Source organism: Capricornis sumatraensis, chromosome 6 (genome assembly GCF_032405125.1).
Source record: "Capricornis sumatraensis isolate serow.1 chromosome 6, serow.2, whole genome shotgun sequence".
NCBI classification, from domain to species: Eukaryota; Metazoa; Chordata; class Mammalia; order Artiodactyla; family Bovidae; genus Capricornis; species Capricornis sumatraensis.
In genome coordinates this window covers 104,280,874-104,332,059 of record NC_091074.1, presented here as the reverse complement: position 1 = coordinate 104,332,059, position 51,186 = coordinate 104,280,874, and the positions used below count along the sequence as shown (strand labels likewise).

At 36.8% G+C, this 51,186-nt stretch overlaps 1 protein-coding gene across 4 annotated transcripts; it reads right to left on the bottom strand.

The window, feature by feature from the left end:
• Nucleotides 1-464: 464 nt before the first annotated feature.
• On the bottom strand, nucleotides 465-49,087 carry FSD1L (fibronectin type III and SPRY domain containing 1 like). 4 transcript variants are annotated; one of them, XM_068974306.1, is made up of 14 exons: nucleotides 49,073-49,087; nucleotides 48,180-48,275; nucleotides 45,577-45,708; nucleotides 40,858-40,959; nucleotides 34,107-34,129; nucleotides 27,069-27,190; nucleotides 21,738-21,947; nucleotides 17,149-17,247; nucleotides 12,687-12,816; nucleotides 12,035-12,067; nucleotides 8,589-8,689; nucleotides 7,889-8,140; nucleotides 2,880-2,968; nucleotides 465-587 (listed from the first exon to the last, which is right to left on the bottom strand). In XM_068974306.1, the coding sequence occupies exons 1-14, from the start codon at nucleotides 49,085-49,087 to the stop codon at nucleotides 465-467; spliced, it is 1,527 nt and encodes a 508-aa protein (XP_068830407.1). The 4 variants fall into 4 exon arrangements, with proteins under 4 accessions (XP_068830407.1, XP_068830408.1, XP_068830409.1 ...); XM_068974307.1 differs by having other exon boundaries at nucleotides 8,589-8,686; XM_068974308.1 differs by lacking the exon at nucleotides 12,035-12,067.
• Nucleotides 49,088-51,186: the final 2,099 nt, after the last annotated feature.

Below are 51,186 nucleotides of genomic sequence, written 5' to 3'. Positions count from 1 at the left end.
TTTTTAGAAAACCATGGAAGACTGTACAGTTTTAAAGCGTCAGTGTAAGAAATAATAGGTAATGATGACATTAAAAAAAGGGAACGTATAGAGGAAAGATATAAATGCTTTTCCCTCAGGTCCCAGGGCTACCATATATAACTAAACATTTTAGAACAGTCAAAGTAATCCAACAAACACAAAAATGAGTTTCTATGTAACTACTTAAACACTGCCTTTTTTTCCCATTTACTCTTCAAAACATCAGTTTCTTGCTAGATGTCTGCTTGCTTCTCTGATACCCCACAGCAGGCGCCTGTGAATGCTTCCTACGAGATGCCGGATGCGAACAGATTCCAGACCTTAGAGCAGAAGGTAGCAAACCTGACTTCCACCACTTGTAGACTGCTGCGATTAGTAACTGCACGGAAAAGGCCACCCAATCAAACAGGAGTGGGGGAAGATAAACATATTCTGAGTAGGCATTACTGAGTAATATTGTTTAAGCTGCTAGTGGAGCCAGTCATTCCATTTTCACTTTTCTGAAGAGTCCTCACAGCACTTGGAACCTGCATCCCAGTACTCAAAGAAAGTCCACCACACCAAACCTAAGAGAGGACAGAAACAAAGCTGCAGTCAGACTTCAAACCAAGTGAAGACTTAAGGGATCCTGACATTTTTCCATCTAAAAGGCAAAAATAAGTGAACACAAGTGAACACCATCAAATTCCAAATGGAAAACCTTCATATGTGAAGTGACGGGAAGTAGAAAGGCTAACTCAGGGGTCTTTTAGAACCGTATTGGCCAAAGGAAGTCTTATGACAGCAGAACTCACTGGAGCTACACACAAGAGGGAAATAGGGCCGTAGAAATTTAGAGACTAAACTGGATTAATTTAGTCAAAAGATACTATCATTACTGATACTAAAGTTCACAACCAAGAGAAACACACAAGGACTCATCTTTTTCATCCCAATTACTGCCTTGGATTTTGACAATGGGTTGTGGCCTGAAACTATAGGAATCTAACACCCCTCTGTTAACAGAGTAATCCCATTAGCTTCTTCCCTAACTTGTTAACAATAAGAACCCTTTTATAATTCTCTAAGATAATCTGAGAAAAACACAAATGGCAATATCCAAATATACTTGCCATATTCTATTATAAATGTGAATGAGTTTGTGAAAGATAAAACTGCTTCACTTGTGTTGAAGAAAGCAGCTATCATTCAGTAAAGTAAATGATAACTGATATGGAATAGAGTCAAGAGAATTAAAATGTGAAAATATGAATCATTTAAACTATCATCAACTGCCATGTATGTAGCAGACAAGCTTAAATTAAAGCAAGGGAGATTCTAGAAATTTTTTATGTATTCCCACCTTCAACTATATCCTAAGTATTCAATATTTACTCAGTAACCATAGTATAGTTACAAAGAACTTGCAGACTGTGAAACACATGGCTATATAATTAACATTCCAGAATTTTTAAACTTTAAGGTTCAGTAATGATAACTCTTAAAATACAAGAAAATGTGGTACAAATGAACCTATCTATGGAACAGAAACAGAGTCACAGATAGAGAGAACAGACTCATGGCTGCCAAGGGGGATGTGGTTAGGGAAGGGGTAGACTGGGAGTCTGGGGTTAACAAACTATTACACAGAGAACAGATACAAAACAAGATCCTAGAGCATAAACAGGGAACTATATCCAATATCCTGGGATAACCATAATGGAAAAGAATATAAAAAAGAGTGTATAGAGGAATTCCCTGGCGATCCAGTGGTTAGGACTCAGCGCTTTCACTGCCAGAGCTCAGATGCAACCCCTAGTCAGGGAACTAAGATCCTGCAAACAGCTTAGTCAAGGAAAAAAGAAGTATATGTGTGTACACCTGAGTCACTGTGTTGTACAGAAGAAATTAATACAACATTGTAAATCAACTGTATTTCAATAAAAAATAAATTTTAGAAATACAAATGCTACTCTGATTATGAAACTATCGTATTATTTTATTGAAAAGTGATTTACAGAAATATTTACTCAAAATATCTATCTAGCACAACAGTGGAAGAGCAGATCAATGGAGAAAAGTTAGCCTTTTTCGGAAAGTGGCACTGGAACACGTGGATATCCATATGCAAAAAACAGATCCAGATCTTAAACTATACTCTGTATCACATATAAAAATTAACTCAAAATTGATCAAGACCTAAATGTAAAACTTTTTAATTATAAAGTTACAAGAAAAAAACAAAAGAAAATATCTCTGTGACCTTGAGCTGGGCAAAGCATGACATTAACAAGAATATTTATAGAAGTTCTATTTGTAAATGTCTCCAATGGGAAAGCACTCAAGTAGTCAACTAAATTAGAATGTGTAAATAAATCCTGATATAGTCATACAATGAAAAACTATACATATACATATAAAACTATGTGAACTACCACACCGTGGAAAAACATGCATAAATCTCACCAATGTATGTTGAGCCCAAAAGATATTGTAAGATTCCATTTATACAAAGTTGAAAGGAAGGCAAATAAATTTATGGTATTATAAAACTCAAGATAGTAATCTCTTTAGAGGAAGGCCATTAGAGGCTGGAAATGGGTACAATGTTCCACTTCCTGACCAAGACCCTGGTTACAAAAATGAGTGCAGTCCTATGAAAACACTGATCAAACTACATGCTTATGATTTGCAGACTTTTATGTCTCAACACTTACTTCAGTAAAATATACCAAAAACATACAATCACAGGCGTAGGAGAGGTAGACTGGGGAAAGAAAGAGGAATGTAAGAAAAAAATAAGATATTGTGTTTCCCCAAATAGATAGCATAGATATTCTCCTTAAAGTTGCCAAACCAAATATAAATTAGATACTAACCATGAAACCAGGTAGTACTGGCTGAGTAAATTTTGCCTTGAAGGAATACAACAACTGTTTTGAGTTTGCATCATAGAAAGAAAGCTGACCTAGAGGGAAGAAGAAAAAAAAGTCACATTTATTATTGGAAAAAAAAAATTAACATCTAATTAAGTCTAACATATAATCATGCATAAAAGTAATAACCAAATGAATATTTGTCACTTTGAAGACTGGACTTAGGAATTCTCACTTGAAAATCGGTAGTAAACATGTTTAAGAAAAAGCCCAAATCCACTTTTCTTTCCCTGGTTTTTAAGATCTCCATAGTGCTTTCATAATCTGGTACTATCTAATTATTCAACTATAGACTTCTCTTTTTAACCATTATTTAACAAATGGTTCCTTAGTCCAGTAAAAACCACGGTTATTTCTTCCTCCCCCCCTTTTTTTTTTTTTACTATAACCAGCCTTTTCACTCAATCCTATCACCATTTAAGGTTTACTCTATTAGACTTTGTCCTCTAATTACTTAAAGCCATACTCATACCCTAATCTCTAAAATCATGGTATAATTATCACTGCTTCAGTTTTAGTTCTTTTTTAAGGTCTCCTGACAGTCTTTCAACAATGGTCATGTAATAAATCATTGTCCTTCTGACCACCTAACTGTCCAACCTGATGACACCCTTGCAACTGTTATCATTTCTTCAGACTTTTCTCTCATGACTATTCTCTTGGTTTGTTTCTTTATTCTGAGGGTATCTTTTGTTTCTTTTCCTCCTATTCTAAATGTAGATGCTTGTCTAGGATCTTTTCTCTCTATAAAGTTCCCATAATAAATCAGCTAAGAACTAACATTATGTCTACTAGAAAAGAATCTAACATTATGTCTCCTATTTATATAAACTACTTCAAAATGCCAAGCAACCTATATGTGGTCACAAAGTTAGTGTACAGAAGAGCAACAACACTTAAGGGTTCTGCCCAATATTCAGTGGCCGTTCTGTGATGCCATAACTAGTATTTAGCTTCAGCTAAGTAATGCCCCATGGCTGTCCCGTTGGTATCTCATCTTTCCCCAGGATCCTCTATACTCTCTACTCTGTTGAGGGCATGATCATCCTTTTGATCACACTGGACAGAACCTCAGTCATCTTTAGTTCTTCTGTGTCCCTTCCTCCAATCCATATTTTTAGTAGCCAAGTCCTATGAATTCTACTTTCACACCATCAAATCCATTCTTCTTGATTCCCCACTGCTCAGGCATCTCTTACCACTAATCACTCAACCAATACTTATTAAGGGTTTACTATGTAAAGAAAGCAAGGCGAAAGAATGTTAAAACTACTGCACAATTGCACTCATCTTACATGCTAGTTAAGTAATGCTCAAAATTCTCCAACCAGGCTTCAACAGTATGTGAACTGTGAACTTCCAGATGTTCAAGCTGGATTCAGAAAAGGCAGAGAATACCCTCCTTGTGGCTCAGCTGGTAAAGAAAAGGCAGAGGAACCAGAGATCAAATTGCCAACATCTGCTGGATCATAGAAAAGGCAAGAGAGTTCCAGAAAAACATCTATTTCTGCTTTATTGACTATGCCAAAGCCTTTGACTGTGTGGATCGCAACAAACTGTGGAAAATTCTGAAAGAGATGGGAATACCAGACCACCTGACCTGCCTCTTGAGAAATCTGTATGCAGATCAGGAAGCAACAGTTAGAACTGGACATGGAACAGCAGACTGGTTCCAAATAGGAAAAGGAGTACATCAAGGCTGTATATTGTCACCCTGCTTATTTAACTTATATGCAGAGTACATCATGAGAAACGCTGGGCTGGAGAAAGCACAAGCTGGAATCAAGATTGCTGGGAGAAATATCAATAACCTCAGATATGCAGATGACACCATCTTTATGGAAGAAAGCGAAGAAGAACTAAAGAGCCTCTTGATGAAAGTGAAAGAGGAGAGTGAAAAAGTTGGCTTAAAACTCAACATCCAGAAAACTAAGATCAGGGCATCTTGTCCCATCACTTCATGGGAAATAGATGGGGAAACAGTGGAAACAGTGGCAGACTTTATTTTGGGGGGCTCCAAAATCACGGCAATGGTGACTGCAGCCATAAAATTAAAAGACACTTACTCCTTGGAAAAAAGTTATGACCAAACTAGAAAGCATATTAAAAAGCAGAGACATTACTTTGCCAACAAAGTTCCATCTAGTCAAAGCAATGGTTTCTCCAGTGGTCATGTATGGATGTAAGAGTTGGACTATAAAGAAAGCTGAGCACCAAAGAATTGATGCTTTGGAACTGTGGTGTTGGAAAAGACTCCTGAGAGTCCCTTGGACAGCAAGGAGATCCAACCAGTCCATCCTAAAGGAAATCAGTCCTGAATATTCATTGGAAGGACTGATGCTGAAGCTGAAACTCCAATACTTTGGCCACCTGATGCAAAGAACTGACTCATTTGAAAAGACCCTGATGCTAGGGAAGATTGAAGGCAGGAGGAGAAGGGAATGACAGAGGATGGGATGGTTGGATGGCATCACCGACTCGACGGACATGGGTTTGAGCAAGCTTCAGGAGTTGGTGATGGATAGGGATGACTGGTGTGCTGCAGTTCATGGGGTTGCAAAGAGTCAAGACACGACTGACTGACTGAACTGAACTGAACTGGTGTAAAGCACTTGCCAAGCAATAAGGACATAATACTTAACGAAACAGACATGGTCCTGTCTGTATTACTTAAAGACCACCTTGAAAAGTCTTCCTCTCTCAGTATTTTGCAACCTCTTCCACATTTAACCATTTATTCTCTAATATGTCTAAAACTATATTACCATCATATAACTACAGTTTTCTAAAATAAACAGAAATCCTTCTTCAACTACCAAAAAAAGACTAGCTTATTATTATTTTTCAAGGCCCTCAGAATCTGATCCCATCCTACATTACAATTTTTTTCTATACCCTATGCTTTAGGTTAACAATTACACTTCTCACTATCCTTCCTATCCTATCCTATGGGGCTTCCCTGGTGGTGCAGAGGTTAAAGCATCTGCCTACAATGTGGGAGACCTGGGTTTGATCCCTGGGTCAGGAAGATCCCCTGGAGAAGGAAATGGCAACCCACTCCAGTATTCTTGCCTGGAGAATCCCATGGATGGAGGAGCTTGGTGGGCTACAGTCCACGGGTCGCAAAGAGTTGGACACGACTGAGTGACTTCACTTTCACTTTTAACTTTCACTATCCTTAAGGAATCTTTAATTATACTTAATCTTTAAGTATCTTTAATTATACTTATATTTAAGGAATCACAAAGTATGGGAAAAGAGACAGAAGAAGATAAGCAAATGCTATCTTGTAGTTTAAAAAGAAAAAATGTATTGATATACCAATAAATTTACTATTTATCCTGAGGAAAATTGTTTATGAGTCTAAGTGAGTAAATTTTTAAAAATACAGCAAAACTGACATGTCATCACTAAAAAGAAATCAGTCCAAAGTCAATTCTTTTCCTTTTTGAATAACTAGGTTGATACTTCATGGAACTCTTTGGACATAACATTACTTAAAATCATAAAACTTGGTTTTATTAGCTTTAAGTGTCAACTTGGAGTGAGGCATTTAGGGAATTACTTTTCTTCCCTACTTCATCTACAAAAGTTTTATATTTAGATGACAGCAGACAAGATACTTATCAAATACCTAACTGAAAAAGCTTAAAGATAAACACCAAGTTAATTTTTAGACGCTCTTAAGAGGAGGGAAGATTGGCAAAATCTATTAAGATGAAACTTAAGGACAAATCAGTGTTCTTCATTTGAGTTACAAACAGCAAAGAAACACCTCTACACTGCCTAACATCAGAGGAAAAAGATAATCTGCCAGAACTCAATGGAAAGAAGATCTAGTGGATTAGGTGGCTACCAGCTCAATACTGACCTACAATGCTGTGAAGTCATATTACTAGAAATCATGCTGCCAAATCACTAATCTACGGTGGTCAGAAGTTGTGTGTTCTACTTTGAGAATCAATCTTTAAAATACATATAGACATAGTATACAACCACAGGTGATAATAAAGGTTTGGAAAAATTAAATTAAAAGGAACAGCTAATGTTACAGAGAATGTACAGTCTGGAAAAACAGGGAAAGAGAAGCAATGTTAGTTTTTAAACAAATAAGGATTATAATGTAAATATAAATTAGGGAACATAATTCTGTGTTTCTTCAAATGACAAGACTTAACAGCAAGAGTCTCAGAAGTTACTGAGAGACAAAATGAATTGACTTAAGAAAAACCTTCTAATCAAATGTTATCCTACAGTGAAACAGGCTGCCTTCTAAGACCATTAGCTTCACACAGAAATGTTCAAGCATAGGAGTAGCAACTACTCACAGAGATAATGTAATAAGGAAATCATACTATGTGGCAAAAGGATTGGGTAATTTCTAAGGTCTATTATGACTCAAAAAAATCTGACCCTACCACTCTTAACAGTTAACAAAGCAAGGTAAGGGAGGAATTAAAATGGGCATAAGACATTTTAATGCTCATGACTAAAATTAGCAACATCTTTCTTTTCAGAATGATTTAGTATATTATAGATGAGAGCTTTTATAGGCCTGCAAGCAGACATCACATGCCCTTTCAGTCAACTACAGACCTGAAGTTATGTTTGTGATCAAATCCTAGTAGGTCAAAACATCCTTACCACAATACTAGTGGAAATTCCGTACAGATTATTACTATAGGAAAGCATGGGCTTCTCTGGTGGCTCAGACAGTAAAGAATCCACCTACAATGTGGGAGACCTGGGCTCAATCGCTGGGTTGCAAAGATCCCCTGGAGGAGGGCATGGCAACCCACTACCTGGAGAATCCCATGGACAGAGGTGTCTGTCAAGCTACAGTCCATGGGGCCGTAAAGAGTCAGACATGACTGAGCAACTAAGCACAATGCAGAGTAATGAAATACAAACAATGATGATGAAATGACTTAGGAGAAAATCAGCGAACTTACCCCCATCAAAATCACAAAACACACCTATTCTTTCAGGAACAGCAACATCCAAGGCTTTGACTTTATTATTATGCTTTGCTGCAAATGTGTTCTGTAGCCAGTTGTTCACATGGATACACCAACTAGTGTTTGTCTTTCCCAATTGGTCAAATTTCCCCAAAGTCTTGTACGCTACTCCCACACTGTAGGATTTACAATCCTTCTGGGCCTTGACCTCCCAATAATGTTGTCCACTTTCAATAGCTGTGTCTCCTACAAAAGATTAGAAGGTAAATTTAACTCTTACCTGTTTCTATGACTTACAGAGTTTTACCTATATTTGGCCCCACAAAATGGCACCAAAAAGTCTGATTCAGGAGAATAATCATGTTACACAGACACTAAATGCAGAGTATCTGCTATAATGACTTGTATGTTTACTAACTTCTCTGAATATAAAAGGCTTCAGAACTTTTCTTCCTTATTATCCCCTTAAGAGTTATAAATGTGGAGTACTACATAAACTGAAGTAGAATTCAAAACATATCAATAAAAAGATAATTTGAAAACCTACCAAAGCAACTAGGCTTCCAGGGGTAGAAATTTTGGCAAATATTCATTCAATACACAGGCAGCCACACCACCCCTGAGTAGAAAGTCCACCCATGTGATTGTGATGCTTTTAATCTGAGATAATGAAGAATTATTATGTTTATCCTACCCAACACTGTGTACGATTCCCCCGTAAAACGATCTCTGCTGCCTCTTACTGCTGGTGGCCTGGAGCCTACAGATGTCCGTTTAGGGGATGGGGTACCACTTCTATATAAACAGGAACAAAAAGAAAAACAAATATTCTATGTTGTACATGTTTCACAAACTAAAATTACAGATAAAAGGAAAGTTTGAAGAGCTTTCTGATCATGCTGCACAAAAAGCAACATTTAATTTTATTTGAATTATTTACTATTAAACAGAATTGTCAATTATAACACATGTAAGAAGTCATCAACATAAAGCAAGCTAAAAACACTAATACCATGCAGAGAGAGCAAGGCTTGTACAAATTAATACACAGTTGGAACATGAGACAACGCCAAAATGGGACAAGACAAAAGGGGAAAAAGAACTCAAGGGGAAAAAAAAGAACTGCAGAAAGATAATGGATTATATAACTTACATTTCTTGCAGTTAAATTTAAATTAAAAGCAAGTCTTTTTTTAGGAAGAGAAATGATTTATAATACTTGATATTATTCTGTGCATGGATTTGGGTAATTGCTATTTTTCTTTTTAAGATTTATCATAATCAAATAACTTTTTTATTTTCATAAGCAGGAGGTATTTTTGTTTTGTATCTTCTCTTCTTAAAAAAATAGCAATTACCCAAATCCATGCACAGAGTAATATCAAGTATTATAAAGCATTTCTCCTACTAAAATGGACAAGATACAACTTGACTTCCCTTTTTCAAATTATATGATATAGTAAACTGGACAGCATTAAGGCCTTTCACTAACTCCCCCAAACTCAAAACAGACCAAACCTCAAAAGATGTTTAAAAATTAACATTTCAATTATATCAAACTGCTGCATTCATAAAACAAAAAATTCGTAACTTACCAGCAGTAAAGAAATAAAGGGAAAGCATGGCAAAAAGAAAAACATGTAAATATTGAGAATGTCAATTTAAATTTCAAAGAAAAGTTAAATAAGGAAAAGTCTTCCATTGAAGCACCCTAGAATTCAACCTTGAATACATTTTTTGCAAGAAGTACAACAGTTATTATTGTCTCAAAGCAAACACGATTCCACCCTTTAAAGATACCTCAGTCACTCAACTGTCTCAACTAAGGTTCTTTGTTATCTTTAATCTGGACTGTTTTATCAGCTTCCCAATTGATCTGTTACCCAAGTCATTTGTTCACTGTTAGAAGATAAACCTAACTCTGATTCTCCCACTCTAAAATCTTCAAGTACTTCCTTACTACCTACAAAGAACGTAGCATGGCATTTCAGGTTCTTCTTGATTTGGTCCACTTTTCCAGGTAGCTCAGCTGGTAAAGAATCCGCCTGCAATGCAGGAGACCCCTGGGTCGGGAAGATCCCCTGGAGAAGGGACAGGCTACCCACTCCAGTATTCATGGACTTCCCTTGTGGCTCAGACAGTAAAGAATCTGCCTGCAATGTGGAAGACCTGGGTTTGATCCCTGGGTTGGGAAAATCCCCTGGAAGAGGGCATGGCAACCCACTGCAGTATTCTTGCCTGCAGAATCCCCATGGACAGAGGAGCCCGGCACTAAGCACACAGCACTGCCTTTCCAGGCTGCCTACCTCTGGACGGCACTATCCAGCTAAAAGTAGCAGCTCAAGCATTCCTTAAACTCAGGCAATCTGCCTCAGTGCATTTCCCTTCCATCTCTCGTTCTCTCACTGCCAAGTCCAAAGGCTACACATTCTTCCACTTACTTGAGAACCAACTTAAATACTAATCCACCAATGAAGGTCTCCCAGATCCTACCAGGCTAAATAACCTTTCTGAGGAGTCCACCTCTAGGCCAAAATTCTGTGTATGACCCTTCAGGCCTAACAGGAAGTAATTATAAATGCTTGCCTTCTCCTCACCAGACTTGGTGCACTGCGAGTTCACTGCAGGTTTTGGAGGGAGTTGCAATCCCCCTTGCTCCTATGTAACTCCATGCTCCCATGCATGTCTGCATTCCTAGACTAGATACCTGTATTCAGAGGGTCCATTATGGGAGGGGGCCCTCAGCTGAGACCCTTTCCAGCTGCCTCCTCAGAGACCTCCTTAAAGGGGGAAGGGTAGGGGAGCAGTCTGAAGACACTTTTCTCCACTCGTCTCAATACTTTCCCACTCCTAACCTTTCCCATTTCCTTGGCCTCAGGTCCACAAAACAGAAGAAGGCTTTTGTTTTTTCTCCCTGGGCAGCGAGATGGTCCTCAGATACTTACCATCTGCCATCTGCTCTGGTTTACCTAACCCTCACCCCGTGCCATTCTGCTGTGAAAACGGAACACTGGGTGACCTAGCACCCCTTCCTCTGCGCCTCTTACTTATGCTATCACAGTAAGTGAACAAAGTCTGCACTGTTATTTTCAGTTTGGCTCACTGTCCTAATTGACCACTTCAACATCTGGCAGCTCAGGAAATCTTTCTTCCTCCAAACTCCCTGATTCACACATACTACTGAACACAATCTCCATCTCAGATTATTATTATTTATATATAGAGAGATAGCTCATTTACATAAGTTAGGGCAAATTCCTTGAAGGCAGGGACCATGTTTATCCCTATAAACCCCACAATATCCAGCTGACATCCTACAGTAAATAAATATTTATGGAAAGAATAAATGTATGTAACATTCCAGAAGTAGCCCACATACAAAATACGCTTAAAGAGATGAGAGAAAGAGAAATAACATGATGAAATTATAAACATAAGTAGTCTAAAAATCTCCAAATGACCAAATTTCACTGATCTTATCAAATCCAGCAGCATTTTACAATTCTAATACACCAACTATGAATCACTTTCACCAATAATAAGCAAATAAACTGGAAAAAAGAGAAGACAGTAATTTTGAAAAGAGAACACATTCTGGTTTCTGGGAAAGATATGGGGTATCTTCAAATCAGCACATTATTACTTGTGCAATTTGAAATGATTCATCTTTCTGGCACTGTTCTAATAATTTCAGTAATGACCTTTTTTTTAATCTTTGATACTTTTGAAATTGTATGATTATTATAAATCATAGAACACTTTAAACTTGCTTCATGTCAAATATTTGTAAAAGCAAAGCTGTAATGTTAGATATATTGAATACAGCACAACAAGAAAGATGCCAGGTATAAGTAAATGCAGAAAAAAATCATATAAACGAAATTAATTCAAGAAAGACTTAAAGCAGAGCTTATTGTTTTGTTATCATATACAGTATAATCTAAATAATATGAAGCATAATGCTATATAATGCTGTAAATCCAAAACATAAGCTACCAATACAGACAGTCTACACAAAGCAATATTTTAGCTTATGAAGGCTGCTGCAATGGGTTCTGCTTATTGGTTAAAGAAAAATTTAAGTTATTCAGCCAAGCTAGATAGACTAGATCCTAGAACTAGACAGACATAGATCATCACCTTGAATGTTTCTTCAGTGAAGTAACATGGACACTGTCAGATAAAAATAGGCAACTGTTAAGAGATTGCTTTACAACTTAAATTTAACAGTTTATATAATAAAATCAGAAGAAACGTCGGCTGAGGAATTTCTTTTGATTCACTGTTTCACAGTGATTACACCTTATTTCAGTTTGAGTACAATTCATCTCTGTTAAAAGAGGCCTCCATACTTTAAGACTACCTAAGTCAGTCTGACAGTAACACAAGGTGCCAAGCCTGTCTCTGGTTCACAAGGTTGCTGACCAGGGGCCCAACACTGGGGTTGTACAGGGTAAAAGTTGTCATTCAACGCAGACCTTCAGCTAAAAGAGGTGATCTGTAAGTCTAACATTCAGGAGCTATGCTAGGAACTTCTCTCTAAGCAGTTCAAATTGCTGTAGATATAACCTGAAAAGAAATGGAATACTGAAATAAAAGATGTAAGTAAGAAGAGGATTAGGAAAAAAACTAAGAAAAAATGAAAAATGTTAATGACAAATTCAAGTACTGGCAAACAATATTGTATTTTCATTTTGGTGTTAATAATAAGAATTTCATTTCTAGTTACTGTCAAATAAGAATCAATATACAAGCATTTAATCCAGATAACAGACTTAATAAATGAGCTTACCTGCCCTTGTTCTCTTTTCCTTTAATTTTACTGTCTTGACCTTTTCCTCCAGTAGGATCCCACTCTACACAGGTATCTTCAACTCTCAGGTTCAAATGGGACGATGAGTTATCCAAATTGAAATTAAGTGCTAACCAAAACAATATTTCATTTTTAATGTAGCATATCTCTAGTTTCTGAAGCACAGCCATCATCATATTATTTTTGAGCCCAATAGATTTCAACACTGTATATAAAGTTTCAATTCTTAACCTTAAGATTTAAAGTCTACAATGATAAAGCCATAATCTACCAATTCCTCCTCTATTTCCCTTTATTCTCCTCTATATATCTATCCTATACTCCAACCAAACACAGTGTACTTGCATGGTCACAGTTCTTTCTGCTTTTCCTTCTGATGGAATCTCCAGTAGCAAGATAGCTTCAATTTCCTATTATCAGAGCATCAGCTGACTGTTACGACTAAACAGAAAGAGGAGCTAGTAGCATCAAGGATGAGAAGAAAGTGATGTGGTGTAAAATTATAGACCCTGGCGCGCACACACTCTATTGCTCTAACATTAAACAATTTCATATTTAAACTCCCAGTATTTTCAAAAATAAGGCAAGCAGGGAGAAACAGGCCATGATGGCAGAAGCAAGGGAAATAACTCAGCTGACAGAGCTAAGATGATTTACAAGGCAAAGAATAGATGAGGGGAAAGGGCTACTGAAATGAAAACAAATCAAGAAAATGTAACACAAAGCTACGCTTTTCAAATTATTTGGTATCGGGGAACTATGTGCTATTCATAAGACTTACTTAGAACTGCTAATTTAGGAAATCAGTTTAACATAGGATCACTTGTTCCTTTTGGATACTGAGGGTTAATCATTGAAATGTATCAATTTAATATGCAATTTCTGGAATTTGCTTTTTAAGCAAGGTATCATCTACTACACAGTTACCAATAAATCTGCTTATTAGCTATATCTCTCTCCAAAAGTTTAAATTTCTTATAAGTATTCACTAAAGAAATATTGCTTTACAATACCCCATTTCACTTAAGGATAATATGTGATTTAGCTAAAGGTTCAGTGTGTCTGTGAAATATTCATCATCAAACAACAAAATATTCATATAGAAAACCTAATGCTTATCTAGTACATGCAGAATTCTTTTATACTCTACTGTTTTGTAAACAGCACTTTAATTTCACCTATTCATCTGACCTATTGTTCACTGTACTTCAAAACATTCTAAATACAAATTGACTAAAATAACCACTTCCAGAAAATGTCATACTATATGCAAAAAAGTTAATAGCTTTTAAAACATGCATGTAAACAGAAATGAACTTACTGAAAGAAGAAATAATACAGTTCCAGTAAAAATGGAAATAGAATTCCTCAAAAGGGAGGTACTGAAAAGTTAGGATTATACAAAACTGAGATCCTATATTACCAAGAATGAACTGTCTTAAGAAAACAGAGTTAACCTCTATATTAGTTATTAGTTAATACATGTGAGGGCATCTGAATTTTTAAAAGAAACAGTGGATATAACTCAAGGTGCCATCAACACTCAGCTGCTTATTAAAATCCTAAGGAAAGAAAAAAAATCATAAAGCTATTCCCTATGTTTGATGATGAAGAGGAGAGTAGAGTCAAGGGTGGCAAAAAACAGGTATTGTCCCTCAAGCCACTTGAGATCAGACTTATCAAATACCATAGCCCCTGAACAGAATGGTATAGGTTTCAAACTCAGGGGAGCAATCTTTTCTCTCTTCCTTTTTGGACACTGTCCCTTCATGAAGCCTCAACTAAATCACTGAGGCTCTCTAAGTAACAAGGATAATATTTTACTATGAAGTTTAAAAAAAAGATTGCCCTCAAAAGTGAGGCCTCAACTGTTAGTCTTATCTCTCATACAAGCCCTGTAATGAAACCAGATATTAGTTTCCATATCTTTAAAAGTCTGTGTAGACAAAGTACCAAAAAAAATAAGGGACAGATATGTTTTAATGTTTACTTTGGGTTGGTGGCTACTTTCTGTACTGTAAAATTATATCATAGATACTAACATTTGAGGCTAGAAAGCAACTGGTGATTAGTATCACATCATTTACCTTTACAAGGAAGAGATAATATACTTTAAAAGTTCTGGTCATAAGAAATCATCACTTTTGGTAATTTCAATAAAAGAAGAAATTACATACATTGGAGAGACAGATATTAACAAGGTTCACTATGTTCTACACCAAGCACCACAAGTGGCAGGATATGAAGTTTTGGTAGGACGCAACTATTTAATCTCCATCTCTCTTTCCCTTTCCCTCCACTTCTGTGCTCATATATTTATTTCTAGTGGTTGGTCAAGAAGGGCTACAACAAGTCAAAAAATCAGTAAACAACTGTTTACCATGGTACTTTAAAAAACCTGACTTTTCTCTGGAGCTCCTGCTGTCATTAGTAGCCACTCCAGTGGTATGGAATAACCTTAGAAAACCTGTGACCCATAGCTTCTTAAGAGATAATTTTACTAAGTCTCCCAGAAGGTTCTAGAAGGTTCAGTGGGCCTCAGGGTTGAGTATCAGTCTACCTCAAGCCCAGGGGGTTTACCCCATAGTGAGAACTGCTCAAAAGGACTAGAATCAATTTAGTCTTTCCCTGCAAATCCTAACACCAAGAATTTGACTAGTTAAGATCTAGACACTGCTAATGGGAGCAGAGAGTCCAGCTCCAAAGAAACTGCAAGCCAGATATTCATTTTCCTGAATCTACAGAATTTGCATGAAAATGTAAAATTCACCACATTTAGGCCCAAGTTTGGGCACTAAATATTAAAGGAAAAGGAACAAAAGAAATAAAAAAAGATAAAATATTCTTGGAGGAGGATATTAATAATAATGCAATTTTACCTCACAAGAGTTGAAAACAATTCAAGTTATATAGAAAAGATTATCTACCTATAAATATGACTTTATTTTGAAATGGTAAAAATCTCTAAAGAAACCACAGTTTCAATTCAATTTGTTAACAAGTAATTCTAAGTAACTGCATTTCTTGGCTAAGTTATCTGTAGTTCTCAAATAAAAACATTTGCTAATCCAAATTACTTTGACTTAGTTTTGTTTTGCTTTTTTAATCTTTCTAATGAGCTGTCAATAACTTATGAACTTCTTGTTTTATTCTAAAATATTTTTATACCAGCCTCCAAGTCATATCAAACTTCTAGCATTCAAACCTATTCAAATGCTACGTGAACTGTAGGTCAGTGGAACACTCAAAGGCCCAACTATCTAACAACAATGGATAGACACTGATTCCGGAAGTAAACTGAGTCAATTATCATCTCACGACTGGAAAGATCTATAACATTATTGCCTTCAAATTGGTAAACACCTGAAAAATCTTCTGTGTTTAAATATGTTACTCTTTGTTGTTGTTGTTGAGTCACTAAGTCATGACTGACTCTTTGCAACCCACAGACTGCAGCACACGAGGCTCCCCTATCGTTCACGATCTCCTGGAGTTTGTTCAAATTCATGTACATTGAGTTCTAATAAATTCAAACTGTCGAGACTAGAAGCACTTACTTACATTCCTGGCCCACAATAAAGGCAGGCAGAGAACTTGTAAATAAGATTCTTGTTCACACTTTTCCAAGCTAGTTTTAGGGATCATGGGTAAGTTAATTTACATATTTGAGCATCCTTTTCTTCACCTACAAAATGGATATCAATACCATCTGCTCTACTGATCCCTCAAGATGGTTTCAATGATCAAATAAAAGACTTGTGAGAGGGCTTTATAAATACTAACAAACTATATAAATAATAATTTCTACAATAAGATTTATAAAAACAAAAAATATCTGAACTAAACTGAATACATACTTTCCTATTATTGAGACATAATCCATTCTCTGGGCAAACCTCAACAATGGGAATATAATTATACTAGACTGAAATTTGTAAACTAAGTACCTATGGGAGAACATAATACCATAGCTGGTCTATATCACATATCTGAAAGTGAAAGTCACTCAGTTGTGTCCAACTATTTGCAACCCCATGGACTGCAGCCTACTGGGCTCCCCTGTCCATGGGATTTCCCAGGCAAGAATACTGGAGTGAGTTGCCATTTCCTTCTCCAGGGGAATCTTCCTGACCCAGGAATCAAACCTGGATCTCCTGCATTACAGGCAGAAGCTTTACTGTCTGAGATACCAGGGAAGCCCCTGATTTATCTGAATACTAGGGTAAAAGAGAAACCAATGAAATCCACTACTGTAGTCCTAATTTTCCCATCTTAAAATACCTCCTGATGAGAATTCTGTGTGTGGAGGGGGGTTGGGGGGGGCGGGTATGAAGGTGAAGAAGGGAAGGCAACTATAGATGAAATGTTTCCTATTACAAAGTGTTGAACAACTTTACATGTTAAGTTCTATTTTGTGGTGAACAACAGCTAATGATCTTACCTTTGGTCTCTAGAGTCACTGGATCAGAATACTCTCCAGCCACAGCCTTGTTACAAGCTCGCACTCTGAAATTCATGTACTTTGAATCAAACTTTAAACCTGAAAAAAATAAAAGACAGCCTTGAGATATGAAAAGTAAAGGACTCTACTCCAAAAGTATGAGTACGAACCTTCAAACAGACTTTTTTCCCTCCTTGGAACTATCTTTTTACTCAGAAAGAGTACAAATTTATGTTAACAGAGTGATCATGCCTGAAATAAAAGGAATCATGATTTATCTATTATTTTCTTCAAAACAAATGAATTACACAGTTTATCACTGGGCTTTTTAAATTTAGCAATAAAAAAATATTCTCAAGCCTCATTATAAGTAACGTTTCATTCATGGAGAGATGTTATGGTTTAGAACAACATACTCAATTTCTGGAAAGTAGCTAAAGAATTTTTATATTTGTTTCACAAGTAAAAAATGAATTTAAAGAGAATGTGAAGCATAAGGATTAATAGCAAAATTCTAAAGTTAGTCAGGACCAGATTAACATCTCAATCCAAAAATTACTAGCTATGGCGCATTCAACAACTTGATAGAGCCACAGTTGTAAACTGGAAAAGGAAAAATCAAACCTCACAACTGTAAGGACTAACTGAAATGCACTGTACTTATAAAATCAGATGTCCTGTGAACTTCAGCCCAGATCCTGACAAATGTTAGGTTCTCAGTAATGATAACAATACTAATGTTACTGCTCACGTAAAACAAACATTAAAAATCTCAGGCAACATTCAGCTCACTCATATACCCTAGCTCCCCTATATATAGTGAAAGGAGAGTGAAGTCACTCAGTTGTGTCCAACTCTTGCAACCCCATGGACTGTAGCCTACCAGGCTCCTCTGTCCATGGGATTTTCCAGGCAATAGTACTGGAGTGGATTGCCATTTCCCCTATATATAGAGGTATGTTTTTAAAGACTATCAAAAGGCCAACACACAAATTTCTAATATCAAGTCATAGCTCAACCTGAAGTATTACCATAAAGGTAATAATAAAAAGGTAAAGGCAAAGACACACTGAAACCATACTCACAGAAAACTAGTCAATCTAATCACACTAGGACCACAGCCTTGTCTAACTCAATGAAACCAAGCCATGCCTGCGGGGCAACCCAAGACGGGCGGGTCACGATGGAGAGGTCTGACAGAACATGGTCCACTGGAGAAGGGAATGGCAAGCCACTTCAGTATTCTTGCTTTGAGAACCCCATGAACAGTATGAAAAGGCAATATGATAGGATACTGAAAGAGGAACTCCCCAGGTCATCAGGTGCCCAATATGCTACTGGAGATCAGAGGAAAATAACTCCAGAAAGAATGAAGGGATGGAGCCAAAGCAAAAACAATACCCAGTTGTGGATGTGACTGGTGATAGAATCAAGATCCGATGCTGTAAAGAGCAATATTGCATAGGAACCTGGAATGTCAGGTCCATGAATCAAGGCAAATTGGAAGTGGTCAAACAAGAGATGGCAAGGGTGAACGTCGACATTCTCGGAATCAGCGAACCTGAATGGGTGAATTTAACTCAGATGACCATTATATCTACTACTGCGGGGAGGAATCCCTCAGAAGAAATGGAGTAGCCATCATGGTCACCGAAAGAGTCGGAATGCAGTACGTGGATGCAATCTCAAAAATGACAGAATGATCTCTGTTCGTCTCCAAGGCAAACCATTCAATATTACAGTTATCCAAGTCTATGCCCCAACCAGTAATGCTGAAGAAGCTGAAGTTGAACAGCTTTATGAAGACCTACCAGACCTTTTAGAACTAACACCCGGAAAAGATGTCCTTTTCATTATAGGGGACTGGAATGCAAAAGTAGGAAGTCAAGAAACACCTGGAGTAAAAGGCAAATTTGGCCTTGGAATGAGGAATGAAGCAGGGCAAGACTAATAGAGTTTTGCCAAGAAAATGCATTGGTCATAGCAAACACCCTCTTCCAACAACACAAGAGAAGACTCTACACATGGACATAACCAGATGGTCATCACCAAAATCAGACTGATTATATTCTTTGCAGCCAAAGATGGAGAAGCTCTATCCAGTCAACAAAAACAAGACAGGGAGCTGACTGTGGCTCAGATCATGAACTCCTTATTACCAAATTCAGACTTAAATGGAAGAAAGTAGGGAAAACCGCTAGACCATTCAGGTATGACCTAAATCAAATCCCTTATGATTATACAGTGGAAGTGAGAAATAGATTTAAGGGACTAGATCTGATAGAGTGCCTGATGAACTATGGAATGAAGTTCGTGACATTGTGCAGGAGACAGGGATCAAGACCATCCCCATGGAAAAGAAATGCAAAAAAGCAAAATGGCTGTCTGGGGAGGCCTTACAAAGAGCTGTGAAGGGAAGAGAGGTGAAAAGCAAAGGAGAAAAGGAAAGATATAGGCATCTAAATGCAGAGTTTCAAAGAATAGCAAGAAGAGATAAGGAAGCCTTCTTCAGCGATCAATGCAAAGAAATAGAGGAAAACAACAGAATAGGAAAGACTAGAGATCTCCTCAAGAAAATTAGAGATATCAAGGGAACATTTCATGCAAAGATGGGCTCGATAAAGGACAGAAATGGTATGGACCTAAAAGAAGCAGAAGATATTAAGAACAGGTGGCAAGAATATGCGGAAGAACTATACAAAAAAGATCTTCACGACCCAGATAGTCATGATGATGTGATCACTAATCTAGAGCCAGACAACTTGGAATGTGAAGTCAAGTGGGCCTTAGAAAGCATCACTACGAACAAACCTAGTGGAGGTGATGGAATTCCAATTGAGCTGTTTCAAATCCTGAAAGATGATGCTGTGAAAGTGCTGCACTCAATATGCCAGAAAATCTGGAAAACTCAGCAGTGGCCACAGGACTGGAAAAGGTCAGTTTTCATTCCAATTCCAAAGAAAGACAATGCCAAAGAATGCTCAAACTACCGCACAATCGCACTCATCTCACATGCTAGTAAAGTAATGCTCAAAATTCTCCAAGCCAGGCTTCAGCAATATGTGAACTGTGAACTCCCTGACGTTCAAGCTGGTTTTAGAAAAGGCAGAGGAACCAGAGATCAAATTGCCAACATCCGCTGGATCATGGAAAAAGCAAGAGAGTTCCAGAAAAACATCTATTTCTGCTTTGTTGACTATGCCAAAGCCTTTGACTGTGTGGATCACAAGAAACTGTGGAAAATTCTGAAAGAGATGGGAATACCAGACCACCTGACCTGCCTCTTGAGAAATCTGTATGCAGGTCAGGAAGCAACAGTTAGAATTGGACATGGAACAACAGACTGGTTCCAAATAGGAAAAGGAGTACGTCAAGGCTGTATATTGTTATCCTGCTTATGTAACTTATATACAGAGTACATCATGAGAAATGCTGGCCTGGAAGAAACACAAGCTGGAATCAAGATTGCTGGGAGAAATATCAATAACCTCAGATATGCAGATGACACCACCCTTATGGCAGAAAGTGAAGAGGAGCTAAAAAGCCTCTTGATGAAAGTGAAAGAGGACAGCGAAAAAGTTGGCTTAAAGCTCAACATTCAGAAAACTAAGATCATGGCATCCGGTCCCATCACTTCATGGGAAATAGATGGGGAAACAGTGGAAACAGTGTCAGACTTTATTTTGGGGGGCTCCAGAATCACTGCAGATGGTGATTGCAGCCATGAAATTAAAAGACGCTTACTCCTGGAAGAAAAGTTATGACCAGCCTAGATAGCATATTCAAAAGCAGAGACATTACTTTGCCGACTAAGGTCCGTCTAGTCAAGGCTATGGTTTTTCCTGTGGTCATGTATGGATGTGAGAGTTGGACTGTGAAGAAGGCTGAGTGCTGAAGAATTGATGCTTTTGAACTGTGATGTTGGAGAAGACTCTTGAGAGGCCCTTGGACTGCAAGGAGATCCAACCAGTCCATTCTGAAGGAGATCAGCCCTGGGATTTCTTTGGAAGGAATGATGCTAAAGCTGAAGCTCCAGTACTTTGGCCACCTCATGCGAAGAGTTGACTCATTGGAAAAGACTTTGATGGTGGGAGGGATTGGGGGCAGGAGGAGAAGGGGACGACCGAGGATGAGATGGCTGGATGGCATCACAGACTCGATGGACGTGAGTCTGAGTGAACTCCGGGAGATGGTGATGGACAGGAAGGCCTGGTGTGCTGCGATTCATGGGGTTGCAAAGAGACACGACTGAGCGACTGAACTGAACTGAACTGAAATGTGGAGTAGTGCATACATGTAGAAAATTGACAGCTTTTTTACTGTTAGAAAACTAAGGTGAAAATTAAATTTTATTGAGACAGTGTTTACAATATCCCTTCACATATTGTTTTACCAGAGTGCAAATATCCAGAACTAATTAAAATGAAGGTTTTCTTGATATTTTAAGAGAAATTCATTTCCATAACAAATATACAAAAACGTTAGCTTGGCTAAAGAAACTGAATAACTTGATCTTTTAATGTAAGTCAAAAATTCATCAATTATATCTGTTTTCTGAGAATGAGATTCACGAAATGCAGTCATCTTACCTGACAGTGTATATTCAGTACCCTTAATATTATCAACTATCTCCCAACATCGCTCATCCTTTACACGTGGAAGTCCATCAAAATTCGTTTTACGATATTCTAGTATAAAATGATCAATCTTATTATCTTCTTCTGGCATTCTCCAAGCTACTGTCACAGAGTTGTCAGCCACCAAACATTCTACTGGATCTATCTCTGGAGCTTTGGGGACTGAAGCAAAAAAAAAAGCTCATTTTTCACTAATAGTACTAATCCAATATTTATGTCTGTCATTCAAATTATGCTTTTTCATGTTGCTTTTGAACTGTTAAATTGAATCAGGCTAAGAGAAGGGATATCTTATAAATGCAAAATAACCATTTTTCAAAGCTGTTTTAAAATTCATATTTCAAAGTTTTTCATAGATGCATTCAAAGTACATTAAAAACACAGTTAGCAAAAAGCAATTCAAACAGGCTAAGAGTAAAGACTCGAGAATTATTTGCTACTTTTCAACACTTATGTCTAATCTGCTATTTCAAACAGCTGGAGACCATAAATTAAATTACTGCTGACAAAATTAAATAACTTGCTTTGAATCCAATGATTAAAATAGTTCAAAATATTTTCAATGTATTTTAAAAATCTTGTTTATAGAATAACTGTGATTTCTCAACACTGAACAAAAATGAAATCTGCAACCCCATAGAATATTTAAGAATTTTAAATGTTTCTCCAGAGTTCCATGATTCATTACAACAAAATGCAGTAAATGAGTCACATTTAACATGTATGAAAATTAATAAATTTCTTTTCCATAAAAGAGGTTTTACATAGCTCCTCAACATTAACAGATGTTCCATTTAATAGTAGGCTAACTGGGGAACATGGTCCTCCAGTGATACAGATGTGTCTTAAATGTGTAAAACTGTGCCAGTATTGTATTTAAACACTTGTTGCTAAAAAAAGCTTTGAAAGATTTACTCCAAGCATGTAAGTCTGGTTCAACATTCTAAATTAACTAATTCATTATATCGGTAGAAGAAAATTCAAATGATCAGAAGAAAAATTATATGATGTGAATCAATAGAGGAAAAAATACATTACAAAATCCAACATTTATTCATGACTAAAGCTCTCATTAAACTAGGAAACTTTACCTGATAAAGAATATCTACAAAAAAAAAAAAACCTACAGTTAACATCAAGGTTGAGAAACTAAACACCTTTCCCCTAAGGCAATGACGTCCCCTCTCTCCACTCCTATTCAACACTGTACTGGAAGTTCCAGCTAATGCTATAAGACAAGGAAAAGAAGTAAAAGATATGCAAGTTAGGAAAGAAGAAGTAAAACTGTCTTTGTTTGCTGATGACAGTCTATGTAGAAAATCCCAAAGAATCAACAGAAAAATTCCTGGAAATAACAAGCTTATAGCAAGGCTGCAGGATAGAAGGGATGAACAGGCAGAGTGCAGGGGAATTTTAGGGCAGTGAAACTACTCTGTAAGATAATGTAGTGGTGGAGACATGACTTTCAGTTCAGTTCAGTTCAGTCACTCAGTCGTGTCTGACTCTTTGTGACCCCATGAATCGCAGCACGCCAGGCATCCCTGTCCATCACCAACTCCCGGAGTTCACTGAGACTCATGTTCATCGAGTCGGTGATGCCATCCAGCCATCTCATCCTCTGTTGTCCCCTTCTCCTCCTGCCCCCGATCCCTCCCAGCATCAGGGTCTTTTCCAATGAGTCAACTCTCCGCATGAGGTGGCCAAAGTACTGGTTCAGCTTTAGCATCATTCCTTCCAAAGAAATCCCCGGGTTGATCTCCTTCAGAATGGACTGGCTGGATCTCCTTGCAGTCCAAGCGACTCTCAAGAGTCTTCTCCAACACCACAGTTCAAAAGCATCAATTCTTCGGTGCTCAGCCTTCTTCACAGTCCAACTCTCACATCCATACATGACCACAGGAAAAACCATAGCCTTGACTAGATAGACCTTAGTCGGCAAAGTAATGTCTCTGCTTTTTACACATTTACCAAACCCACAGAACTGTGTAACAGAGTGAACTCTAATGTGAACTATGAACTTCATTTAATAATAATTTTTTAATACATTATAGACGTTAGTCTATTACTGGAACATAAGCAATACAGATTACTATTCATTTCTATGGGAAGACATCATGGGCATTCATAAATTTAATATGCTGTGCCCTGCCTACATATAAGGAAGTGTAAATGCCTGTAGCATGTAGTAATTTTGTAATTTTGCTGAGTTAAAACCTGTATTGAAGTCCTAAGAGGCTTGTATAAATAAAATACCACTTAATCTGTAAGTGGGTCCAGCTAACTCCCCACAAATCTATGTCTCAAATTCAGCTATTAATATCACTGCAATAAGAATGTACTGGCAAGAAGATTCTTCCTTCTTACGAATAATGGTTCCCAACGAAAGCAAACTTGGCAGGTAAAAAGAAAATCTAGATATTTTTATTTAAATTTTATTTAATTATTAATTATTTTAATAAATAATATTTCATTTATATTTAATTTATATATATTTATATATAAACATATTTGTATTTTATTTATATTAATCTAATTAAATATTTAATTAACATTATTATTAATAATTTATTTATTTATTTAAATTTAAGAGTGGTATTATTCAAAGCAGAGACATTACTTTGTCAACAAATGTCCCTCTATTCAAAGCTATGGTTTTTCCAGTAGTCATGTATGGATGTGAGAGTTGGACTATAAAGAAAGCTGAGTGCCAAAGAATTGATGCTTTTGAACTGTGGTGCCGGAGAAGACTCTTGGGAGTCCCTTGGACAGCAAGGATATCCAACTAGTCCATCCTAAAGGAAATCAGTCCTGAATATTCATTGGAAGGACTGATGCTGAGGCTGAAACTCCAATACTTTGGCCACCTGATGCGAAGAACTGACTCATTTGAAAAGACACTAATGCTGGGAAAGATTGAAGGAGGGAGGAGAAGGGGATGACAAGGATGAGATGGTTGGATGGCATCACCAACTCAATGGACATGAGTTTGCGTAAACTCCAGGAGTTGGTGATGGACAGGGAGGCCCGGCGTGCTGCTGCTGTCTATGGGGTCGCAAGGGGTCGGACAGGACTGAGCAACTAAACTGAACTGAACTGAAGAGTGGTATGTCAAATATTCTGTAATAACCTACATGGGAAAAGAGCCTGAAAAAATGGATATATGTATAACTGAGTCACTGTGCTGTATGTCTGAAACCACACAACACTGTAAATAAACTATACTTCAATATAAAATAAAAATTAAATTGAAAAAAGAGTCGTATGTCAAATTAAGAGTGACTTGAATCTAATGCGTGGGAAGTTCACCCAATATCCTATATAGAAGTAAGAGAAGAATTTCAACAAATGTAGGAATAAAGTACAGGGAAAGATGAAAGGTGGTAAACTTGTAATATAAAAACATTAGGGAACAAAGAACTCAAAAAAAAATGAGAATGGAAAGCAATTCACAGCAACTTCCATAAAGCAACAAATTGTGTGGACATTGTTCTAAGAATTTTACTAAAGTTTTTCACTGCATGTGAATGTAAAAGAACAACTGCAACAAACATGTCTCTCTTCTTGACTGCCGAAGCTCAGAAAGGAGGACATAAACTCTTAAGTTTCAATGTATGAATAATGGCTTAGCGTAGAAGAAAATGATCATGATTATTATCATCCATCATTATCACTTCCAATTTTCAAGACTCAGGTAAGTCCACAACTCGTTACTATACATAATGCAGTGTAGAGTTGATTTGTGTGGTGTTTACAGAATGAACTATTAAGGGATGAAGGTATTCATTTTTAAGTTTATCTGACTGCATCTTATAGGAAATTTTTATGCTATAGCAAAATATAAAAAATTAATGATATGAGTTCACCTTTCATAAATTTTAACAACCTATTATACCTTCCTTCAGGATGAAACTCCCCCACAAAAAGATTTCTTGCTTTTTATTACACCTCATTCCTTCAGACTGTCTTAAGAGTTTGCAAAAGAAGAAATCCTAACTGTGCATGCAATCTACTTGACTGTACAGTAGATATGGCCTGGGTTTGTTAAGCCATCACTGAAAATCCAAGAGAAGGAAAGTAATGTTGAGAAGATTGCTTTTTTAGTATTTTTTTTTAATCAAAAAACTACTACTCATGTGTATATTCACAGTCCACCCCTCATGACTCTCCTTCTGAATTTAGAAACAGTGTGAATGAAAATATAATGGTTAGCAATCCTGAGAGGCCAATTTACAGGTAGGCACTCACTGATAAGTAGGTATACTTTCTTCTTCTACAACTATGATTTCTTCTCTCATCTTTTCCTTCTCTGAACTCCTTTAGAACTTCTGCTCTATACCATACAAGTTAATACTTCACTTAAGTCACCATAATTAATTCTACTATAGTTTCTTGACTACTAACTTTGTCTTTCCAATCATATTCTAAAGTCCTGGACCAAATTCTCATAGAAGGAAAGAATGGTTTCATATGATTAACATTCTCTATCAAAAACAGCTAACCTCCAAAAACTGTAAACCTGTAAGTAAAACGCGTCTCTTTCCAGAGATTTCCTGATCACCATGTTCAAACTGTTTTAGCTATCCACTTAATTAACACTACTTGATGCTAGTAAAAAGAGAATGACCAAAAGGTCCGTAGTTGGCTCTTGCACACACGTGAACAGTAACAATAAAGTGGGACTCAATTTTAATGGTTTCAACTGCTGGAATATCATCATACTAATACTCTAATAAACCAGTGTTGACACATTATTATTATAAAACTCCATCTGAACCAGAAGCCACCACAACAATGGTAATAATAACAATCAACATTCATTAGGTGTTAACTATGTGCCAGGTACTCTTTCAAGTGCTTTAGAGGTCTCAATTCACTTAATCTTTATAAAAATCCTAGAAGGATAACATCATACTTTAAAGATGAAGAAAATGAGGTGAAGTTAAATAATTTGTTGAGGCTATACAGCAAATAAGTGACAGCCAGAATTCAAATCTAGGAAGTCTGGCCCCAAGACTCAGCGTTAACCATAACAGTACATTGCTTCTCTCTGCCAAACTAGTGATAAGAGGTATCCTGTACTAGGATTCTGAAACTGGAATTTTTACTGTCAGTAAAATAATTCTCTAAAAATAAAGACTAGCAAATTCAGTTATTCCTTAGCTGAAGAAAGAAAAAACACACACTATATTTCCTTAATATTTAAATTCTAATGTTCATTACAAAAAAATCTTGAAAACAGAGGTTTTATACAAAACTTTATACATAATATATGTACTAACTTACCTGGCAAAAACTTCAAAGTTTGCAATATCCGTCTTTCCTGAGAAAAATCCACCATTAAATGAGTCATGTTGTCACTGACCTTTGGTTTCAAAGAAAGGCGAAAGGCTGAAGCCATTGTTACTCTATAGCAAACACAGACATAAACATTCTTTTAAAAATAAAAGAATGGGAAGTATCACATCACATTTAATGTATAAAGTGAACAGATAGAACTTATTTCTCCACTCTAGTGGTTTCTGAAGCTATTAACAAAGATAACAAAATTAAACAGAAATTTGCTTTTAGATCTTTTGAAAATTAATTTTAAAAAATGTAAAGTGTTTTTAAATTTAAAGACATTTAAATAACCTTTAAAGAACTTTCCTCCAGCCAGTTTTACAAAACTTCATAAAAACACAAAAGACTCAAGAGACAAACATCCAAGACAAATCATCTTTAACAGACTCAACAGTCATCTGAATCTCTGTAAACTCAATCTGACTTCCTGATGCCAGCCTCACTCCTTTTCATATGCCAAATAATGAACTGTAAATACACCCTGAATCAAACACTCTGCCTAGTCATCACAGCCATCCCACGTGTCCTTAAATAAAAGTAAAGGACACTGACCAAATACTGTATTGTTTGGTAGGTGCTAAAGAAAGACTATGGATGAGGAAGGAGAGAAGTGAAATCACAATTCTGAATACTATGCTAGAAGCTATGACTCTGATGTATTAACATAAGCTGAATGGAAGTAGACAAGAAGAAACAGCCCTGTGAAACCATATTCCATGGAAACAGTAGGAACTCAAATCAATATATTTTAGATGAATGTAGTATACAAAACAAAAAAGAAAGAAGCCATACAAGAGCTCATTTTACCTACAGTAGGGGGAAATTGTTCTGTCAATTAAAACTAGAGATTAAACAAAGTTCCCATACTCTATTGTTATTTTATCTCAAACTTCAATTTTTCATATTATAGTAATATCTACATATATCACAAAGTAATTACCCTTATTATCTTTGGTCAAAGAATGATACCAAAATGCTATTCATGACCATTGTCCTCTTAGAAGAGAATCTGGGAGAGGAAGAAAATAGAGTTGCAAGAACAAAAGGAATACCAGGCCTAGTCATTCACATCTATCAAACTACCCTAAAGATCAATGGTATGAAAGGGATTAAACATGTTGCTGTATTCAGTTACTTTATTAGGTAATCACTTTAGTAGTAACAAAGAGTGAGCAATAGTTGATCTATTTATCAGGAAGAAAGTGCTATGAAAAGATCACTAATTATTAGAGAAAAGTAAATCAAAATTACAGAGGCACCACACCTCACAATGGAAGAGCCATCATTAAAAAAGTTTACAAATAATAAATGTTGCAGAGGGTGTGGAGAAAAGAGAACCATCCTATATCGTTGGTGAGAATGTAAACTGTTGCAGCCACTGTGGAAAACAGTACAGAAATTCCTCAGAAAACTAAAAACAGAGTTGCCATATGATTCAGCAACCTCACTCCCAGCATATATCTGGAAAAACTGTAATTCAGAAAGATACACATACCCCATGTTCATAACAGCACTATTCAAAATAGCCAAGTCATGGAAACAACCTAAAAGTCCACTGACAGATGAATGGAAAAAGAAGACGTGGCTCATATACACCACAGAATAATCCGTAGCCATAAGAAAGGATGAAATAATGCCATTTGCAGCAACATGAACACAACCAGAGATGATGCTTAGTGAAGTCAGAAAGAAAAAGACAAATACCATATGATATCACCTATATGTAGAACTTAAAAAAAGACACAAATGAACTTATCTACAAAACAAAAAGTGACACACAGACATAGAGAACAGACTTGGGGTTGGCAAGGGGAAGTTGCGGAGGGAGAGAGTGGGAATTTGGGGTTAGCAGATGCAAACTTGTACATGAATTTGAGCAAACTTTGGGAGACAGCGGAAGACAGAGGAGTCTAGCATGCTGCCGTCCATGGGATCGCAAAGAGTTGGATACGACTTAGCAAGAACAAGATGCAAACTATATATATAGAATGGATAAACAACACGGTCCCGTAAAGCACAGGAACTGTATTCAACATCCTGTGTTAAGCCATAATGGAAAAGAATGTATATATGTGTAACTGAGTCACTTTGCTATTCAGCAGAAATTAACACATTATAAATCAACTATACTTCAATTTTTTTTCTAAAAAAAGAAGGTGGTTGTGCTATATTGAAAAACGATTTATGGAGAAAGGAACTCACATTTAACTGAATGCCAAGTATAATGCTGAGTATTTCACACACTATTACTTTAAGCTCTTGGTTCTCAATATACAATTTCAGATTATATCAATAAGAAGTTAGGAACAAAGGCTAAGTCTTACATATGTTCTCTCCAGCTCCAAGTATCTTCTGAATTAAAGACTTCTTTTTTTTTAAGTTTAGTTTTAGTTGAAGGATAATTGCTTTATTACAATATTGTGTTGGTTTTTGCCATAGATCAACATGAATCAGCCATAGGTATATATATATGTCCCCCTTGCTCTTGAACCTCCCTTCCAGCTCCCACCACAGATTTAAAGATTTCTTAAAGAGCTATATTCAGACAGATACTTAGTAAATGCCCACTGAATCAATGAACAGGTGTGAATTTGGCTGCTTCTAAACATGGGGATTTAAAAGTTTGTTGAAAACGGTTCAGAAAAATATCTGAGAGTATTTTAAGGAATTTAAACCTGAAACTTTATCTATAAAACTTGATTTAATCATAATGGTCTTTCCTGTAATAAATCATAATGGAAAATAATATTTTAAAATGTATATATCTATGTATAATTGAATTACTGTGCTGTACAACAGAAATTAGCACAACACTGTAAATCAACTATACTTCAATTTAAAAAGTATCAAAAACAAAACAACAAATAAAAGCATAGCACGTACACCTTTCAAGATAAATCTGGGTCATAAAATCACTATGGCCTCAAAGGAAAAAAACATTCTCGAAAAACACATTAAAAAGGCTTATCAAAGCCCCAAAACAAGTTATTTCCTAGACAATGAAAATTTCAATCTCCAAAAATAAAGTTAGATGTACAAATATGCAATAATTTTCCAAAAGACTGAACTTATTTTTAGACTGAATATATCAACTCAACAGTGGCCACAGGACTGGAAAAGGTCAGTTTTCATTTCAATTCCAAAGAAAGACAATCCCAAAGAATGCTCAAACTACCACACAATTGCACTCATCTCACATGCTAGTAATGTTCAAAATTCTCCAAGCCAGGCTTCAGCAATATGTGAACTGTGAACTCCCTGACGTTCAAGCTGGTTTTAGAAAAGGCAGAGGAACCAGAGATCAAATTGCCAACATCCGCTGGATCATGGAAAAAGCAAGAGAGTTCCAGAAAAACATCTATTTCTGCTTTCTTGACTATGCCAAAGCCTTTGACTGTGTGGATCACAAGAAACTGTGGAAAATTCTGAAAGAGATGGGAATACCAGACCACCTGACCTGCCTCTTGAGAAATCTGTATGCAGGTCAGGAAGCAACAGTTAGAACTGGACATGGAACAACAGACTGGTTCCAAATAGGAAAAGCAGTATGTCAAGGCTGTATATTGTTATCCTGCTTATTTAACTTATATACAGAGTACATCATGAGAAACGCTGGCCTGGAAGAAACACAAGCTGGAATCAAGATTGCTGGGAGAAACATCAATAACCTCAGATATGCAGATGACACCACCCTGATGGCAGAAAGTGAAGAGGAGCTAAAGAGCCTCTTGATGAAAGTGAAAGAGGACAGCGAAAAAGCTGGCCTAAAGCTCAACATTCAGAAAATGAAGATCATGGCATCCAGTCCCATCACTTCATGGGAAATAGATGGGGAAACAGTGGAAACAGTGTCAGACTTTATTTTGGGGGGCTCCAGAATCACTGCAGATGGTGATTGCAGCCATGAAATTAAAAGACGCTTACTCCTTGGAAGAAAAGTTATGACCAACCTAGATAGTATATTCAAAAGCAGAGACATTACTTTGCCGACTAACGTCCGGCTAGTCAAGGCTATGGTTTTTCCTGTGGTCATGTATGGATGTGAGAGTTGGACTTGGAAAAAAGCTGAGCGCCGAGGAATTGATGCTTTTGAACTGTGGTGTTGGAGAAGACTCTTGAGAGTCCCTTGGACTGCAAGGAGATCCAACCAGTCCATTCTGAAGGAGATCAGCCCTGGGATTTCTTTGGAAGGAATGATGCTAAAGCTGAAGCTCCAGTACTTTGGCCACCTCATGCGAAGATTTGACTCACTGGAAAAGACTGATGTTGGGAGGGATCGGGGGCAGGAGGAGAAGGGGACGACCGAGGATGAGATGGCTGGATGGCATCATGGACTCGATGGACGTGAGTCTGAGTGAACTCCGGGAGTTGGTGATGGACAGGGAGGCCTGGTGTGCTGCGATTCATGCAGTCGCAAAGAGTAGGACACGACTGAGCGACTGAACTGAACTGATATCTAGACATTATGCTTCAAAGCCCAACCCAACTATCTAAAATCCATATATAAGTCTCTGCATTACAAGATCCATGTGGTTAGGGATGTTTTAATTCACCTTGTCTTTCTTGGTTCATTTTTAATAGTACAAACTAAATACAAAGATCTCTTCTTCCTAGTTTTATTTTTGCAAAGAGAAAACTGCAAAATAGTAAGAATGAACACACTTTCTTCAAACTATCTACTACATTAACTTGACTCTCTCTTTCATGATCCCTTTCTTTCAAAGAACTAGTAACTCTTCACAGTATACCTCAATTAATCATCTTCCAACCAGACTAAGCAATTGGAAGCCTATACTAGTAATTTTTAGAGTTATAAAAATCTATGCATTATCTTCTCATCATTTCTTTAGGTTTTCCTGTCACTCCTGCCATTTCTTCTGTATAATATCTATCACAGAAAATAAGTACTGAGTTCTCATAGATACTTTATTTTTTGATTGCCTGCTCAGCCATGTTATCCATTCCTTAAATACCACTTCTGCTCTCTTCTAAGGAAGTAATCCTTTCTTCCCTTAATGAAGATAGTTATTTTATTATGACTATATGTTTATTTTTGTACTAAAAATACCAATATTGAATTCTAGAAGCTTACTTCCTGGAAGAGCACATAAAAACCATATCAGAGAATCCTGAACATTATGAAGCTAAAAAAAAGCCAAATTTTAAAAAATTAAACCAAGACTTAGAAATGTTCCTTACACAGGAAGAACAAACTTTGAAGGTAGCAAAAAAAATAAAAAAAAAAATTTACTTTGAAAAACAACAGCAACAACAACAGAAAATGGAGCTTGCTCTGGCAGAAAAAAAGGAACTTTGACTCCTTTGAGATCACCTGGATACTCTGGGTATTGATGAAATATATCCAAGAGGTTGGTTTTGGGCAAAGAAATCTAGACTCACTGAAGAATATTCAGCCATGAACACTGATCATAAAATGAAATTCTGACAAATCAGGACAAAGAGAAAGAAGTCAGGGGTAAGGGCAGCAATCTGGGAGGCACAGAACCATACAGATTCCCAGAACAGGAAAGAGAGATTTTGCAAGGCTTTTCTCAAAGTCTTTGGGCAGCCTAAAACCTTATTAGGAAGTGACTTCTAATCCAGAAAATCAGGGACCAGAGGAGGATTTAATGGAGGAGGTGGCAAAATAAAATATTCATCTAGCCACAGTAGAAGATGAATTACTTATAGCGAAGTCAAGCAGACACAACCCAAACCTAACCCAAAAAACTGACCTACCTAGCATCCATTCCTCATACAGCCAATACTTTTCACCTTAAACTCTCATAATCTCATAATCAGGATTTATAAGAATAACCCATGTCTTTATACTCTGATATAAAATATACAAAAAATACTGTATAGCACATGAAACTCTACTCAATGTTCTGTAATGACCTATTTGGGAAAAGAATCTAAAAAAAGAGTAGACATATGTACATGTATAACATCCACTTTGCTGTAGAGCAGAATAAAACATTGGTAAGTCAACTATACTTTGATAAAAATTAATTTTAAAATGAAATAAAACATAAAAAAAAGAAAAATTATTTGTGCTAAGAATGCTATGAAAGTCAAATAAAAGGCCACGAGAAAAACACAAGTCTTCAGCCAAGATTAACAACAGCAACACTGGTTTTCCCACAATATATAAATAATAATTTTGCAAATTATCTGATGAATAATTTAATCTAGGGCTCAGAGTGGTGCTTTGAAGAGCTATGCCTTTCAGATAATTTCATAATCCTCAAATGAAGAAACCTTAAAAGTGACAATCTCACTATAGTCAATGCTCAGTGACTAGCCAGGCAGATCAAAACCATCCCTTCTGTGATAACCCAATCCAAAACTGCCAACAGCTCCTTTAGCCCTCTGCTATATTCTTACAACAAGTACTAACGTACCTTTCCTAATCCTGGCCCTAAGAATGGTAAAGACCTTTAAGCCAAAGTCTGCCACCATTGTTTTTTCCTCTTCCCACCAACTAGACAGCAGTGGCATTAGAAATAGCAAGAGATGGCACCAGGAACAGGATGAAATGAAAATACAAAGATATTAAATAGGAGAGCAGTGAAGTAGGAGTGCTTTGGCTCTTGAGGAACAATATAATGCTGTAACTTTTCATAAAATAAGACATGCTTATAAAATTTAACAACAAAACATGCATTCCAGGAATATTTTTTACATTATTCAAAATGGTTTCCCATCTACTAGCACAGCTAATTAAGGACTATACTAAAACTACATTATATCAGAAATGAAATTCTTCTGGAAGCACATAATTGTCCAAAACTGTATTTTCAAAAAATCTTGCTGATATGTTCTTTATTCTAGAATATAGGCAGAAGATGCTGTTTCTTTTTTTCTGTACTTGGCCATTAGATATTTTTAACTAATGAGATTCTAATAAGAAACTATTTGAATTTCATTTCTGACTTCAATGTTGATACTTTAAAAAAAAATGTAGGTTTTATATCATACCTATCCTTGATCTGTCTGGCAGCCTTGGAGCAAATCAGGGAGAAGAGAAAGAAGGCAGTTAGTGCTTTTCATGCAAGTTTCAATGGCAGTGACATGCAAGAAAAGTTAGGATAAAATCCCTGGAACAGATTAGCTCATTTTCACCAAAACAAATTTCCTATAATTTGTACAGTTCATGTCAGCTTGCATATTGTGATGTTAGAACTATAGGAAATCCGGTTCCCATATAAATATGTATCACTTTAAAATAAGGAGGGAAAGATAACACTTCAAACTAATTTCAGATGACTGTAAATTTTTTTTCTTACCTTAAGATTATCAACACACACCTCCACTTTCATTCAGTCTGACACTCTTCAACTAGAACACTCAATCTCCTTCATGGGGCACACATTTCTATGCATTCTGATGGTTTTCTTATATATTTCAAATCTGCTCTCCAAATTTTCTTCAGAGATCTCTTTCACCACTTCATAATGGTTGTTCCAAGTTTTCTCTATTTGCCTCCACATGGGCAAGGACTTTGTATTCCTAGAGCTTGCCTGCTAACATATAAAACTAGGCTGCGGTTCTACAACCCTTTACCCCAAAAAATGAAGCTGTAATGGCAAAAATTCAGGTAAGGAGAAACCAAAGAAACACTTGCAGCAATGGGTCTTTCCCTCAGATGACTTCATAAGAGCTGCCAACTTAAACCTACACTACTTAAGATATCTTTTTCTCTTTTTTTGAGAATTCTAGCACAAATTTAGGAAGAGGGCACAGCTATTATTTGGTACTGCACATCTAAGAAAAATGATGAAAAATACAGGCATTGCTATCCCCTTTAAATCTACACACCATATAATAGATCTAACACAAGTTTTTTCCCCTACACTGAGCAGCATATTAACAACACATCTGATGTAGAAGATGGCTGTTATGCCTGACACTCTATCCCCAGTGTCTAGCATAAAGCTTGGCACATGGTAATAGTTAACAGTTACTCAATTTAATCGAACATTAATTTGACGTATACAGCAATGCTTCTCTCTTTTCTTCAGTTCTAATACTGTTCTTACTTGGTACTGGTCATTTTTATACCTAATCTAAAATATTCTGGTCTGCAAACCTGTCTACCACTTTACCGCTGAGCCACCTGGGAATATTTTAGATAATTTTACAATGTCAGAAACAAAAAGAACAGAACTGAAATTTAGAAGATGAGTACATCACACAGTTCCAGCACTACCATAAGCAATTCCATGACACTGTATACTAATCAGGCTTCCCTGGTGGCTCAGAGGTAAATCCACCTGCCAATGCAGGAGACACGGATTCAATCCCTGGGCCAAGAAGATCCCCTGAAGGAGTAAACGGCAACTCACTCCTGTATCCTTGCCTGGAGAATCCCATAGACAGAGGAGACTGGCCAGCTATAGTCCATGGGGTCGCAAAGAGTCAGACACAACTTAGCAACTAAGCACACAAACATTTTAACAATCTAATTCTCTGAAACAGAGGCTGAAATGGAAAGAGGCAGCAAGGGAAAAGTTAGTTAAAATCAGAGCACTGATAAACAGCAACAAAAAATAAAAATATACCAGTTTATGAATCATAACTGCTATGAGAAAAATATACTAACACTGAATGTAGCAAAGGCTAGATGTCAATTTCATATTTTCCAGAGATTTATCTTTATTTTGATTTGCAGTAAAGCCCAAGAGAATTCCCAGTAAAAATGTTAATGCCATACAACACTGAGGAAACTTTTCAAGTTTTGTCTATACATTCACACTGTTTCATACTTCAGATTTTCCTACGAGATTTGGGGCAGATAATGTTGTAAAGTTTTCTTGAGAGAATCTGAAAATGACTAGGGGACAAATATTTAATATTTTTTACATTATATGATTGAGACTTCTACCTTCACCCCATATTAAGAAATAATAATATGGGAAATGAAGGGTGCTCAGTCAGACAGTAAATAAGAGCCAGTTTCAAGGTCCTATTTTCCCTTAGACAAAAAAATCAGATTAAAAAAAAACACTGCATAATGGTTGATTCCAAACATCAGAAATTTTATATTTTCTATACAAATTTTTGGGATTCCCTGGTGGCTCAGCTGGTAAACAATCCACCTGGAATGTGGGAGACTTGGGTTCAATCCCTGCATTGGGAAGATCCCCTGGATTCTAAACATCAGAAGTTTTATATTTTCTATGAAGTGAAGTGAAGTGAAGTCAAGTCACTCAGTCGTGTCCAACTCTCTGCGACCCATAGACGGTAGCGTACCAGGCTCCTCTGTCCATGGGATTTTCCAGGCAACAGTACTGGAGTGGATTGGCATTTCCTTCTCCAGGGGATCTTCCCAACCCAGGGCTCGAACCCAGGTTTCCCACATTGTAGACAGACGCTTTACCGTCTATATATATTTTGGAGAAGGAAATGGCAACCCACTCCAGTGTTCTTGCCTGGAGAATCCCAGGGACAGGGGAGCCTGGTGGGCTGCTGTCTATGGGGTTGCACAGAGTCAGACACGACTGAAGTGACTTAGCAGCAGCAGCAGCGTACATGTATTTATCTATTTATAAAGAGCACTATTTAAAAAAAAAACACATAATTATTTAAAAGCCTTCACAAAACCCTAGTAAATAACTTGAAATGAATTTTGCATCTCATACTGCATGCATCTATACTCTATGATTAGATACATTTTTATAACAGGAGATTACATTTCTATAAACACACATAAAAAGTAAAGGTGAAAAAGCATAGTTCTTAACAAGTACAGTTCTTAACAAATATTTTTGTGGATTTTAGGTTTTAGGGTGTTTTTTGGTTTGTTTGGCCATGCCATGTGGCATGCAAAAATCTTAGTTCCCCAACCAGGGGTTAAAACTGTGCCCCCTGCACTAAGAACATGGCATCTTAACATGGCATCCCTGGAATGCCAGGAAGTCCCTATTTTTAAAACATTTAGAATTGTTCTTAAACTGCCTTCATAACTGAAACTTTCATGCCTTTTCTGGGGGCAGGGGGGCACACTGAGCAGCTTGCAGGGTCTTAACTCACTAACCAGGGATTGAACCCGTGTGCCCTTCATGCTTTCGTTGATGGTCCTCTTTCCTGGAATTCCTGACTGCAGCTCACAGAAGGAGCTTCTGCCAATACTACTTGTGCTCCATTGAAAATATTGAGTGAGCTTCCACCATTCTCATTATTTGTTCCTCCCAGTGGTCAGAGACTGACGCTTGCTGAACAATATTCAAAAGGTGAGTTACTGTAAGTCAAAACTGGGAAATACACAAAATCCTTTCTCCCTTTCACCTGTGATCAAATCCAGAAGACTATTTCTCTTTCACCTTATTCTGTACTTTTTTTCTCCACTGTAGGCGTTTGTGGGCAGGTAACCATTCCCTTCCCCCTCGTCTGACAACTGAGTTATGTGTGGCAAGATTGTGATGAAGTGGTTGGTGAGTTATACTGACTTGGAAATTGTCCCACAAACTCAGCTCTTTTCTTAGGTAGGATTCGAGTTCTAAATTCAGGGGAGAGCAGGAGTTGGTAAGAATACTAGTTTTGCTAAGGGATCCATGCAGTGTTCTGTAGGCATGAAAACTAAGCAGAAAAACTTAGCAGAAAAACTAAGTCTGATGAGGCTTTGGCTACTTGTTCATCCAGAACTCAACTGCTGATGAGCTTTCTGCATATATTTACTATCAGCCAAACTTTCAACAACTTAAAAAATTAGTGAAAATTTACTCTAAAATCCTTTTTCATTTGTGCTAGTTTTACTTGTTCTCTTTCAGACTATCTAATGCTGGCAAATGCTGGCAAATAGCAGTTTTCTATTCAATTCTCATACTGCTGCTGCTGCTAAGTCGCTTCAGTCGTGTCTGACTCTGCGTGACCCCATAGACAGCAGCCCACCAGGCTCCCCTGTCCCTGGGATTCTCCAGGCAAGAACACTGGAGTGCGTTACCATTTCCTTCTCCAATGCATGAAAGTGAAAAGTGAAAGTGAAGTCGCTCAGTTGTGTCCAACTGTTAGCAACCCCATGGACTGCAGCCTACCAGGGTCCTCCATCCATGGGATTTTCCAGGCAAGAGTACTGGAGTGGGGTGACATCGCCTTCTCCTACTGGTGTATTGCAAAATGATCATTTAAATATTAGTATTTAAAGTACTCTTTTTGAAGATAATGAAATCTAAAAAGAATCATGATCTGGATTTCAGCCTATAATAATTTTTGTCTCCAGAAGTTATTCGTATTAATCTTATTTGGTAGCTCAGCTGATAAAGAATCCACTTGCAATGCAGGAGATCCTGGTTCAATTCCTGGGTTGGGAAGATTCCCTGGAGAAGGGATAGGCTATCCACTTCAGTTTCTTGGGCTTCCCTGGTGGCTCTGATAGTAAAGAATCTGCCTGCAATGAAGGAGACCTGGGTTTGATCTCTGGGTTGGGAAGATCCCCTGGAGGAGGGCATGGCAACGTACTCCAGTATTCTTGCCCGGAGAATCCCCATGGACAGAGGAGTCTGGTGGGCTACAGTCCATGAGGTCAGAAAGAGTTGGACATGCCTGAGCGACTCAGCACAGCAATCACTTTAATATGAGATATTTACAAACAATATACCTTAAAAGAATTGTTTCCAAATATCTAACAACATACTGCTAGTCCATTAATTAATCTTCCAAGTCATCTTTCCCTATCCTGTCAGCAATTAGGAATCTGAGGCAAGCGTGAGTCCATGCAGTTGGCAGGAAAGTGAATTTGGTTTTTAACTTGGAACAAACTATTATCTGGATACTATTTGGATATACTAAGAAAATAATTGCAAGCAACTCTCAGTTAAGCATTTTTCTTGAACAAAAAACTCCGATTTCTGTCAAGGAAACACTGACAAATAATTCATTTCACCACATCTTCAAAACGGTTCAAGCTATTAGGCAGTACTGCAAAATGCTGGAAGACAAGACCAAAATAGTAAGAAAAGTAGCACATGAAGAAAATATATTTAGACCATAAGGTGATGTATTTTATCAGAACCTTTCCAATTTACAGTAAACTGGAAACAAGTTTTAACAAAGCTGGGAAGAACAAAGGAGAGGGCAAGAGAGAACAGCATCTGTTGAGAGGAAGAGGAAAGGACTCTGAAAATGTCAATGGAAAGAGAAACTTGAGAGAAACAAACTGTTATCAGTGTTTCTAAACATTAGGTGCTACTTAAATTCAACTGGATTCCAGCTATTTTTGAGTACCATGTCCATACTTTCTAGTTCTCCTGTCTTTTTCCTTTCTCTCAGGCGCTAAGCTGTGAATTCTTGCCGCTATGATTATGCCTATCATTAACAGCTGCCCTAGTCCACTAGAAGGGGATTCTGTTGACAACAAGGAAACAAAAAGGGGAAAAAAACCCTAAAAACTCAGTGGTACCATGTACATATTAATAACAGATTCCAAGAAACTATCACAATTAGAAGATATTAAGTCTTGCTCATGAACTGTATGACACTGCTTCTGCTGACTCAAATATCTTTTGCTTTCTGCATGTTTTTGGCTATGTTCCAGATATTTGAAATTATCATGTAAATGCCCTCTGAATAGGTGATGTAGATATACTTTTAAAATAATTTAAAGTATGATACAATTCCCTCATAAATCCTGTACATAAGTCTTACAAAGTACTATGATGAACTTTCTTATAACCGACATCCAAATTTAAGAATGAATTAGTTAACTGGTTTATGGCAAAAGAACTCTGATTCATTCTGTCAAAAGGAATTAATTTTTAAATTTAATTTTCAAGATGTAGAAATATAAGTCAGCAAATGTTATCTTCTCAAGGAAGTCTTTTCTACCCTTAAAGTTCATAGAAAAATCATAAAATTAAATCACTGGTGGGCACAAGTGGATTATAAAGCCACCTTTCTAACAATAAAACAGTTCACTATATAGTCCACAAAGACCAAGAAAATATTAAACTTAAATGTCTTATCTTGATAAGACTACTTCACAGTACATATTTTACTAATTATATCACTTAATTTTATACTTTCACATCATTTTCTATGTAGTCTACATACTTATTCTACATAAAAGAGCAAATGTGATTTGATAAATTGATAATCATTTAAAAATGACTATACTTAAGACTTAGAATCTAGAATTAAGAATCTCTTATCAAACACCAGGTTACAACATTAGCGGTCTTCTTGCTCTACTATTTATATCTCCGTATCAAATATACCCTATAAGGATATATATTTTCCTATTTCAATAAAGCATTCTTAAACAGTAGGACATTTAATAACGAACTTAATAACAAATTTCACAGTGCTCTCATATGCATTAAGTGATGTTTTCCCAATCAGCTTAGTGAAAGGAACATCAACCTAGTTATTAGCAATACCAATCTTCTTTCATTAGCCAAAAAATGTTTATAACAAAGGTATGATTCAGCTAAAGCATACCTTTAAAATAAAGGGGGAATGTAACTGAAAAAAAGAATAACTTTATTCATCTGAATTGAGCATTAACAAAATTTAAATAAATATTTGTTCATGGCCCCAATGACACATACTTCTAAGCATATGCTTTGGAATACATGAACAGCTAGCATTTTACTTAACAAATTCCAAACCTTTTCTAGTATTAGAAATGACTGAATGAATTCAAAATTAAATGGGGAAATAACATTTTCTTTTAAACAGAACTATCCTTTTTAAGTGGATTAGTCTCATTTTTTTTGGTCAGTTTTTTTGGTACCTTTGAAAATTCTTCAGGTTCCTTTATATCTAATGATCTTGTTGCAAATTCTAGTAGTTCTTCTGAGTTCTCCAAGGCATTATTACATTGACTAAGTTGACTCTAAAAATAAAAATAATAACGATAAATCATTAAAACAGAATTTCCTATGATCAGAATCTTAAATGAATGTTACACTCTTAACAGCAATAATCAAACAAACATATTTCAGAGAGGTACTGAAGTTAATCACTAGTCACATATATAATAAATTTTAATTATTTTAAACCATCCAGAACAGCTTAATTGCATACAGATAAAGGTATACTCATCATTTAAAAATACAAAAGAAAACAAAGCAATTATAAATAGGTGGGGTCAAATTTATTTAAAGATTCTTCCAATCAGGGTAGCCAGAAGACTATCAATGATTTAAATTAAAATATAAAAATAATCCATCTGTAGACAACATCCTCTATAATGGAGACTAAATTTCTAGATGATATTTAACTAAGCTAAAATGTATGAATCAAGTTACAGGTACATTCACTTGAACACAATCTCAGTACTCCATTTATCGCATTACTCAGGTAACACATATTCCTAAAAAGGCTAATTTACAGCTTTCAAAACTGGATAACACAGGAGTCACAAATTCAAGTGTCTAGATTTCAAAAAAAAGTCAAACATAAACAAAAAGTAGTAAGTAACTGTTACAGTGACGTGCTCTATTATAGTGATGTGCTAATTTCACCTAACACAATCTTTCTTATTCAGTTCTCTTCTCTCTTGGCCTCTCTCCCTCACTTTATCATTTGTAGTTTAAAACTAAGCTATGTGAAAATATTGCTAGCGATAACTTTAAACGAAGAAACAAACACATCTCTAAGCTTTTAAATGTATCGAAGATTCTTCTTCAAAATATTTATTTATACGTATTATTAAAATCTATATTCTTTGCAGCCAAAGATGGAGAAGCTCTATACAGTCAGCAAAAACAAGACCAGGAGCTGATTGTGGCTCAGATATGAACTCCTTATTGCCAAATTCAGACTTAACTTGAAGAAATTAGGGAAAAACACTAAACCATTCAGGTATGACCTAAATCAAATCCCTTATAATTATACAGTGGAAGTGAGAAATAGATTTAAGGGACTAGATCTGATAGATAGAGTGCCTGATGAACTATGTAATGAAGTTCGTGACACTGTACAGGAGACAGAGATCAAGACCATCCCCATGGAAAAGAAATGTAAAAAAGCAAAATGGCTGTCTGGGGAAGCCTTACAAATAGCTGTTGAAAGAAAAGAAGCAAAAAGCAAAGGAGAAAAGGAAAGATATAAGCATCTGAATGCAGAGTTCCAAAGAATAGCAAGAAGAAATAAGAAAGCCTTCTTCAGTGATCAGTACAAAGAAATAGAGGAAAAGAACAGAATGGCAAAGACTAGAGAATTCTTCAAGAAAATTAGAGACACCAAGGGAACATTTCATGCAAAGATGGGCTCGATAAAGGACAGAAATGGTATGGACCTAAAAGAAGCAGAAGATACTAAGAAAAGGTGGCAAGAATACACAGAAGAACTGTACAAAAAAGATCTTCACAACCCAGATAATCACAATGGTGTGATCACTCACCTAGAGCCAGACATCCTGGAATGTGAAGTCAAGTGGGCCTTAGAAAGCATCACTACGAACAAAGCTAGTAGAGGTGATGGAATTCCAGTTGAGTTATTTCAAATCCTGAAAGATGATGCTGTGAAAGTGCTGCACTCAATATGCCAGCAAATTTGGAAAACTCAGCAGTGGCCACAGGACTGGAAAAGGTCAGCTTTCATTCCAATCCCAGAGAAAGGCAATGCCAAAGAATGCTCAAACTACTGCACAATTGCACTCATTTCACACACTTGTAGGGTAATGCTCAAAATTCTCCAAGCCAGGCTTCAGCAATATGTGAACCATGAACTTCCAGATGTTCAAGCTGGTTTTAGAAAAGGCAGAGGAACCAGAGATCAAATTGCCAACATCCGCTGATCATGGAAAAAGCAAAAGAGTTCCAGAAAAACATCTATTTCTGCTTTGTTGACTATGCCAAAGCCTTTGACTGTGTGGATCACAAGAAACTGTGGAAAATTCTGAAAGAGATGGGAATACCAGACCACCTGACCTGCCTCTTGAGAAATCTGTATGCAGGTCAGGAAGCAACAGTTAGAACTGGACATGGAACAACAGACTGGTTCCAAATAGGAAAAGGAGTATGTCAAGGCTGTATATTGTCACGCTGTTTATTTAACTTATATGCAGAGTACATCATGAGAAACGCTGGGCTGGAAGAAGCACAAACTGGAATCAAGATTGCTGGGAGAAATATCAATAACCTCAGATATGCAGATGACACCACCCTTATGGCAGAAAGTGAAGAGGAACTAAAAAGCCTTCTGATAATAGTGAGACGAGAGTGAAAAAGTTGGTTTAACGCTCAACATTCAGAAAACGAAGATCATGGCATCTGGTCCCATCATTTCACGAGAAATAGATGGGGAAACAGTGTCAGACTTTATTTTTGGGGGCTTCAAAATCACTGCAGATGGTGACTGCAGCCATGAAATTAAAAGACGCTTATTCCTTGGAAGGAAAGTTATGACCAACCTAGATAGCATATTCAAAGTCCATCTAGTCAAGGCTATGGTTTTTCCAGCAGTCATGTATGGATGTGAGTTGGACTGTGAAGAAAGCTGAGCGCCGAAGAATTGATGCTTTTGAACTATGGTGTTGGAGAAGACTCTTGAGAGTCCCTTTTAGTGTAAGAAGATCCAACCAGTCCATTTTAAAGGAGATCGGTTCTGGGTGTTCTTTGGAAGGAATGATGCTAAAGCTGAAACTCCAGTACTTTGGCCACCTCATGTGAAGAGTTGACTCATTGGAAAAGAATCTGATGCTGGGAGGGATTGGGGGCAGGAGCAGAAGGGGACAACAGAGGATGAGATGGTTGGATGGCATCACTGACTCGATGGACGTGAGTTTGAGTGACCTCCGGGAATTGGTGATGGACAGGGAGGCCTGGTGTGCCGTGATTCATGGGGTTGCAAAGAGTCGGACATGACTGAGCGTCTGAACTCAACTGAATGACATCTATTCCATATTCAAATCTACTTCATTTTCCCTTACAGTACACACTAAAGATAAACTACATGTGACTAAAATAGCAGTAAAAAGCATGGGAGGGAGGAAGGCAGGCCAGAGATTAAGCAATTGAAAGCTTAAAAGGTATTCCAAACCAGTGCTGTAAAGAAGGATCTGGGTTCAAGGCAGAACAGAAATCTGCACAAGATGAATCACGGGTGAAACTTCAGGAGATGCTGAGTTTTCCTTTTTTCTCCAATCTTGGTTTTTAAATGAATGAATTTCTTACTGATTGAAATTTATGAGTACTTTATGACTAAACTAATTACCCTTAAATGATTTAAGTACAGCTGGCTCTTGAATAACAAGGAGGTTAATCCACAAATGGGCTTCCCTGGTGGGGAAGAGTCAACCCTTTACATCTGGAGTTCTTCTGCATCCGCAGAGTCAACCAACCACAGACTGTGTGATACTGCAGTATTTCCTACTGAAAAATTTCAGTGTATAAGTGGATCCTCACAGTTCAAACCCATGTTATTACCTGTAATATAACCCCTACCTCCTAAATATAAATAAGAAATCTCAACCAAGAAGACTGGGCAGACTTGAAAGGGAATTTAATTAACCCTTGGAAATTGCGCCTGTTTGTAAAAGAAAGAGAACATCTGTATTCCTCCACAGCTTTCAGATTCTCAAAGATATCATAACCAAAATCAATACACAAAAATTAGTTGCACTTCTACAGATGAACAATGCAAGAAGGAAATTTTTTAAAAATACCATTTATAGTAGTATCAAAAAGAATGAAATTATTTGGAGTAAACTTAATCAAGGGGTAAAAGACCTATTCACTGAATCCTACAAAACGTTGCTAAAAGAAATTAAATAACAAATAAATGGAGAACACAGCTTATGATTATGGATTGGAAGACTTAATATGATCAATTCTATTATCCAAAGCAATCTACAAATTCAATGCAAACACTATCAAAATTTCAATGTATACCCATGTATACTGCAACATTACTCACAACAGCCAAGAGATGGAGGCAGCCCAAATGTCCACAGACAGATACACAGATAAAGAAAATGTGGTAAATATACACAAGGGAATATTATTCAGTCAAAAAAGAAGGAAATCCTGGCACATGCTACAAAATGGATCAATGTTGAGGACATTATGCTGAGTGAAATAAGCCAGACACCAAAGGGACAAATACTGTACGATTCCATTTATATGAGACATCTAACGTAGTCAAAATCATGAAAACAGACAATACAATGGTGGTTGCCAGGCAGTGGGTGAAGGGGCACGTGGAGAGTTGTTCAATGAGTACAGAGTTTCAATTCTGCAAGATGAAAAAGTCCTAGAGACACAATACACAACAAAGTGAATATATTTAATACTACTTATATTTAAAAATGGTTAAGAGAGTAAATCTTAAGTTTTTTAACCACAATTTTAATAAAATGGTATCTATGACCAATATGAAATTAAGAATCACTCTTCTATTAGATAAAAGTACATTTATACACAAAAACCCACTAATTTTTGCTTTTAATAAACCAAGCATTATACAGACTAAAATTATTCATATTTAAATCATTGTATGATCTCACCTGTAACTCTTGTGATTTACGTGCTTGCTCCTGCTTGATACTGTTAATCATACTTTCCTTTACCTCATCCAATATGGAGTATAAACTGTCAAATTCTTCATCTAATTCTGAAAGTATGTTAGAAGAATTTTCCTGTTTAATAAATGAATAAAACAAATTATTTTACTTAAGAGCTATTAAACACTAAAAAACTAAAAGATACAGTGCTTATTAAAGGAGAGAATAAATTCATACTATGAACTACCACCGCCTAACATCATAAAATAATTAAAATTCTAATATTTGACATAAGGTTTTTAAAAACAGATCAATCCAAGAAGCTGGCTGCACTGACAGTTCTACTTCAGCAATGCAGCCTTTTATGAACTAGCCCATACCTCTCCTCACTTTCATAAGACTGTTTCCACAGGACAAGGTGAAAGGTTGTTTTAAGACTGTCAACTTTGTCCTGACCTTTGGGCTCTAAGGCAGGCCCTAAGCCAGTGGTTTACAACCTTCGGTGTGCATGAGAATCATCAGTGAAGCAGATTTTAATAAAATATTCCAGAGACTTTGATTTTGTAACTCTGAGGAACAGTTTGGGCATACAGGGTTGGGGCTGATTTTGCACAAAGTTTTAAATCTCTCAGGTTGTCTAAAACACTGCATTTACACAAGATAAGCAGAATTAAAAGACTAAGTAATCCTTATTGGGTTTGAAGAAAGGGATCAAACACTGAATTTTGGTGCCAGAAGGAATCTCAGAAATCATCTACTGACTAGAATTTATAGTCAAACTTCTAAATTTTACAAACTAAAATACAGACTTGCCCAAAGCCCCACACCTAGTTATTAGTGGCAGAACCAATATAGCATTTCAAACTGTCGCCCTCCCAGAGTTCCTTACTGCCTCATTAAGCAAGATGCTTCTGTTTCAAAAACAAATAAGAAAATATCTGTGAAACCCCTAGATAAGCAATATCCATACTTGCAACAATTATGAGGCAGAAGAAATTATCTTAAAGTATTGTTCAACATAGAAGAATCATTCAACTAAGAGAAGTGAAACTGGCACTGGTTTCCAGAACTAATACATAAAATCTACTATAATAGGCTACAGTCCATGGGGTCGCAAAGAGTTGGACACGACTAAGCAATTTCACTTTCATTTTCACTATAATATTACAATCCAAATTTTTGCTTATAATGTTTATAGAACCAGTAGAGGCTTACAAAAGTGGTGTTAATCATTTTACTACCTTTTATACAGTAGTAAGAACATGATTTAGAGGAAGAAACGTGCAGTTTGGAAGGCAGAAGAACTAAGTCAAATTCCACACTGACTCAGTAAAAGTGTGACCCTGGACAAGCCACTTAAATTCCTGGACCTCAGTTCTTCCATCTATAAAAAGGAATTGGCCTACTCTTTTTCCTCTCAATGACCAACTGGCATAGCCTTAGAGTCTCCTGCCCACTACAGCTTATATTCCCGTCTTCAATGACGAAGGTGTAGTTTAATTCCACCTCTATTTCTTTTTCTGGATGCTAAAGTAAAGTCCAAATAATTTGTCAATCAGAAAAAATAGTATGAGCTAGCTCTATCTTGGACTTCCCTGGTGGCTCAGACGGTAAAGCGTCTGTCTACAATGTGAGAGACCTGGGTTCGATCCCTGGGTTGGGAAGATTCCCTGGAGAAGGAAATGGCAACTCACTCCAGTACTAAGGCATCTTTTTCCAGATTTCAAATATGATGATTCTCTTGTCCATAGACCAAGAGTTTTAGAACCACTAGTTTTGCTTATTTAAAGAAACTGGATTAGTGGATTCCAATAAAATACTTTGAGAAAGATAGGTAAAGTGGTGAAGATTATAATCAACTAACTTCAATCACAGCAATTTCAGAAGAAAAGAAAACATAAGGCCATAGGTTTAACAAGCCAAGAGCCTGGCAATTAACTGGGCTGAACCAAACAAAAACCAAAGGAAAGGATTCACTGTCTACAAGGGTCCTGGAAATCTTCTATTAATATGTTTATCTTACAAAGAAATGACCCTTAAATTAATTAAGGTGCATTCACAGAGACGCACCACCAGCTTATCTTTAAGGTCCCTTCCACAATCAACATTTGATTATTTACAGTATGGATTACCCACCTAAACCTGGGATCATTTCCTTAAGTATTCCCCTCTCTTTTCATTGGGCACTTACCTTTTATGTTTTACTTTCATCTAGTTCTGCAAGTGGACCTCTTACTATTTACATTTTCCTTCTATTATTTACCATAAAAGAAATGTTTAGCTTCCCAGTACTTTTGGAAAGGTATGATTTGCTCTTACTTGGGATTAGAAAATACAAACATGAAATGGAAAGGAACAAAAGTGAGCATTATAATATTCCTACCAATTACAATTCCAGAGTTTTCTTCTTCCCTAACTATTTGATCTTTCTATGGAGAATCCAGGACTAGCAAATGAAGCTTTTTTTAATCTGCCATTAAAAAACCCTGCTCTCATCTTCATTAGTTTATAATCTAGAGTTAATGGTATATATTTATACTTATGATTCCACCCAACAATCATTCACTGTGATACAGTCATACAAATTTTTCTCAACAGATTCATACCTGAACTCCTTTTAGTGTTTGGTTTAGTGTATCAATAAAGTTCTGAATTTCATCATTTTTATTTGCCAGAGTTGAAATGATCCTTTGTAGAGCTTCCTAGGATAAAAAAATTGTTAACATTATGATATTTTATTAAAAGAGAATTATAAACTTCACTACAACAATTGTCTTTAAAAAATATCTCTGAATATCAGAGCATATTATGTAACAAACACGAGCAATGTAAAACTGCTCATTGTTCAAAGGCTATAATTACAGAAGATGGCATATATACCAGTTGTTTTAAAACCTCTTATCCCTATAGTACAACCATACCTTTCACCACCATATCTTTCACACCACAGATGATCAGCATTATTTAATACAAAGACTGTTACATTAAGTCATAAGGCCATGGCAAATGAGTAAAATCAAATTCTTAAATGATGCAAAAATATACGAAAACTTCTTCTTAACATCAGGATATAGGAGTAAAAGTTGAGACACTAAAATTTGACATTTTACTTATAAAAATTACATCTTAGAAATACGAAAGTAGATAACAAATCTGCATTTAAAATTACATTTATCAATACAATATTGCAACTATCCTCCAATTAAGAACATTTTTTAAATTTAACATTCATGGCAATAATTACAGATGATATAGAACCATAATAAATAAGGCAGATAATTTTAGTAGCAAATACCTCAGACTTTGATAATGCTTCCTATTATAATAGAACAATCGATTATTTAATCTTCTCATATCTCTAGTTCAGCATTGTCCAAAAAAACTTCCTGCTATGATGGAAATACTCCATATGTGTCAATAAAAGGGAAAGGGAAAAAAACGCAGAAACCTAGGCCATCATTAGTTAGTCAGTTAGTTCAGTCGCTCAGTCGTGTCCGACTCTTTGCGACCCCATGGATGCAGCACGCCAGGCCTCCCCGTCCATCACCAACTCCCAGAGTCCACCCAAACCCATGTCCACTGAGTCGGGGATGCCATCCAGCCATCTCATCCTCTGTCGCCCCCTTCTCTTCCTGCCTTCAATCTTTCCCAGCTTCAGGGTCTCTTTAAATGAGTCAGTTCTTTTGCATCAGGTGGCCAAAGTAGTGGATTTTCAGCTTCAGCATCAGTCCTTCCAGTGAATATTCAGGACTGATTTCCTTCAGGACTGAATGGTTCGATCTCCTTGCAGTCCAAGGGACTCTCAAGAGTCTTCTCCAACACCACAGTTCAAAAGTATCAATTCTTCGGCACTCAGCTTTCTTTATAGTCCAACTCTCACATCCATACATGACTACTAGAAAAACCATAGCTTTGACTAGACGGACCTTTGTTGGCAAAGTAATGTCTCTGTCTATTAATATGTTGTCTGAAGGTTGGTCATAACTTTTCTTCCAAGGAGCAAGCATCTTTTAATTTCATGGCTGCAGTCACCGTCTGCAGTGATTTTGGAGCCCCCAAAAATAAAGTCTGTCACTGTTTCCACTGTTCCTCCATCTATTTCCCATGAAGTGATGGGACCAGATGCCATGATCTTAGTGTTCTGAATGTTGAGTTTTAAGCCAATTTTTCACTCTCCTCTTTCACTTTCACCAACAGGCTCGTTAGTTCTTCTTCACTTTCTGCCATAAGGGTGGTGTCATCTGCATAGCTGAGGTTATTGGTATTTCTCCCGGCAATCTTGATTCCAGCTTGTGCTTCATCCAGCCCAGCGTTTCTCATGATGCACTCCGCTTATAAGTTAAATAAGCAGGGTGACAATATACAGCCTTGACGTACTCCTTTCCCTATTTGGAAACTACCAACACAACTGCACTGATCTCACACGCTAGTAAAGTAATGCTAAAAACTCTCCAAGCCAGGCTTCAACAATACGTGAACCGTGGACTTCCAGATGTTCAAGCTGGTTTTAGAAAGGGCAGAGGAACCAGAGATCAAATTGCCAACATCCACTGGATCATCGAAAAAGCAAGAGAGTTCCAGAGAAACATCTATTTTTGCTTTCCTGACTATGCCAAAGGCTTTGACTGTGTGGATCACAATAAACTGTGGCAAATTCTCAAAGAGATGGGAATATCAGACCACCTGACCTGCCTCTTAAGAAATCTGTATGCAGGTCAGGAAGCAACAGTTAGAACTGGACATGGAACAGACTGGTTCCAAATAGGGAAAGGAGTATGTCAAGACCATCATTACAGTCTTTCATTTGTGCTCTACATGCAGTCAACTACAGTAGACTTTACCTCTAAACTAACTCTGGGTAGCCATTTCCTTCTCCATGGGAGCTTTCCAACCCAGGGCTCGAACCCAGGTCTCCTGCATTGCAGGCAGACTCCTTACTGTCTGAGCCACCAGGGAAGCCCTAAAACTCTGTAATAACTATTACCACAAGTCAGTATCATATCTCAATTTATACTCTTGCAAAATTTCTTAACTGGCTTCTGATCCATTTTTTCTCCCCCATAATCAGTTCCCTATATTGCCACTAGAATAGTAAGTTAAGCATCACTCTTCCTGATCAATCATTTTGCCTAAGTCCTTCAATAAAATTAAAATCTTTTAACATCAGCTGTTAACATGACCTTAAAATGACCTTACATAATTCGTAAGACCCTGTAGGATCTCCCCATTGCCTACCTCACCTATTTCAATTCACAGCAAACTTCTCTCTTGCTGTATTTCAGCTTCAGGAGCCTGCCATGACTGTCTCTAATATGCCTTGCTTCCCACCTGGGAACCCTCACATTTACCAGCTTCTTCATCTATAACCACTGTTCTAAAACATATACATGATTTATTGTTAATACAAGTTCCAAAAGTATAGAATGTGCCCATTCTATATATCTATACATATATGTTTGCTTCATTTATTTCCAAAGCCTGATGGTGAAGAAGGGCAAAGATAGCTTTTAGCTGGGACTCTCTCAATCTAACAGGATGCTGACAAGGATCTCTCAGACTTCATTTTAGGTTTTAAAGCTTCCCATTACCCTCCAAACACTGACAGATAAAGTG

What these genes read in the sequence shown, in the direction of transcription:
- FSD1L (XM_068974306.1), bottom strand. An exon ending in TACTGAATATACACTGTCAG is followed by an intron (nt 17,248 to 21,737) that starts GTAAGATGACTG and finishes TATTTTTTTCAG; the next exon opens with GTTTAAAGTTTGATTCAAAG. An exon ending in CAGTACTACCTGGTTTCATG is followed by an intron (nt 588 to 2,879) that starts GTTAGTATCTAA and finishes GTCCTCTCTTAG; the next exon opens with GTTTGGTGTGGTGGACTTTC.